General features: G+C 32.1%; 4 protein-coding genes across 4 annotated transcripts; 3 read left to right on the top strand and 1 right to left on the bottom strand.

The window, feature by feature from the left end:
• Positions 1-17547: 17547 nt before the first annotated feature.
• Positions 17548-26040, bottom strand: LOC127719944 (low-density lipoprotein receptor-like). The gene is made up of 6 exons (XM_052226310.1): positions 25795-26040; positions 23361-23544; positions 20753-21001; positions 19899-20059; positions 19333-19508; positions 17548-17784 (listed from the first exon to the last, which is right to left on the bottom strand). Exons 1-6 carry the CDS (start codon positions 25868-25870, stop codon positions 17623-17625), a joined length of 1008 nt encoding a protein of 335 aa, XP_052082270.1. The 5' UTR covers positions 25871-26040; the 3' UTR covers positions 17548-17622.
• A 4045-nt stretch (positions 26041-30085) lies between these two features.
• Positions 30086-41410, top strand: LOC127719943 (uncharacterized). Its single transcript, XM_052226308.1, has 6 exons — positions 30086-30311; positions 32618-32793; positions 34805-34955; positions 37650-37725; positions 40110-40231; positions 41132-41410. Exons 1-6 carry the CDS (start codon positions 30155-30157, stop codon positions 41176-41178), a joined length of 729 nt encoding a protein of 242 aa, XP_052082268.1. The 5' UTR covers positions 30086-30154; the 3' UTR covers positions 41179-41410.
• An 11477-nt stretch (positions 41411-52887) lies between these two features.
• LOC127720876 (uncharacterized) lies at positions 52888-58197 on the top strand. Its single transcript, XM_052227620.1, has 5 exons — positions 52888-52930; positions 53540-53692; positions 55499-55593; positions 56585-56671; positions 57975-58197. The coding sequence occupies exons 1-5, from the start codon at positions 52888-52890 to the stop codon at positions 57990-57992; spliced, it is 396 nt and encodes a 131-aa protein (XP_052083580.1). The 3' UTR covers positions 57993-58197.
• A 2658-nt stretch (positions 58198-60855) lies between these two features.
• On the top strand, positions 60856-68175 carry LOC127720875 (glutathione S-transferase 1-like). The gene is made up of 6 exons (XM_052227619.1): positions 60856-60872; positions 62178-62320; positions 65067-65159; positions 66019-66134; positions 66625-66735; positions 67948-68175. Exons 1-6 carry the CDS (start codon positions 60856-60858, stop codon positions 68110-68112), a joined length of 645 nt encoding a protein of 214 aa, XP_052083579.1. The 3' UTR covers positions 68113-68175.
• The last annotated feature ends 3914 nt before the right edge of the window (positions 68176-72089 follow it).

Here is a 72089-nt window from a genome sequence, read left to right as displayed (position 1 = left end):
AAGCCTGGTTTTATGGCTACATGTAGCTAAACCTCTCACTTGTATGACAGTTGTTGTTAGTTCCGTTATATTAGTAAAATTGGGTGAGCAACCGAAACAAACAAAATAGGTTAATGTGACAATAATTGGGATCCAGCAGCCAACACTGTGTAAACTTACAACACAGACATACAACACAACTGAGTAACAAGTTTGAGCTTTCTTAAAAGCTGTGGACTGCTTCGCTCTATCCTAATTTAAGGTAATATGTGTGCATGTAGTTGTTGATTTAGTATTGAAAATGTGGTATTTTTAGATATTGATTGATATAAAATGGATGTCCACTTTACCTGTTGAAAATTTAAATATGTACAAATAGACACGACTCTGGAGGTGTGCCTCTCTGGAGGTGTGCCTAGATTGGCAGAAGTTTTAAAATACAGATAATGCATATTTGTAAACATTGTATAGGAACATTGTTTAGCAAAACAAATCGTGCATATTGCAGATTAACAAAGCAAATAAACACGTATTAATAATTGGTATTTCAATATTGAATTTCTGTGTGCAATATATGCATAATAAAACGAACATGAACTAATGACAGTTGATCGGAACTGAAATACACATAGTTAATTTTCAGGCAATTGATGTCTTATCCTGAGCCGAGAAAAGTCTGTAACTCTTTATCTCATTCAAGCCAATAGCTGTTGCTGTATCTCAGCTGCATCATAAAGCAACCAATCAGAACCTATTTGTGATAAGTAATTATTTCTAGATGGCGTGCATATCGACTGAAACTAATAGCTCCGCACCGTGACGTGAAGCAAAAAAATCGAACTCACATACAAATAAGGGAGCCACCATTTGATTTTTATGGGGGGGCTAGGATGAAAATTTTTTTCCTGCCTTTAATTTTTCCCTCTATTCGGTTCTGCCTTTTTATTTTTCACTCTATTCGGTCCTACCTTTTTTTTTTGTTTATCCTGACTTTTTTATTTAACTAAATTGTCATCCTGCCTTTTTTTTTTGCAAATACTCTCATCCTGCCTTTTTTTTACTCAAAACTCTTGTCCTGCCTATTTGTTTCAAATTTCATCCTAGCCCCCCCCATAAAAATCAAATGGTAACTCCCTAAATCTAATAAAGCCGCCATTTCTTTTTTATAAACATGATACATATACTTTGATTAATAACAGCAAGGAACGTGAACCATTTACTATATATAGAGAGCATAACGACTACTGGTTGAAATAAGGCAGAAGATGATAGCGGATATGTTCTTAATGTCGTAACTATAATCCGTTCCCTTTTCACGAATGTGAACTACCGAATTAGACTATTTACCAGGTTTGTTCTAAAATGAGCAACACGACGGGTGCCACATGTGGAGCAGGATCTGCTTACCCTTCCGGAACACCTGAGATCACCCCCAGTTTTTGGTGGGGTTCGTGTTGCTTAGTCTTTAGTTTTCTTGTGTCTTGTGTACTATTGTTTGTCTGTCTTTTTCTTTTTTTAGCCATGGCGTTGTCAGTTTATTTTTGATTTATGAGTTTGAATGTCCCTCTGGTATCTTTTGCCCCTCTTTCAAGAGTCTCATTAAAATTTTGTAAAAATGTTTTTCGATTATGTTCCTGGAATTTCACATGTTTATATTTGGTTGAGAAGAACTATGGAATATTCTGAAATTTTTAACTGGAACGCCTAGTGTTAAGGAAATAATCTTCTTGTTTCTGGTGTTCAAGCGGAATATCTTGTTCTTTTTCTCCTCTCTTTCTTTTGTCGTACAATAAACGTTCCCCTGAAAAAATTATTAGAATAAACAAAGTGCATTAGAAAACGAATGTAGAAGAAATGAAAAAGAAATTCTTATAGAAAATTCACAAATAGATGTTTGGAGATATATCAATAATATACACGCGATGTTATATTATATATGATTATTTTCAGGAATATTGTTAATGATATAAAGGTCATTCACTCTTTATTGCCCTTTTTATAATTCTATTCATTTTTATTTTGAAGTTGTATCACTGTTTTCTACTTAAATATTACAATAAGGCGATGTGGTATGATTGCCAATGAGACAACTGTCCATCAAAAGTCAATTGAAGCGGATGTAGGCAATTAAAGGTAATCGTACAGCCTTCAACAAGGAGAAACACCCATACCGTATATTCGGCTATGAAAGGCCCCGACATGAAAAATATGAAACAATCTAATTGAGAAAACAAACGATTTATTTATAAACAAAACAATTTACGAAAAACAAATATGACAGACATGAACCAATGAAAACCACTGAACTACAGGCTTCTGATTTTTATATTTTTACGATAATTCTAAAAAGTATTTTTTTAATTTTTGGGATATTGGTTAACATTTTACTGTTTAAATACTATTTGAGTGTTTTATTAATGGTTAGAACGGTACAAAAATGTACAATAATTCACTTTGGGCATTTCACAGAATTCACATTGTTCATTACCCTAGTTGTATAAGAACAATATAGGCGATATATAACTTCAGTTTGAGGAGGCATTTCTATAAAGCCAGATGAGCATTTTAGCTTGTTATCAGTATTTGCGACAATTTATTTGATAATACAGTTCTATTGAATATTGCTTTATTGGTACCTGTGCTTAAGTACTCGTAATGCCCCCATGCAAACATTTAGCGTACTTTTTTCGGAACTCTGCTTTTATTGCACTTTCTTCCGCATATCACCATAAAAAGGGATAGCTTATAGGTTTATATAAACTGGTTTAACCCTTCCTCGTGTTTCTGTGACTGTGTGTAGGAATCTCGGCAATGCTAGCGTAATTATATAGTACTTGAGCGGTTTTTGGAGATTGTACAATCAGTTGTTATCGGCAGTGTACATGTCTCTGTTTAATTTATTTTTGCAATGGTACACAGCTTGATATCTGGAATGGACACTTTTATTGTTGCTTTAATATTACTGTCATATTATCGTTTACCTCAATTATCTTTGCTTATTATCAAAGAAGGCAGCAAAATTACAAGTTTTCATGTTTTTAATGAAGTAAATCCATAAAAGCAAATCGAACCAACCAAATTTATAAAGTTGTTTTTTTCATTGTCGATACTGCTGCTGGTGGACTTTTTGTCATCTGCCCAGAAGTCGTTGCTTTGCCACTGACATGATTGACAACAGACATTTCTAATTATGTTTGTCAATGGTTTAATTAATCGTTATAAACCAAAGTACCAACTCCCACAGACAAAGTTGACCTTAGATGGTATCAGCTATTCTTAATTTTCTTTTTGGTCAAATAACTCATTTAGTATTTATTATTCCCTGCCTTTCAAATGTTTCTTTTTTTACGATTCGGATGTAGGAAAATTGGCCCTTTGGACGCATCAAAACGTATAATGTGTTATTTTCATTTCACATTTGTTAAATTGGAGGAAATTCGAAATACGAAATGTTTACTATCTAAAAATAGTATGTTGTTTTGTTAATTTGTTTGGTAACAGGTAACATGTTGAGAATATTTCGATTATTAACTTTAACTATCGTTCTTTTAAATGTGGTATGACTATAGCATATCAAATCAAAAAAGTAATGAGTAAATGACTCACTCTGACTCTCCATTTTCGAACATAGTGTTCGAGTTTATCTACATTAGGGATTCTCTATCGTAACATTTTTATAACGAGATATATATATGCAAACAAACTCAAAAAAGATACCAGGCTTAAATTGTGGTACGCAAGACATGCGTTTCGTCTAGTCACGACTCATCAGTCACGCTCGAAAAAAATGCTGTAGAGAGCCAATCAACCTTTAGACGCATATTGCCAAACTACGTATAAACTTCAAATTCGATTCGATGTCACTCACACACCTGCGAGTGTGATATTTGAACTGACATTGGCACACTAGTTCATATCTTAAAATACACAATGTCGTTTTATTAGAAATGGTTATTGTTAACATCTAAATCGTTCAAAAAGCATGAATGGAAACGCATTCTTTTTTTTTTGCAGATACAGACACCGTGGGAATACTTTGCTAATTTATGGTAACATATTACATTACAATATCTTCTAAATTCAAATGTAATCGATTACAGTAGATTACTTTTCAACAAAGTCATCATGATTTTTTTGTATTACTTATGATTACATTGTAAACTTTGAAAGAGATGTTTTTAAACATTTTATCCTAACATGAAAAAGCTTATTAAAGTGAAAAATTATGTTTTTAATATCTTTGGTATCTACATTTTTCCTAAGAACTTAGACAAGGAGCAGTGTAACATTTGTAATGGTTGATAGCAAAAAAAATATTTCATTTCTCTGTAAAAGACAAAACATTGATTTTATTAATATCTTGGGCCAGAGCATATTTTCAATTAGCAAAAAGAACAGAACAAATAGGGATATATTAAGGCGATCAAGTAGTCTTATTGCCCCCGCGGATATTATAAACATGTTCATATGTTTTACAGGTCTTAATCACTACTTCAAATTTTAAGACACACAATAGGTGAGATTAAGTGAGATAAATAAATTGTATTAATTGCAATAATTATTAAGGTTATATTCATTATGTACATGACGGTAGGAAAACATTTTATAATGGATATTTAGAAAACGCATACTTAAATTTTTATTTAACACAAATTTTATAAAAAATGTGAAAAAAGAATTTGATTCTAAATTCCATTATTATTTAAGTGGGTCATTTGCGTGGAGAAATCAAAATCAAAGAATAAAATCCCAAAATTAATGTTGAATGATGTTGAATGTCTACAAAGTTATAAATAAATATTGTTTAAACTAAAATCATGGAACATCAAACGCTTTCAAAGCCAATATCCTATATCACAAAGACAAAAGGAAACATTAAAAAAAGTAGATTGATTTAATTAAATGACTGTTTTGAAAATAAATCCCAAATATTTTTTGTAATCTACCAGCTCTTAAGCATGTTTATACAAAAATTATTAAACAATAAATAGGATCAATCATATTGATCAATTGTCACTAGTTTGATGATTTTTGTATCATCACGCTAGTACATCAAAAACAATTTGCATATACTAAATCTGTAATCGGCAAGCATTCATATGAATGTAATCTATAAATAATCATGATGACAACAGTTATTTTTATTGTAAATGATTAATTTGCGATTACTTACACAATGTAATCGATTACAACTGATTATGATTGCTGATTACGATAATCCCATGCTTGATTGGTGGGAAACCGTTCCTTGATATAATTTTACCTTGTAAGCGATTTCAATCCACTTATCAATTGTATAATACATTCTGTGGGAATATTTATTTTGTCGAGTTCGTTCATATTTTGAAAACTTATGTTTTCGCCTTGTTTTTTCCCTTAGCATCCAAACTGCACATCACTGAACTATAAAAATCCATCCAGTACACTCTGCCTGTATTGTGATCTGTTAAAATAAAACTTTTAACATTAACATTTTAAAAAAATAAATAATTAACGAAATTAAAAATAAATAATAATAATAATAAAAAACAATGATAATGATAATGATAATAATAATGTAAAAAATTAAATAGGGAAAATGACAAAATGTTTAAAGTAAACAATGAACATAAAATATTGTTTTAATCACATTTTATCTCACTTCATTATCACCATATACCTGCAAGTTGTCTTTTTTTATATTCAAATAGGGAGATAATTTTATTTTTTATTACATAGAAAATATTCTGAATATCAAAACTCTTTTCTGTGTTACTGGCATACGTTAGATTCAATTTATGTATTTTGGATTTCAATCTTCTTTTTTGGCGTTTGAATATACGTGTATTAAACACAGTTGTCAAATTAGCAAATCGATCGTCTCTTCGAGAGTTTCCAATTAAAATGAAGCCAGACTTTTTTAAAATGCACCTATACTATTAATTGTTGATATATTACCGACGTGATAAATTAGTTTTTAAAAGAATTAAGACGTAAATTCTAAAGTGATGGTCCGGTTAAAGGTAGGGAAAGTGTCGATAGTGAAAATAAACGAGTTTTTTTTCACATGTGAGATTATCGGAATTTATCACAATGTAAAGTTCATACCTTATCTATATTATATGTTTGAATATCATCCTTACCTACTGCAAATGTTAATTTACAGTACACGTACTGATTTCTCCGACATGTTACAGCATCGATAACTTGTCTGTTTTCTCTATCGTTGTCCATGTGTACTCTTTCAAATATATCATTGCCTATTAAGGTTTTACTGCGAGCCACGAAATATATCCACCTAAAAAGATAAAAGCAGTGAGAACAACACCACAATACTACAACTATGCGAAAGTGTTTTTTTCAAACTCACAAGCTGAAAACAAACAGTCAGGCCATGGGAAAAACGAAATATGACGAATAGACAAACCCCAGTTTACAAAACACAAGAATGAGCAACACTAACCCCATCAAAAACATGGGAATATGTCATGTGCTCCGGAAGGGCAACCATAATAAATAATCACAATGATAATAATAACAGTATAACACCAATGTTATGATAATAAGGAGAACTTTTTTAGGCAATAAATGTCTGCCTGTCTTGGTTTTTTTGTGATCATTATCTTTGACCTTGACAGAAAAAAAATAGAGTTTCAATGTCCTTGATATTTTCCAGGATATTATTCTGTCAAGGACCTTAAATTTAATCAAAGCATGCTTGCATCAAGGTTGAAACACATTTGAGTAAAGCCTTGATTTGTAGTTTAGAAGAAAAATGCGACAAGATTTACATACATAACTATAATGGGTAGGAATGTATAAAAATCCGGTGAACGGATTGATGAGCCATTTATCTTGAAATGTAAAACGATTACAACAAATCAGCAAATTAATTATAATTTAATCTAATATTTTTTCCTTGCCAAACGTGCACTATGCCATAACAAAAATGTGACAGAATTGCCAAATAAGACAATTATCTAACAGAGTCCAAATGAAGCTGATTACCGTTCCACCTTCAACAAAGTGCAAATCCCATACTGAATAATAAGCTATACAAGGCCATAACATATCAAAATATGAAATAATTAAAACTATTATTATTTATTATTTATTATTAGATATCGACGGCTGATGTTGTGTTTGCTGCGACCCATATAGTAAAAAGTAAAATTGAGAATGAAAATGGGGAATGTGTCAAAGAGACAACAACCCGACCATAGAGCAAACAACAGCCGAAGGCCACCAATGGGTCTTTAATGCAGCGAGAAACTCCCGCACCAGGAGGCGTCCTTCAGCTGGCCCCTAAACAAATATGTATACTAGTTCAGTGATAATGGACGTCATACTAAACTCCAAATTATACACAAGAAACTAAAATTAAAATGATACAAGACTAACAAAGGCCAGAGGCTCCTGACTTGGGACAGGTGCAAAAATGCGGCAGGGTTAAACATGTTTTTTGAGATCTCAACCCTCCCCCTATACCTCTAGCCAATGTAGAAAAAACAAACGTACAACAGTACGCACAGTAAAACTCAGTTTAAGAGAAGTCCGAGTCCGATGTCAGAATAGGAAACAAAAGAAAATAAACAAAATGACAATAATACATAAATAACAACAGACTACTAGCAGTTACTGACATGCCAGCTCCAGACCTCAATTAAACTGATTGAAAGATTATGTCTTCATCATATGAATATCAGGCACAATCCCTTCTGTTAGGGGTTTAGTATTATACCATCATAAAATATATGAGAAGAACATAACCCGTGTCATGCCAACAACTGGTTTTAGAATAAATATGATTAATTCCGATGCAAAGACCCTATACCTATAAGTGAATCAATATTAAAACCAAAATATGCAATCTTTAATGACCTGACAACAGTATCGTAACTATATCCCTTATTAATAAGTCTGTTTAAAGGTTTTGTTAGCTTTTGAGGTGAATACTGACATTTTTGTGCTTTGTAAAGAATATTACCATAAAAGATTGGATGTGAAATACCCGAACGTATAAGATGTCTGCATGTTGAGTTATATTTACGAATGATGTCCTTATACCGATGATAAAATTTAGTTAATGTTTTGACAAGTTTATGATATCGAAAACCCTGGTGTAATAATTTTTCAGTAATACATATATTTCTCTGGCTAAAATCTAATACGTTGTTACATACACGAGCGAATCGTACAAGTTGAGATATATAAACACCATAAGATGGTGATAAGGGAACGTCACCATCTAAAAATGAATAATTAACGATAGGAAATGAAAAATCATCTCTTTTATCATAAATTTTTGTATTAAGCTTCCCGTTAATGATATAGATATCAATAATAATAACAGTATAACACCAATGTTATGATAATAAGGAGAACTTTTTTAGACAATAAATGTCTGCCTGTCTTGGTTTTGTTGTGATCATTATCTTTGACCTTGACAGAAAAAAATAGAGTTTCAATGTCCTTGATATTTTCCAGGATATTATTCTGTCAAGGACTTTAAATTTAATCATAGCATGCTTGCATCAAGGTTGAAACACATTTGAGTAGGCCTTGATTTGTAGTTTAGAAGAAAAATGCGATAAGATTTACATACATAACTATAATGGGTAGGAATGTATAAAAATCCGGTGAACGGATTGATGAGCCATTTATCTGGAAATGTAAAACGATTACAACAAATCAGCAAATTAATTATAATTTAATCTAATATTTTTTTCCTTGCCACACGTGCACTATGCCATAACAAAAATGTGACAGAATTGCCAAATAAGACAATTATCTAACAGAGTCCAAATGAAGCTGATTAAAGAAATTATAGGTCACCGTTCCACCTTCAACAAAGTGCAAATCCCATACTGAATAATAAGCTATACAAGGCCATAACATATCAAAATATGAAATAATTAAAACTATTATTATTTATTATTTATTATTAGATATCGACGGCTGATGTTGTGTTTGCTGCGACCCATATAGTAAAAAGTAAAATTGAGAATGAAAATGGGGAATGTGTCAAAGAGACAACAACCCGACCATAGAGCAAACAACAGCCGAAAGCCACCAATGGGTCTTTAATGCAGCGAGAAACTCCCGCACCCGGAGGCGTCCTTCAGTTGGCCCCTAAACAAATATGTATACTAGTTCAGTGATAATGGACGTCATACTAAACTCCAAATTATACATAAGAAACTTAAATTAAAAATGATACAAGACTAACAAAGGCCAGATGCTCCTGACTTGGGACAGGCGCAAAAATGCGGCGGGGTTAAACATGTTTTTTGAGATCTTAACCCTCCCCCTATACCTCTAGCCAATGTAGAAAAAACAAACGTACAACAGTACGCACAGTAAAACTCAGTTTAAGAGAAGTCCGAGTCCGATGTCAGAATAGGAAACAAAAGAAAATAAACAAAATGACAATAATACATAAATAACAACAGACTACTAGCAGTTACTGACATGCCAGCTCCAGACCTCAATTAAACTGATTGAAAGATTATGTCTTCATCATATGAATATCAGGCACAATCCCTCCTGTTAGGGGTTTAGTATTATACCATCATAAAATATATGAGAAGAACATAACCCGTGTCATGCCAACAACTGGTTTTAGAATAAATATGTTTAATTCCGATGCAAAGACCCTATAAGTGAATCAATATTAAAGCCAAAAAATGCAATCTTTAATGACCTGACAACAGTATCGTAACTATATCCCTTATTAATAAGTCTGTTTAAAGGTTTTGTTAGCTTTTGAGGTGAATACTGACATTTTTGTGCTTTGTAAAGAATATTACCATAAAAGGTTGGATGTGAAATACCCGAACGTATAAGATGTCTGCATGTTGAGTTATATTTACGAAAAATGTCCTTATACCGATGATAAAATTTAGTTAATGTTTTGACTAGTTTATGATATCGAAAACCCTGGTGTAATAATTTTTCAGTAATACATAAATTTCTCTCGCTAAAATCTAATACGTTGTTACATACACGAGCGAATCGTACAAGTTGAGATATATAAACACCATAAGATGGTGATAAGGGAATGTCACCATCTAAAAATGGATAATTAACGATAGGAAATGAAAAATCATCTCTTTTATCATAAATGTTTGTATTAAGCTTCCCGTTAATGATATAGATATCAAGATCGAGGAAAGGAAAGTGGTCATTGTTAGTATTAGCTTTATTTAAAGTAAGTTCAATAGGATAAATTTCTTTAGTATACATACTGAAGTCGTCATTATTGAGAGCCAAAATATCATCCAAATATCTAAAAGTATTGTTAAATTTTTGTATCAGATGTTGTTTCGATGGGTCTCTGCTGATTTTAGTCATAAATTGTAACTCATAACAATACAAAAACAGGTATATATTTATATCGAAACAACATCATATCTTGGAGAATAAATTGGATTATTTGCTAAAATCGCGCCAATTTCATTCGGGTCGTTACTGAAATCTTTCATCAGTTCTTTGTAAAATGACAGCACATGAGCTCTAATGTAGAGCCGAAAAGACACCATTTGATTTAAAGAAGCCCATATGTTAGCCAACGTTTTCTAAGAGAGCTCTATATCGATTCTATGTTGTCAGCCCTATTTTATACCTGGCACATTACTTTTGCTTAAATTCCCTTTTTGTCGTCTTAAATTTATACATACGTTTGCTTACCTTTTTATGACAACTTTTGTATAAAATGAATTTTGTTTTGAATATCTTTCTTTATATTTTATAAAGTATACCTGTTAATTGGGTCGATTTGGAGTTGATGGTTTAATCGCATCGTATTTTCAACACGTACGAAAAGCTTCTTCCCTGTTCCATCTAGATTTGCGACAAATATATCGCTTGTTAAAAAAATACCATAGTAGCATTTATCATTTATCCAATCTACAGCGAGCCCTGATGCCCAGTCACCAGAATGTATGGTTTTTATTTCGGAAAATGTCCTATTTGATATTATAGCTGATCGTATTTCGTGGCTACAAAATAAAACGAAAATAAATGTATTGATGGATAGACGAATAGATAGATATACGGATAGATTAAAATTTGTTAAACTTTTAAGGTTCAGTATGATGCAAACATACACACAAGAAGCTTCCAAGAGCCCGAATCACTCACCTAGAAAAACAATTTCATTTTCACTATTTCTTTTTCTTTATTTTAACCAATGATGCCTACATATTTGTAGATCATTTTGTGGCATTTTCGAAGGTTTTGTACTAATGATAATTTTACTATATACAATTTATACCTATCTACTAAATTTTATGGAAAAAAGTAATTTAATGGCAATAAATGCTATAGCTAGCGTGATAATTTCGGCATGTTGATCTTCGTGTAGAACTTATTCTGCAGATCTCAATCAATTATAAGTGAGTGACCCCTGACCTATATTTTGACAAAAATGAATAAAAATCATCATTTAAGGAAAATACCTTCTGTAAGGAGTCAGTTGACAATTTGTGACACGATGATTGATTTGAAGATCATATTGTGATGATCATTCTTGGTATATACCTATGCTATCTCTCTGTCTAAGTTTCAGGAAAAGGTCCATAAAATGTGTAAAAATTTTGTTATTCAGGACCAAAAGCTCTTAAAAGAAGTCAGTTGACAACTTCGGACATGTTGACTTATTTTTTTATCTGATTGTACTTAACATCTTATAAAGTTATAATGTCACTGTATCTTCAATCATACATGTAGTTGCAAATTAGCATCTTTAATTTTCATCAACTTTTTCTTATGAATAATAAATATGAAATTGTTGTAAAATCTTAAAATATATTGATCATTGAATGTTTTCAATATTTAACTTCAAGTGTAGACGTTTTGTGAATTAAACAAATACAGGGGGAACTGACAATACCTTTACTACGATAAAAGTATATCACACATTTGTAACAAATGTATTTATATATAAATATTATAAATAAGTGTTTCTCGTTCCTCGTATTTTATATAGATTAGACCGTTGGTTTTACCGTTTGAAAGGTTTTACACTAGTAATTTTTGGAGCCCTTTATAGCTTGCTGTGCGGTGTGAGCCAAGGCTCCTTATTGAAGACCGTGCTTTGACCTATAATGGTTTACTTTTATAAATTGTGACTTGGATGGAGAGTTGTCTCAATGGCACTCATACCACATCTTCTTATATCTATTATCTGTCTGATTTAACTTACTTTACGATAATAGAACAGTACTGTAAAAACAAACACGCGCGCATATAATAAAAGTTAAACATTTGAAATTGTCTGTATTAGTGAGAAACATTAGACCCGAATTTACAAATAATACGCCGTTATTATTGTCGTGTCATCCTATTGGTGTAAGATGTTCTCTTTTAGTGTATATTTTACTGATTCAACATGTGATCTAGATAGGCAAAAGTGAAAGTGCACATGTAAAACTGGGTAAGCTTTTCCACATGTTGTGCCTCAGCCTGGATCTAGTTAGGATATCTGGATCAAGCTTTTCCACATGTTGTGCCTCAACCTGGATCTAGTTAGAATATTTAGATCATGCTTTTCCACATGTTGTGCCTCAGCCTGGATCTAGTTAGGATATCTGGATCATGCTTTTCCACATGTTGTGCCTCAGCCTGCATGGATCTAGTTAGGATATCTGGATAAAGCTTTTCCAAATGTTGTGCCTCAGCCTGGATCTAGTTAGGATATCTGGATCATGCTTTTCCACATGTTGTGCCTCAGCCTGGATCTAGTTAGGATATCTGGATCATGCTTTTCCACATGTTGTGCCTCAGCCTGGATCTAGTTAGGATATCTGGATCATGCTTTTCCACATGTTGTGCCTCACCCTGGATTTAGTTAGGATATCTGGATCATGCTTTGTTTATTTCCCTGTCTTCGTTGGCGTTGTCTTTTTCCCGTATGAGTCATTTGTTGGTGATCGATGATGTCTGCTCTTCTATATTTTGGCTTATTCTGTAAAGAAATTTACGGTCAGTAGCCTTAATAACAAAGTCAGTTTAAAGATATTATCATTGTTTTTCATATATAAAATCAATAATGTCTTACCAACATGCAATGACATATTTTTATGGCATAATATATACATATAGTATCCAGAATCTAGAAACACCTCTTCTGTCCAAAGAACCATACTTTTTTCATAAATGAATATCAAACGATCCTACAGAACTTTTGTTGTGACTTTTTGTATACAATACATGTTCTTTCAAAGTTCCGCTGTCGAACAACGAAATGCCATTCTTTGTCAATGCCACTAACGGAGGTCGATCTGAAAGGAAATGTGTGTAACGTTTATATGTCATACTTTCGTGATGATAAAATATTCTTTAAAAGCTATTCATTGAGGCTTTGAATAGAATGGAAACTGGGAATGTGTCATCGAGACAACAACCCGAGCAAAGAGAAAAAACAGCCTAAGGGCACCAATGTGTCTTCAAAGCATTGAGTAAATATAATCACCATCATCACTATCACTGGTCATCACCTTCATCAACAAAAGACGTATAATGCTGTGACCACTGCATGTAATGTTATCACGACCGCATATAATGTTGTGACCATGCACTGCATATAATTTTGTAACCACTGCATATAATGATCCGACAACTGCATATAATGTTGTGACCACTGCATATAATTTTGTAACCACTGCATATAGTATTGTCACGACTGCATAGAATGTTGTGACCACTGCATGTAATATTTTGACCACTGCATATAATGCTTTCACGACTGCATATAATGCTGTGACCACTGCATATAATGATGATCATCAACGAAAGGCAGTCATGGCGTTCCATATGAAACGCTCTTAGTGGAATCGATTATTAAAAGTGCAACGTTATAAATGTACCCGAGTCGTAAGAAAAACCAATGACTTTCTTAAGTTGGTACATCGAACTGTTCATAAGGTAAATCGAATCATACATTGCATATATCAGGTGAACATGATTTCAAAGTCATATGAAACTTCAAATTTAAAAACAAATGTAAATAGATATAAGAAGATGTGGTATGAGTGCCAATGAGACAACTCTCCATCCAAGTCAAAATTTATAAAAGTAAACCATTATAGGTCAAAGTACGGTCTTTAACACGGAGCCTTTGCTCACACCAAACAGCAAGCTATAAAGGGCCCCAAATATAACTAGTGTAAAACCATTTATACGGGAAAACCATCGGTCTAATCTATATAAAAAACGAGAAACTAGAAACACTTATGAACCAAATCAACAAACGACAACTACTGAACATACTTGAATGGCTAAGTTTCACTCTAATATAGTGAACGTGAACTTTTTTTTATAACAAAATCTTTTATATTATCAAAATCTTCATAAATGTACCGATATTGAATTATTGACTCCCCAGAAACTAATTCGCCGACATTTTTCGTATGCAGTGACCTTAACTACGAGACCTCTCGTTATAAGTTCGGCCACCGCACAGCGCAAGTGCGAGGAGAACACCGTGATAGAGAATATAAACACACGTGCTGTTGAAGGTGAATAGAAATTACAGCTGCTTTTTAATGAACCAATTAAGTACAACAAATCATTTATCAACTGTTTAGGAATAATTTAAATAACAAATGGGAACACATGGAAAATATAAAAACAAATGTCATGGTTTTTTCAATTCTGTCATGCTTTCAGTAATTTCGTTATCATTTTTAAAATTTCAAAAAACTCTTTTCATATGACTGTAAATGGAAAGACGTAGATTAGATTAACAAATATCATAAACATATGAAAAAATCATTTATAGGTACCATATATAGTGTCTTAAGTGAAAAATATAGTTTCCTCGAAACGGTCGTCTAGAATAAGAAAATGTCCGAACTGTTACAAAAATAGCCACAGAAAAACAGTAATTCCTCATCTTTTCAAATTAAAATATCAGAATCTAACAATTAAAGAAATTCAGCTGTACATTCCATTTCACATTTTTTTGGCGTTTTTTTTCAAATGATGGCTGAAACTATAAAACAAGCAGAACAAAATTTATAATCAGAATTATAACAGAAATTAGAATTTAAGGAATTAACTCAAATAACAAATTTAATTTTGAATAATTTCATTGAATGACATTTATTAAACGACACTTACCTACTTATAATGTTTAAGTAAAGGCTAATTTGCCTTTTGACACATTATCAATGATATGCATTAAATTTCCCACAGTTACAATTTTCCTCATATGAATAGTTAATATTATATGTACTCGAAATACGTCTGTTTTTGTAAAATCCTGTTATCAACCAAACAGCATACCAGTGATGTTTTCTTATAATTTAGTGGCAATGTTTTTCATGATTATGTTATTATAACAATCTCACTTTGTGTTTTTTGTTTCTAGAAGGAAAATTATTAAGCTGTTATTTCAATTTTTAAAATGCCTGTATCAAGTCATGAATTTGGAAGCTTTTTTCCATTCTGTTCATTAGTTGATATAGTAGAACGTTTGATTTTGTCAGTTTTTACTTACTTTCCCTTTTCGAATTTACCTTGGTGTTCGGATATTTTTTTTATATAATTTCCCCATGAGAATGTGAAATATCAATAGAGCAAATAATCAAAGTTATCACATTGCTAGTTTGAGTAAAAAAAATTGAGATACTTACATTGTCATAGATCAAATTTATTCGTTCAGTGTATGTTCGCTTATTTTAGTTAATATGTCTTTTGATTGTGTAAAGTCATTTCAATTGATAATTTACAGTGTGTCTCTCTATTTTGTGATGTTACTCTATTGTTTCAGGTAAGGGTGAACTTTGGTACCTATTAAAACGTTTAAACCCGCTGCATTTGTTTTCACCTGTCCTAAGTCAGGATCCGAAATTGATGTTCAGTGGTTGTTGTTTGTTGATGTGGTTCATAAGTGTTTCTCGTTTCTTGTTTCTTATATAAGACCGTTTGTTTTCCTGTTTGAATTGTTTTACACTAGTCATTTTGGGGCCCTTTATAGCTTGCTGTTCGGTGTGAGCCAAGGCTCCGTGTTGAAGACCCTACTTTGACCTATAATGGTTTAGTTTTACACATTGTGACTTGGATGGAGAGTTGTCTCATTGGCATTCATACCACATCTGCTTATATCTATGAAACAGGGCTTCTACATGTTCTAAGTATTGATGTGTGCGTACTTTTAATTTCTCTGGCGATATAGTGAATGACATGTCATAACCAGTGTATTTAATAGAAAAACATAACGAATCACAAAACATATTTTTTTCTTGGAGAAAGATTGTTGTTTAAATTAGGCTGTACTTGAGTATAAACACAAGTTATTCGTAAAAATTGAGAAAACAACTTTATTTTCGAATGTAAATCAATGAAATTAAATTAAGGTGAAGACAAACTAACAACGCCATGGAAAAACCGAAAAAAAAAAACAAAAAAAAAACAGAGAAAATCAAATACTTAGTAACAATTCCTCACCAAAAATCGGGTATTCTCAGGTTCTCGGAGTATAATTAGTTATTAAAGGTACCAGGCTTATAATTTGATACGCCAGACACGCGGTTCGTCTACATAAGATTCATCAGTGACGCTCAGATCAAAATAGTGAGAAAGCCAAACAAATATAAAGTTGAACAGCATTGAGGACCCAAAATTCCAAAAAGTTGTGCCTGTTCCGCATGTGGCATCCACTGTCTTGTTCGTATGTATATGTTCCGGACCATATGAGTATTTGGACGCGTAAGGTCCGGGTAATTAGTACGATAAACGTTGATCAGTTACCTTTGCTGTTAATTGCACCCTTCAAAGTGACTGTCATAAATTAAGAAGCTTTTAAAATGTGAAATTTGACTTATATAATCATTTGATAATCATTGCTATTTTACTCAAGTGTTTAAATTAGAGGAAAAGCATGATTGCATGGTCATGATTGATTTTTCCAAACGAAACACAATATGTCGACAACGAAAATAAGTTAAAAAAATATCTAAATGAACCGATAAACAAGAAATTAGCTGTTGTACTCATACATATGCAGTTTTGTCATTGAATCCTTTTTTTTATTTTTTTATTTTTGTGTTGCAATTTAATTTTCGCAAATTAAAATTTCTTAAATATTACATAATTTTTAGTTTCAATTATTTAATTAGTGCATGCTTCTATTTCAATTATACGATTTTAAAGTTACAGCTGTTTGAACGTGCTGTTCCTCTATTCTTATGTTAAAAATAAATTGTATAAATAAGAACATGAACACATTGGTAGGGTGCAAATCAGAAGAGATAAAATAACAACTAATCTATGATCATCTATAAACGCCAGGAAAAATGACAAATGTCCAAAACGCCCGAGCGAAATTGTCGACAGCATAAAAAGCTTTAAATTGACATCTAGCTAAAGCAAAACAACAGATATACTACGATTCAGACAATATGACAAAGACAAAGGGTTTCAGTCACTAACTTGTATCGATTTTGAGTTCATATGACAAATTCGGGTTATAGGTCTTATTCGGTGAGGCCCATATTCGAGGGAAAAAGGACAGGATTGGGGGTAACGAAACTAAAGTCGAACTACACTAATCGATGACAACATGTCGGGGCAATAACAAGACAATAAGTAACCCATTTTTATTTCATACTCTTTGTTTCCACATGTTTTTGTAATTTTCTTTCATATCATTTTTCTGGACTATTTCATGTTGTTGCTTGGTTGCGTAGAACTATGGAATATTCTGAAATATTGAACTGGAACTCCAAGTGGTAAGGAAATAATTTTGTTATTTCTGGTGTTTAAGCGGAAAATCTTGTTCTTTTTATTTTTTCTTAATTTTGTCATACCATATACGTTTCCCTGCAATATTTAAAAATATAAATTGATTTAGATATAAAATAGTATATAAAACTAATATCAAATGAAAGAAATAACTATGTTATCCTTACTCAAGGAAATTGATGTTTAGAGGTATGTCAATTACATGTATTTTCATGAGATTCATACGGTTAAGATATTTTTCTACAGAAATGACTTATATTCGGTCAAACAATTTTGTCTTCATCCAATTTTTTTTTTTATTATGGGCAGAATCAATTCAAATTGTATTGTTTTTAATATCAGGTGACACATTGTATATATTTTCCTGTGTGAAATATACAATTGCCAGTCACACTTCATTCATATTCATATAGCACAAGAAAAAAAACTACGACTTGATCATTTAAGCGTAATTTAAAACTATATCGACATGTTTCAGGATTTCGAAATATTTATTGTAAGCAACTGACATGGCCACGATACTTCTTAGTGATTCATTCATATCATTCGACTGTAGAAGTGGCACGCAACTAGTTGTATGATTAGTCATACAATTATTTTTTTATAGGTTGTCTTTTTCCATCAATAATTATAGCGTTGTTTTCATCAGACAGGAAGACAATACTACGGTACCGAAATGATTTATAACACACCTTTCTAAAATTGTCTGTTTATAAATTTATGTCATATAGCTCTTCAACTGTTTCAGTTCTTATACATTCTTGGCTTTCAAATATTCAGCTTTGAGCGTTCCTAATGAAAGTAAATTCAGAAAAGCAATTCGGATGCGTTCAGTGTAAAAGTGTGGGTTTTTTTATACCTTATATGGATTTTGCTATTAATTTTTTGTCCTTTTGTTTATACAGCTTTGAAAACCGTTGGTTTTACCGTTCGAATGGTTTTACACTAGTAATTTGTGGGGCCCTTTATAGCTTGCTGTTCAGTGTGAGCCAAGGCTCCGTGTTGAAGACCATACTTTGACCTATAGCTATATTGGTTTACTTTTATGAATTTTGACTTGGATGGAGAGTTGTCTCATTGGCACTCATACCACATCTTCTTATATCTATTGAAAGGTTGGAAGTATTTAAGCACTTGCGGATTCCAGTTTGTTAGATTCGCGTGTTCACAATGAATATGAATCCAGGAAACGGTCTAGGAAGAATCAATTTTATAATAAATTATTTTCATTTTCTTGAACTTTGTCGATACCGCTACTATTTAACTTCTTGTTTTCAAGGGTATCATCAGATTAGTGATCAGTGATTCAGTATTGACATGATTTTAAAACTAACATTTTAAAATTCATTGATTTTGGATATGGCTATTGTCATTAATTTTTTAGCTCCTCAAGTTTTCAAGTATAAAGACTCGTAGATTGGCGCATTTTGTGAATGTTAATCTAGAAATGCACTTCAGGCGCAGCAAATTTATAAATTGATATTTTTCTTTTTAAGAAAAAGTTCCATAAAATGTAACCAATCTATTAGGTCAGAACCTGGTTTAAAAAATTATTAAAAGCCAGAAAAATCCATTACGTTTATGCAGCCTTTAGAAGACATTTCTGTGTGTTGTATATAACATTACCTTGTAGGCGATTTCAATCCACTTATCAATAGTATGGTGTATTTTGTATTTATTTTGTCGAACAGCTCGTTCATATTTTGAAAAGTTATATGTTCGTCTGTTTTCCCCGTTAGCATCCATACTGTGCACCAAAGAACTAAAAAAATCCATCCAGTATACTCTGCCTGTAGTATGATCTGTTCAAATACAAGTTTTAACTATATATATGTCTTACATTAACAAATGCCTAATAGTTGGAAATATTGGTGATGATACTACTCATAACAAAAATTGGATAGGGAAAAATGAATTGCAAAACCGGTTGCATAAAACTGCTTTTATTTATCTTCATTGTCAAACTGTACCTTCTGAAAATAGGATTATTTCATTACAAAATCACTAAAAAAATATAAAAATAATAGCAAAAATAAGAATATTTTTCAATTCGCTTCAGCACTGAAAGAGAAACAAGATTGTGCAAAATATCTTTTTTTACGTTTTATGCATCAAATTTCCAATTAAAATGAGTATAAAAGGCTCTAAGATAAGAGATGTAACTGTAAAAACTTATGTAAATATTTCCTTACCTACTGCAAATGCTAATTCACAATTGTACTGATTTTTGTTGTGACAAGTTTCAGCATCGATGTTTTGTCTATTTTCGCCACTCATGTCCATATGTACTCTCTCAAATATATCATTACTATGTAATGGTGACCTTGAACTTAGAGACACGAAATATATCCACCTAACAAAAAAATAAATAACGACAGAAAATGAAAATAATAATAAGAAGATAAGCAATAGCTGTGAAAAAGAGATGCGAAAAATACCAAAGGGATATTTGAACTCATATGTGGGAAACAGACCTGCTCCACATGTAGCACCCGTCGTGTTGCTCATGTTAGTACAAACCTGGTCACAAGTTTAATTCGGTAAGTCACATTCGTGGAAACTGCCAATGACATGGCAAACATAAAAGAAAAACGATCAAAAAACAAACAAACAAACACAACAAAGAAAAAAAAAGACTGAGCAACTCTAACCTCAACATAAACCGAGGGCGATCTCGTGTGCTCCGGACGAGGAAGCAGATCCTGTTCGACAAAATTCTGAGGAATGTTTTGCTTAACTATAGCTCAAAACAACGGCATTGGTGACATTGATCGAACAAGGACATGACGTTTTGTCACTGTTAAATTGCTTTGACCATTTGACCAAGTCAAAATAACATGACATCCTGCTCTGTTGCGAATACTTCTTCCTCCTTTCAAAATAACACTTCACCAAACGTGTACATATGACATTTGCATAAGTGCCAATACCTATATCAAGTAAGAGATATACTTTTTTTTAATTTATTTTATGTTTTTTTTTTCAAACATAGATTTCCTATAGCGTGATCATAAAATGTATTTCATTAGTAGATTATTAAGTGTACCTGTTCACTGGATCGACTTGAAATTGATTGTCACCATGCAGCATATTGACGTGTAATACATGCTTTTTATCCGTCCCATCAAGATTAGCAACATATATATCGCCGGTAAACAGCTCTCCAACGAGGTCACTAAAGTAGTATTTATCATTTATCCAATCTACAGCAAGTCTTGCTGCCCATTCACCAGTAGAAACGGTTTTTATTTCGGAAAATGCCCCATTCAATAGCTTAGCTGATCTTATTTCATGGCTGGAAATTAAGTAGTGTAAACGTTTATAAGAGGATTATCGATAATAGTTGATAGCTTGTACTAGTGTGAATGGATCAATTGCAGTTTATGGTGGTTAAAATATTTGTATGATATAGCTGTATATTGTTATCATGGTAGAGGATTGGAATCAAAAGCTTTACCTTTCATAGTGGTTAAGATATTTGTATATAGTTGTATACTGTTATCACGGTAGAGGATGGGAATTGACCACTACCGTTTATGGAGGTTAAGTGATATGTATCTAGAATGATTACTTGTTGACTGCGAATTTTCCAATGTTTAAAATCATTAGCAATCACAATTTCTAACTTGTCAGGTGCCTGTAGTTAAGTGGTTGTCGTTGGTTCATGTCTAGCATATATGTTTTTCGTATAGTGTTTTCTTATAAATTAGGCCGTTAAATTTCTCGATTGAATTGTTTCATATTTTTCATGTCGGGGCCTTTTATAGCCGACTATACCGGGTATAGGTTTTTCTCATTGTCGAAGGCCGTACGGTTTCCTATAATTGTTAACATACACTTTATTTGAACTCTGACGTATAGTTGTTTTATTGTCAATCATACCACATCTCATTATTTTTATATAGGGTAGTATATCCAAAGTATCTCGAACGATATTAGCATTTAATTATAGATTATTACATGGCATTTTCCATATTGGCCCTAGTATCGGCCCTAGACTCCCATATCAAGCCTAAGGGCTTGATATTGGTCGAGGGCTGATACCAGGGCCAATATGGAAAATGCAATGTTATAATCTATTTATCACATATTTTCAAGCTGGAGAAAAATGAAAGCATATATCAAATTATGTTTAATATTTTCAAAAAAAATTCGAAAAACATTTGAAGAAAAAAATTAAAAAAATGTATCACAATGAGTTACTAAAATTCGTATCACAGCGAGTAAACAACGTTTTGTGGAAAATTTAACAAATATTTTTTTTTAAAACAATAAACATTAATTCTCAGAGTTATAAATATTAATTGTTACATGCGTGAGGAAGAATGGAAAACCTGGAACTATTTCCACTGTTGATTTTTGCATTATTTTCTGCTACAGCAGATTCATAACTTTCTATTGTTTTACAGACTTCATTAACCCTCTTGCTGTCAGTAGTTTTTAGGTTGCATTTCGTGTGCTCCCACTTCGCATGCCCAACAATAACGTCATTCGATATATGACGTCACGCCCTAATGACCGTCACATTTGGGAGCCATACACCTTATCGCTATTCCCGGCTGACCCGAGAATCTGTCCCGCTTGAACTTTTGACGTCATACAACAATCACTTTTCCATTGTGGCGTCAGATATTTTGTATTGTGACGTCAAAATTTTACGGGAACCTGTGTGATGTCCAGTAATGGCGGACAAATAGCGATAAGGTGTATTGAGGAAGAAAATTACAGTTTAATCTTCGGCGTTTTATTTCAAAGAGATACAGCAATGATGAGAAGTTTGCATAAAGTAAGACATGGACATATAATCGTCTGCTTCAAATGCCATCTTGTTTACATATAGTTTTTGATTGACAGGTTACCGGAAGTCAAATTCGGGGACACGATATGGATTTTCGAGGGCTGATATCGATATTGGCCCCGAGGGTAAATAACCAACCTTGACTTCCGGCTATTATTGGCCATGCAAAAACGTACATATTAGAACAAAATGTTGTGATAATAAACAGTAATAATTTACAGACGATGATCATATATATTATATTTTATGTTAAATTAAAAGTAAAGCAGTGTGGACATCGATCACGTGGTTGTAAAAATCATTAAAGATACCAGACTTATAACTAGTACGTCCGAGGCACGTTTCGTCCGAGTCTATGCAAACCTCAATAAATGCGCTCAAAGGTCATATCGATAACAAATTTGAAGAGCAAAATCTTAAAATTCTAAAGATTTTCTTTGCCTGAGGTCAAATAAACTATAGTTGTTTCGGAAAATTTTGATATTTTATGAACTGCTAGAATCAATGATTTTACAAAATCCGTTTTATGTTAACTTTTTTGAACGTATCTGTCATGGCCAATCAAAGTCATGCACTTTACTCGTAGAAATAATCACCTAAATAATTTGTTTTACTGTACGTAACCAAGCTTTAATCATAATCAACTTTGTATAATAAACTGACAAATCAAGTGAGTTTATCATAAAACTAAATGATTCTTACGGGGAAATCTTCTCCAACGAAAGAAAACAATGCCTATATGCAATTGGTATATAAATATAAGATTGTGAATACAATCATTTGTATATGTTAAAAAATATAATTACTTATTTACTATGTACAACATGCCATAAAAAAATTATAGCCTTCAAGTTACCTATATAATCCTGACTTTAGCCATACAGACTCTGTCCAGAAAACCATTTTCTTTTCATAATGAATATCAATAGATTTAAAATGGTTATAGGTGTGATTTTGGGTATACAATACATGTTCTTGCCATGTCCCTCTGTCAAAAAAAGAAATCCCGTTCTCAGTCATTGCCAACAATGGTGGTCGATCTGAAACCGAAACATGTTTTAAGATAAAATTCGTAAAACAATGTAATTAGATTTTCAACAGGATCGATCAACAAAATTAATTGTACATAGAAATACGACTATCAATATCCTATCATTATCTCTTTCCTAATAATTATACCTCATAGCATAATTTGATAAATCTATTGCCTATAATATAAGACCAATTGCAAGTTGTGATAATTAATTATTCGGATATGTTCGTCCAAATGCGAAATAACCTCGACAAATTGTACATTCCAGAGAATAACCCATTCTCTTTCAACAAGCCGCCCAAATCGAATACTAATATTTGTGCGGTATGATAAAACAGTTACGGCCCTATGAGTCGCTAAAACCCTCGGGGAAATAACCCTAAGAAGGGTAGGCAATATTAGTTGCATAGTGTGCTAGTGACCTAATACGATATATATGGGGTCAGTAAATTCCATATGGGGTGAGAACGTATTTGGTCACTAGTGCACTATGTAATGAATTTATCTTACCGACTATCTTAACATGTGTTATTTAGACTAGTGGCCTATAAAAGTGATCAAGTCTTCAATAACGTTAGTATAAGAACCTACTTACTTTTGTCTATACAAAAACAAATGCTAACAAAAACAACTGGTTAGCTTTAAATGTGTTTCATGAATTTATTTCAATCGTTCATTATCAATGTCATCGTCTGTTGAAACCTTTCAGATTTTTCCTCAACACCGTGTTGTTTGTATAAAGGGACAAAACACCACTACTAACCGTGTATTGAAATAATCCCCGCCTACTAACCTAATATGGACCCCTTCTAACCTGATATGGAATATACACGGTCTCCACGCGGTTGCTTTTAATCAATCATATTCCTAGAAATGTGTAGGAGGTAAGATAATTTTGGATATCCCCTCCTCGAAGGGCCGTAATTGCATATTACCTTATGTTTTTAAAATACAAATTTTCTGAAAACATCAAGCCTGTCAATTCACAGAATTATATCACAAGTTGAGTACTACTTTTAAATTTGTAAGATTCCAATATAAAAAACTGATAGAAATGATAATCGTTCATGTCAATTACATTTTTTTTAATTTTTGAAAACCCATACGACATTCAATACAGTGACCTTTAGAGGCTTACATCTATGTACATCATTTGATCGCTAGTGATCATGATGTACCGACACTCGTGAGTAGTCTAAATCGTTAAACACCCCCTGATCTCTGGTGTATAGTTGTCTCATTGACAATCATGAACCACATCTTCTTATGTCTATATGTAAAGGATGTCACAAGCCCAGTATCCAAACCTTACATACTGGCATAATTATTTTGATATTAATAAGGAATGACTGTAATATTTTTTCTGTCTATGAAGAAATAACATCAAAAATGTGGTGCACACTGAATAACCGGTGTAGCAGATTATTTAAAAGTGTGCACCACATTTTTATGTTATTTCGAATAGACAGAAAAAATATTAAAGTCATTCCTTATAATTTAATTCTAAAAAGGAGTAAATAAAGATAAAAACGTTGATGACGACGTCGCGGTCACATGACAAAATTGTGTCTATGAGCTGATAGACAAAACACTTTCAGCCAATCAGAAGACGCGTTACATCCAAAAATAGATTATTTATATTTAAAACAGCTTTTAGAAAAAATAGAAATTTCTAAGCTATATAACTATTTTCATATCGCTGGTTTTGAACGCCACTGTATATACCATAGTGTAAGAAAGGAGCTGAACGCTTATGCATGATCATTCTACTGTTTGTCAAACGGGTGTCAGCATTTGCTTAAAAAAACAGTGGAAGAATTTTTTTAATTTTATTTCCAAACATGTAACTATTATATAACATTAAGTGTCTGCTTCAAGGTCTGATATCTAAAACATTCTACACGTTTTCATAAGACAAACAAATGAAGTCTATATCCATACAATAGGCTCTCTTGGAATGGCTGTTCTCGGCGTAACCACATCATTGTTGTCAAAACTAAGTTTTTAGAGCGACAACAACCCAGTTTTAAACGAGATGTGTCAGAACGCTCGCAAAAAAGTTTAAAGCCATTTTAGGAGTGGAAATTTGAGAATGAAAATCTGTATCACTGTTATTTTCAAAGCCCAAGTAAAGTTGTAACGGTGTGTCTACATCCGCTTTGATATAGTATCTATAGATATACAAAGTTGACAACAAATAGTGTATCGGATGCATGAAGTAAAGATATGAAAATAAAATGTTCAGTATTTAATTTACCTCGAAATGGTCGTCTAGAATATGAATATTTCAGAATTGTAAAGACGATAGCCACATAAAAACACGTATTCCTCATCTTCCAAAATAAATCACATGAATCCACCAAAAAAAAAAAAGAATTTATCAGCTTTCTTCACTATAAATGCCGTCGAGTTGTAATTGTTTTCTCGTAAATGACGTCTGAATTTGTCAGAATATCCAGGGGAGAATTCATAAAATGAATATTATATTACAGAAATTTGTTTTGACGATTATATACTAAAACAAGGTTAAGTTTCATAAATATTTCGCTAAATGACATTTGTTAAACGACACTGACCTTTCTGATATCGTTCAAGTATTGCTTATATTGGCCATTTCATACCTCGTTAGTATTTGTTTCAAAATACCCATAATTGTAAAATGCAATTATCTTTTTGCAAATATGAAAAGTTCATTTTTAAATGTCGTCGAAATACTTCTGTAGGTGTATATAGCGCGAAAAAAAAACTAGTATCCAGATGTCTCTTCTAATACCATATTTTATATGTTAGGTACATAAGATAAAGTGTCCGGCAAGATGTCAACACTGCCTTAAAAGGGTAATTAAGCGTTTTTATGGCAAACTGTACGTCACACCGAGTAAACACGAAACGCTCTGATTTGAAAATTTGAAAACATCTTTCGCCAACACCATTGTTTCATAAAACAAAAACAGTAAGATGTTAAGGGAACGACCATTTAACTTAAAAAAAGGGGGGTGTCCTAAAAAAAATATTCTGATCCCCAATTTGATGAATAGAAATACTGTGGTCAAGCAGATGAAAAAAAAAATATTCTGAATCCAGATTTACCCATACATTAAAGCGTTAAATTAAAAAAAAATAATTTGATTGATAGCGTCGAAAAACATACAAAAAATGTTCGCGCTTTGGGCAAAAAAAAATCGGACTCTATACCCCCTCCCCCTCCCTCCTTTGAAGTTAAATGGTTGCTCCCCTAATTTATTGTGTGGTATTAAAAATTGGCTAATCTTGCTTGTTGTCTTTAAAGAAAATGTTCAACTGACAAAATGACATGGTTTATATCATTTGACAGATCCATTGGCTGAAATCGTACAATTTCCGTGACGTTTAGTTAAAACTACCTGTCTAATTTCTTTAAGTTGGAAATGTGGTATGTATACACATATCTTGTAGCGTATCATAGACTTCCAGATGTCTTTGTCGACAGTTCTGTTGTTAGGTTGCTGTCTCATTGGTTACCTCTCATCATCTTTTGTTGATAATGACTTATAGCCGGTTTAAAATGCTTTTTGAATACAAGTTAAATTAAAACATAACTAAATTTGTATTTTCTTTTCAAACGGGATGTATAGAGACACACACACGTTCATTTTTATCTATAAAGAAGTCACTCCTAACCATCCTACTACCTGTCGATACATTTATTTTTGGCATTACACAAGTCATGTCTTCTTTGACTGTTCATGACGTTAAAATACTAAATCCCTGGGATGTATTTTAGTTGACTTTAGTCTCTGATGCATGATTTTTTATTATTAATTGTTTTGGCTTTTAACTAGCTGTCAGTAACTGCGAGTACTCTCAAATCGTACTTTCTTTTTAATTTGACCTGTTGATACTATTTGTAATGCATTTTTGTTATTTAATGTTAACACGGATCTTGTCTATATACCAGCTTTGGTTATTTGGTATTTAATTACTACAAATTTTCACTTCTTCGTACTATGAACATCAAAATTATTTCATGTTTCCTTAGATGCTGTTCTTAGACCTGTACAGGAAGTTTTATCTAGCACTAATTGTATATTTTTATTGTTGATATTCACCCCATATGTACCAAGTGTTAGATTAGTTTTATTAATATTAAAGAAATTTCTTGGTATTCCTAAACGGAAGATTTTATACACACAGAAGAAGAAGTATACTTAACAACAAAATTATTTTCATTAACCTGTGTATAATATGACGCAGGATTCTTTAAAAGTGATGATTTTCTATAAATTGTTTGAAATTTCACAGTGATATCATACCGACCGTGCAAGGGCTGTATAGCCAGTCAAGGTCGTTAAAAACTTCCATTTGTTGTGATATCATACTTTAACTTTGTTTAAACCTGTTTATTTACTTTTGACTTTAATTATTTATCCCTTGTAATTTTTTATTAACTGTGTATTTGCATTCAGGTGTCACTGGTCAAGTTTATTCGTTCATTGTGTGTTAATTTACGTTTTTTAATTGAGTTAAGCCTTCCAATTGATATTTTATAGTGTGTTTTTCTATGTTGTGATGTTATACTATTGTTTCAGAAAAGGGAGAAGGTTTGGTACCATTAAAACGTTTAATCCCGCTGCAAATGTTTGCACCTGTCCTAAGTCAGGAATCTGATTACAGTAGTTGTCGTCTGTTTATGTAGTTCATACGTGTTTCTCGTTTCTCGTTTTTATATAGATTAGACTGTTGGTTTTTCCGTTTGAATGGTTTTACACTAGTAATGTTTTGGGACCCTTTATAGCTTGCTGTTCGGTGTGAGCCAATGCTCCGTGTTGAAGGCCGTACCTTGACCTATAATGGTTTACTTTTATAAATTTTAACTTGGATGGAGAGTTGTCTCATTGGCACTCATACCACATCTTCCTATATCTATATAATGACTGTATCCGATATTTTTATTTCGTAGAAAGTAGAATACGAAAAGTTTATTATACGTGTAATAAAACCAGTTGAGTAAACGCGTTCAACTCTATAATATCGATCAAGTTACAGCAAAAACACATGTACAATCTGAATAATGTTTTATCTTGTGGGTCAGTCTTTAGATTTTTATGTTGTGTTTTGTATACTGTTGTTTGTCTTTCGGTCGTTGTCAGTTTATTTTCAACAGTTATGAGTTTGCATGTCCCTATGTTAATTTTTGTATATCATGCCCGATTTTAAATTTTGTATATTTCGCCTCTCTTTATCAAAGAATGCTATAACTGAAGGCAAATGCAAGGTACTTCATCTGCTGATAGGAATCATGAAATCTTCATCTATAGAGTCCTCTTAAACTCCGAGTAGATTTCATACATGCACTTCAAGCTGGTGAACAGCGCAGAAAAGCCGTGAAGAAGTTCACTTTAAATGGTTAAATTATATGTTCTATGTTGTTATTTATGAGGGGTGGATGGGGGTCCTTCATTTCTGCATTCTTTAATTTTTTTAGGGCATTTTTCTGTATTCTTTTTGTCCATTATTTGCTATTCTTTATATTAAGGCACGTCATTATTCTCTATTTTTTTATTTTTTGGGTCTTTTTTTTGTATATTCTTTCTACTTTTACCCATTCTTCTCTATTCTTTAAACCTCCACCCACACCCTCATTCGTTTATATGTACATATTCGTTTTTCGTTCATTTTTATGTACATTAATTAGGCCGTTAGTTTTCTCGTTTGAATTGTTTTACATTCGTGATTTCGGGGCCTTTTATAGCTGACTATGCGGTATGGGCTTTATTCATTGTTGAAGGTCGTACGGTGACCTATAGTTGTTAATTTCTGTGTCATTTGGTCTCTTGTGAAGAGTTGTCTCATAATGCATAAGCAATCACACCACATCTTCTTTTATATATTAGATAAGAAAAATGGTAAAATAAAATTGAGAATGGAAATCGGAAAATGTGCCATAGAGACAACAATCCGACCAAAGCACAAAACAGCCAAATGCATAGCATAAAACAATAAAATTGAATATGATCTAAATGATAAAATTTTAACATGATATATTGATTAATAATCTACACAAAGTGTACATTTACAGTCATTTCTATTCCATGGCTTTAAAATATTTTTAAACTGACAACAATTTGCAATTTTTCTAAAATCATGATGTAGATCATTCCATAAAACATCAGCTGTATAAATTATTTAAAAGAGTTCTTACCATAGGTTGATGTTGTATGTATTCATCTATTAGTGTTTTTAAGTTTAGAAACTTTAACTCCTTTAAAGGCAACACTTGTACGATCTTGTACATTCTTTAAAAACATGCAGTAGACAATTAACTTTCACTGAGATGTTATGAAAAGTGTAAAAAAAACGCATTTATAAACAGACATTCGCATTGAATAATTTTTCAAGTTTATTGATTGGAGTGAGTACAAAGAATAATATAAACATCTTTAGTTTAATGTAAACAAGCATGCTGTAAATTGTGCAATCTTATAGAGTGCTCCAAAATTTAACGGAGGTTTATACAGAGCTGAACAATAGTCACTATTAGGTTAGTTTCTTTCCCCAGTATACAACTTGCCCAGTAATCGACCAAAACGTGTGAAGGAAAACAATAGCAATCTATTCTTTAGTGTTTATATGTTAAAATGGCCTCTCGTGTGAAAAGAAGGTATCATCACATTAAATTTGACGATGACGAATTTGAAACACCGGCGTTTGAGTTTTTAAACGACAAGGAAAGAAACAAATCTGGCGAAATGAAACATTCTGACGACGACATTCAATTAGAAGATTCAGGGAATGGTAACTTACATTTTCGCACATTTGCAAAACATTTTGTACTTCTGAAATCTGCAAGACGACTAATCGTCAAATTTCCTCAGACAAAAATGGCTGTGTTTACACTCGGGGCGGCACTTCAATCTTTCTTTGGTAGGGGTGAGCAGCTGAGACATCTAGTACCCCACCCTTTTCATATATTTTGTTTATTAAAATTATATACCCTGTCATATATCAATTAACAAAAAACAGACCTATAGATATATTTGGATATTTTTCATCTTCAAATGATCTTCTGGTACATTAGTATAGGGTTTTGTTTTGGGGTCCGGCTCATCATCACGTTCATGTTTAGTAGCAACAAAGTCACAATAATCACACCTTGCTTTTCCAATTAATTCTTCACATTCGTCACATTTTAAATACTTTCCTCTATTTACCCCTTTTATGTCTTTCATTAATCATGATTATGAAGAAAATTTCATTCCAATAAACATGATAAACAATTTTTATAAAATATGTTTGGTCAGATAGTAACACCACAGAGAGTAACACTTTCAGTTTTATATAAGTGAAAAACTGATAAAAAGTTACATAGCCGTTCCCTCTTAAAGGACACTGACACTATGGAATTTCCTTTGATGATTGTTACAAACCTTTGAATGTTAATTATGTGCAAATGTCAAAATATTCGGATTTATAGCATCTATAACTAGCATCAGTGTAAATACCACATTGGATTAATTGGTTTGACAAATAGCCTGGCAGCACCTACATTTTGTAGATAAATAAATGTTACATTTATTTTATGTTTTAAAAAGTTAAAAACCTTTATGGATTTTGATGAACATTTGCTTTCCTTGCCACAGAAGATGGTAAAATAAACAAACACCTGAGTTTTATTTGATACAGTCCACTCATTTACACTATTTGAATCACCTTTGTCAATGTTTGTTGTGTTGATTTCTATTGTCACTCTATTGTCCATTTCAATCAATATGTTGCAATACAATCATTACCTGAGGGGGACCATCTCAAAGATTTCACCAGACTTTGTTTATTTTTACACCACCTGCAGCAAGGAAAGAAAATGTTTAGCTAAATCCACAAAAGTTTTTATTTTTTTAAAACACAAAAATAATAATGAATACAACTTGTACATGTTGTATATATCTTCATTTGTAGGTGCTGCCAGGCTTTAAAACTTTTCAAATTACAGTTTTGTATGTCATGTCTGTACTCAGAGAAAATTTCAGGTGTAAACACAGCCATTTTTGTCAATGTGTAGTGATGAACCTTAAATGGGTATAATCCCTTCTGGGATACTGTGCCCGTCCATCACTTCCCTTTGCCAGACTGCCAAAAGCGATATCTAGTCGCTGTTGTACACGATACTCGCTTTCAGTCGCTTTCAACATCAGCAATATTCAATTTTTACCAAGTCCAAAGGCATAAACCATTTATTTACTTCAGAAAAGAGGTTAAAGCTTTCATTTTAAAGTTGGTTGCATGTTATTTCATGAAGACAATTTTTTTATCACTTCCGGTACTTGTTACTTGAGAGCGTACATCAAATCATTCTAACTTTCAGCAAAATAAGTTTGATACTTCATTAGAACATGATTAAATATGCCTGAAGTAAATTTGTTATCCCTGTATTTCATTAATACATCTTTTCAAATAGCATGTCAAACATCGTTTTTTTTGTGAAATTTTGTATGAAGTACGGATAGGAGTCGGGATTCATCGGACTCTAACCAACTATGACTGAAATCCTGATTCTTGCAATAATGACTACGGACGCATGAATGGCTAGAAGAAGAATTTTGATCTCATAAGGAAAAATTACTTGATTAATGTATTTATTTCCATGTATATGCATTGTTTCAATTTACTAATTGAAGTTGCTCAACGCAGGTATGAATTGAACAATATAAAAAAAATAAGATACATATGGCCCTTTATATTATAGTAAAAACCAAACATTCATGACATTGTAGGGCTCCGTGGGAAATAGTACTTCTCTTTCAAAATCTCACCACTTCTCCCTATCAGTTTCATAAAGAGAAATCACTTCTCCCTACAAATCTGAAGTAATGTAAGCAGTGATCATGTTCATGTAAATTCAGGCAGTACTTTTCAGTACCATAGAACTGTAAAAGTACTGGTTACTGCCTCCTAATGAAAGCCTGCAAATTTATCAAAAGAAAAAAAAAATTATAATTATGCTGATTTCCATTGTGAAACAGCTGTCACAGTGGTAAGTTTCTGAAAGTCTTGAATATTTTGTACAATAGTTTTATTTACATGATAAATATCTTAATTTACAGAGAGTTCAGATGTTGGATTATCTGATGAAGATGATGCCCCAGAGGATGTCAGTTTTAAGACAGGGAAGCAGACAGCATTACAACAGATGAGGGATGCCATCAAGAACATAAATGCTGAGAAAATTAAAACTAAAGAAAAGAGAAGGAAGATAGACGAACAGTTTAAAGAACAAAAGGTATCTCACTGTGGAGATATGGCAATCGTCTAGTTACACTTGGATGTCATTTCACAATTATATTCTTTAATGTTTTTAAATGCACATGCCGCAGCGGAAGGGGCATTTAGTGATACCCTTGTATGTCTGTACGTCTGTATGTAAGCGTACTTTCATTCCGCCATGTATTTATTCCGGGTAACTGTTTTTCACTAGAGAATATTGGATGTAAATACATGTAGTGTGAAAGCGTCGATCTTGATATCATTGTTTTGTTTATATTAGACCGGTTTATTGTTTACATAAATCATTTGTAAATAAATGGGTTAAAATTAGAATGATTTTCAAGGAACCAGTTTAATTAATCTGAGTAAATCCAGTAAATAATATTGATGATGATGATGAGGATAATTTTATAACTCAAAATACTTTATCAATGATCAGGACATTGAACTTGATATAAACCAAATTTAAAGAGCAGATTTGTTCTTGCATACAGTTTCATTTATAGAAGCATCCTTTCATATTGACATAGAAGATATGATTTTATATCTAAGTCGACCGAAAAGCAAATACACAGAAAAACTTCGGCAATCCAATAAATATGATTATTACAATTAGTGACAATTTAAAAGCATATGATTTTATAGATTTGCATCATAGAAAAATTATTTAAATCTTATTCGTTAATAAGCATTACATGTATTGTGTTATCGTGTGTTCAAAATGCGTATTATTCACTTCATCAATGTATGGATCTAAAGCGCTAGTGTAATTAATCCCAGTATAAAATAACTAGTGCAATCATTCCAGTACAAAAACACTAGTGAACATTCCTTTCGATGAAAACTCTCCACTTTTTACATAAATCAATTATGCAAGTTACAAATTCACTAAAAACTACTAAGCCACATTTTATATATATTTCCCCTTCAAAAAAACTCTTTTTAGAACCTTATAATGACTGGTGGATGTTTTACACTGGACCCGGATAGAAAAACCTAGTGAATTTTTGTTGGTGGATAAAAATCACTGGGGATTTCCTTCCTCCGGATAAAGTACACTGGCGGAATCAAACCACTGTTACATGTACGTCCATATAAGACTGCATGTATGTCCCAATATTGTTTTCCGTTCTATCACTATCTACTTAAATTTGCCTGTACAAATTGTTATCAAACTGAATCATTTTTTTTTTAAATATATCTAATTTGGACCGATTTATTAAACCATTTTAAAATTACATTTCTCTGTGAAGCAGATAATTTGTCTGATGCATTCATCAGTCAAGGGTCTAACTTAAATAAGTTATTAGAGAAAAATAACATACATTTGTTATTGAGGGCTAAAAAATCAAAAATCTGTAATAACATATGTTTGTTACATGTTTCAAAGCCGAAAGGGGCATTATACATCCTTAATTTTGTTAAATTGTGTACTAGTTCTATTGATATTATAATTGTCTTTATGTATATTAAACTTTAGAAAGATATAACAGCCCATAGTTTGCCAATCATGCATAACACACCCATGTTACCACAGAAAAAATATGCCTGTAATAACTAAAGGGTGTTATTACAGCTTCTCTACATCTCTTCAAAGCCTTTTCTCCTACATATATCACAATGTATTTTAATTTATTGTAATAAATAATGATAAGAGCATGTAATGAGGTTCTGCGCAAGCTTCCTAGTCATTCCCAAGTGTCTCATGTAATAAGTTAAATGCCTGTAATAACTAAGCCTTGTTATCACTTAAAAGCCTTGTCTCATTGATTTACCATGGTTGATCAAAAGTGTATTAATTGAATTGGAAAATTAGTTTTCAAGGTTATGTATTAAGGTACTGCGCAAGTTTCAAGAATTCCTAAGTGCCCACTGAAAATAAAAAAAATTATGGTACATTTAACTGATAACAAACATATGTTACTACAGATTAAGAGAAAGTATCTGTAATAACACATGTATGTTATTTTTCTCTAATAACTTATTCAAGTTACACTCTTGACTGTTCATAATACATTCATTTGTAGAAAAGAAAGATGGAAGAACTAAAGAATGCAAGATTACCTGAGGATTTCCTGGAAGGAATAGCAGAAAAGTTACCCAGTAGAACAAACAAGACTACTGAGAAAACCAATTCTAAATCTGATATTATAGAGAGAACAAGTTTACAGGAAGATGGTAACAGTTTATTGTTTATCATAAACCTGATTACAATTAATGATATAACAAATACCTGATAATGCTTATATACCATTTGCTATAAGGATTTAAAATTACAAATGCCAAAATTTAACACAACTGTATTATATACTTTAGTCAAAGATGTTAGTTACATTCTAGTTGCTACTATTTGTTCTTAAATAGCAAGTTTTACATTTTCTATTTGATCCTACTGCCTAAAAATATTTTCTTAGATCAAGGACAGGGGGTGATACCCGAAAATATTGGGCAATGACGTCAAGTGAATTGCAGTATTGTCATGTTTTTAGCTCAATCCGCATGATATGCATGCTCCCTTTTTCATTCATGCTAGTATCTATCATGACTCTATCACAATACTTTGTACGAGTAAAAATAAAAAAGATGTAGTTTTATTAACTACTGCATGTTATTTCATATTCTAAACCCCTCTAAAAAAATAATAGTTAAGAAAAATTGCTGATAAAAAGAATATATTTGCAATTATTTTTTAGATACTTGCTTCATCAGTTCAAATATCAGCACGCCCTACCAAACTTGCTTGGTATTCTTGGTGATAAAGTCAGTATCAAAAACAAAATGCCAATATCTTTTATTCATATTACTACACAATAGAGTCAACATTCACTCCGTAGAAGCATATTCATAAAAAAAATCATTTTTTCATGAAATAAACAGTAGGATAAGTCTGAGTAAATAAGTGCTGATGCTAGTATTAACAGACTATACAGGAATCTGATGTTTAGTAGTTGTCGTTTGTTGATGTGGTTCATAAGTGTTTCTCGTTTCTCGTTTTTTATATAGATTAGACCGTTGGTTTTCCTGTTTGAATGGTTTTACACATGTCATTTTTGGGGCCCTTTATAGCTTGCTGTTTGGTGTGAGCCAAGGCTCCGTGTTGAAGACCGTACTTTGACCTATAATGGTTTACTTTTAGTTTTACAAATTGTGACTTGGATGAGAGAGTTGTCTCATTGGCACTCATACCACATCTTTTTATATCTATAAATTAATCGTCTGACTGATTTTAGTTTTGATTATGTCTTTACATTGTACAGTAAATCAATGATTTTAGAATGTAGCTTAAGGGACCTTACTTTTCAAATAACTCTAAAATTTGTTTTAACCATTTACTTTAATATACTGTAAATTCAGAAAGTACAAGTTATTATTAATGTGAATAATGCAACTGGGTGAGTATGGCAATAATAAGCATGACAAGATCTGGCATTCTGACAGCAATGTCTGATATCCAATACACTATATAACTATATGCAGATTTATTCTGAAATCACAATTATTTATATCCCATTATTGTCCTTTATTTAAAAATTGCAATAATAAATGCACCTAATAGTTTCTGAATTTACAGTTTATATGTATGTAAAGCTTTTAATAACATAGATTGATGAACTCTTGAACAGCATTAATGACACCGTCTATTAATAACACCTTACCTCATTTACAGAGTAAACTCCCTAAAATAATGTCCTCTGCACGCCCTCCCTTAAAGTTGCTGAATGCTTTAATGGACATTTACTACAGTATTAGTAGACATTAGGTGGACAGTTTTTATAGGCCCGTCAAATTTTTGACGGGACGTATTATGGTATACAAATGTCCGGCGTCCGTCCATCTGTCCGTCTGTCCGTTTGTCTGTCTGGCGTAAACATGTCGCACCGTAATTTGAGAATGACTTATCTAAATTTAATGAAACTTAATACAGTTGTTTCTTATGATGGTGAAACGATCTGTATACTTTTTGGTGAAAATAAGATTAAAACTTTTTGAGTTACGGGACTTAGTAACTAAAACAGGTGTGTGTTTTTTTTCACATGTCGCGCCGTATCTCAAAAACAATTTATGATTATTGCTTAAAACTTTACACACTTCTTAGTTATATTAATCTTAAGATCTGTATACTTTTTGGTGATGATTCAAAATTTTATTTTAGTGATATTGAGTATTTTGTTAAAAAAGGGGGAGGGGTTTTTCACATGTCGCGCCGTATCTCAAAAACAGTTTATGATTATTGCTTAAAACTTTACACACTTCTTAGTTACATTAACCTTAAGATCTGTATAATTTTTGGTGATGATTCAAAATTTTATTTTTGAGTTATTGTGTATTTTGTAAAAAAAGGGGGAGGGGTTTTTCACATGTCGCACCGTATCTCAAAAACGATTTATGATTATTGCTTAAATTTTACACACTTCTTAGTTATATTAATCTAAAGATCTGTATACTTTTTGGTTTTGATTCAAAATTTTATTTTTGAGATATTGATTTTTTTTTTTTTTAAAAGGGGGGTTTTCACATGTCACGCCGTATCTCAAAAAAGATTTATGATTATTGCTTAAAATTTTACACACTTCTTAGTTATATTAATCTAAAGATCTGTATACTTTGTGGTTTTGATTCAAAATTTTATTTTAGAGATATTGAGTTTTTTGTAAAAAAAAAGGGGGGTTTTCGCATGTCACGCCGTATGTCAAAAACTATTTATGCTTATTGCATAAAAATTCACACACAAGACGACGGGCGTATCATGCGCTCATGGCGCAGCTGTTTTTTTATTTAAATGGTAAGGCAGCAGTTTATGTACTTTTAACTTAGCCAGGCATCTTTAGTTAAAAGACATTAAGTTACATTGCTTTTAATTTATTTTAATAGAGGATGAAGGTAGTTTCGCTGATACAGAAGATGATTTTGATCATAACCAAGACTTTATACCTTTTGAATCAAGCAGGTTGGTAGTCTATGATTATTGAAAAGGGACTTACCTTAAAAAAAAAAATGGCAGTCAGGTCTTTCATCATATAATTATCCATCATCTTCAGTTAAAATCACTAAGTCAATTAAATGTATTCATAACAACTTATCTGTGTCCTTCATTTATTTTCAAATTGTTAAGAGATTTATGATGAAGATGACATCAGTAAACGTCCCGTATGTTCACATTGATTATGTTATATAGATACAATGCATAAGCGTTGATACTTGAAAAAGAAACCATGAGCCTAGAGAGTGAATGTTTTGTTTTTCATAAATCAATGCTTATCCATTGTATCTATAACTGAAACTATTGTGTTAATGTCTTTTCAAAATTTAAGCCTTTTCTTAATTAAAAGGTATTGTAAGAGAGTTAAATAACCATGTTATCATGTTCAACGATGCATTTATAAATCTAAGATCACAATTAATTGGTTAGAAAAATACAAATATAAAACATTGCGTCTGCTTTTAAATTATCAGGCTTCCAAATATTATCTGTGTTTACAAAATAAGACATATTTGAAATTGTTTTTTTAATAAAATTAAGAATGAAAATGGGGAATGTGTAAAAGAGACAACAACCTGGCCAAAGAGCATATATAAAGTATATATAATAAGTATGTTACCAAAATTTCTAGCAAGAAGCCTAATTCTAGGCACATCACGATATACTGGCATAGGAATTTGCGAATTAACATTTGTAAAATTATGTAGTAGAACAGTCAAATCAAACTATATTTATAAAACAAAAATGGACTAATAGAATGTAATCATTTTCGTTTCAAATATGTGAAATAGCCAATAATAATCCAAAAATAAATGTCAAAACTCGCTATTATTACAAAATATCCACAAAATAAGAAAACAAAACAGGAAAACTAAAGAATAGGGAAAACAAAGAGAACACAGGGATTCAAACCTAAACCAACAAGTCCCAACCTTTCACTCGTTGATCTTAACCATGCTAACCTTGCGGCTACCAACTTATACTATATGATTGGCTATTATGTATATATTAAGGTACAAGCCCTGTGTGTCCCTTGTACCGATGTATATCATATGCTCATTTATATATATATTTATATAAAATGACAGGGTTCTATTCATTTGGGAGGGATGTATAAGTACGCAGTCATGTTCAATTATTTTATCTTAGTCAAAATTTATTATAATTTTTTTAATCATTATCAAACTGCTATCTATTTGGGATGTTTAAATACGCAGCCTCTGTTTTAATTACTCTACCGTTGTCAAATTTGAAATATCGTACTGGCTTGGATCGGTCAGTGCTGTTTATTGGGAATGTATTTCCACGCAATCCTTGTTGTAGCATCTTAACTGTCATCACCTTTGAAATTTTAGAGTTGTACCGGTTCATATCGCACATTACTATTTTTATTTGAAGCATATCTTTGCAGTCTCTGTTGTAAGTAGGTTCAGTAGTTGTCGTTTGTTGATGTGGTTCATAAGTGTTTCTCGTTTTTTTATATAGATTAGACCGTTGGTTTTCCCGTTTGAATGGTTTTACACTAGTAATTTTTGGGGCCCTTTATAGCTTACTGTTCGATGTGAGCCAAGGCTCCGTGTTGAAGACCATACTGTGACCAATAATGGTTTACTTTTATAAATTTTTACTTGGATGAAGAGTTGTCTCATTGGCACTCATACCACATCTTCTTATATCTACATAACCTCAGTCATGTTTAAAAATTTTAGAATTGTACAAGCATCTCTATGATGGTCAGTTTTGACTGTTTTATTGTATAAATTTCAAGATTGTTATAGTTTTATAATCAGACTAGATTGATATGGTTCATTTTGCATCGTGATCATACTGATGAAGGATATCTGTTATCCGAAATATTTAACATTTGTTTCTTATTATTATTAGTTTTTGGTGATGTTGTACCCTTTTAGACTTTTTATACATTTGTATATATAAAATAGACATTGAAATTGTAACCCATCAGTAGTTGAGAGATTTTGTCGATATGTTGATGTCAGTCACACATAACAGATTTGAAGGACGGCTCCGATTCCCAATGAAGGCATATAATAATTACAAAAATTGAAGGTTAAGTTTTTAAATTAATTCCATTAGTGAACAGAAATCAGTAAACTAACTAATTCACACTTAATGAAATTATGCACACAAAGGAAACAATTGAATATAATTTGGTAAGTCCATTTCAGTGACAGATTTAGGAAGCGTTGTTTCTAGAAAAAGAATCCACAAAATGAATAGGCTGACCTCACGACAACAGTTTAATGATGAACAATCTTTTATCATCATTTTTAAGGGTGTATTTATTTGACATATTGTGTACTTCTATCACATCTCCTTTGATTATTTGTTAGGTCTGATGGAGTAGAGGTACAGCCCATCAAAGAATATCAGAAGAAGACCACGTCATTGGCCCTTACAGCTGCTGAGTTTAAATACAGACAATTGTATGGCAGTAGAATACACAGAGAATCAAGTAAGTCCCACTTTCGGATGTTATGACCTGGAATAACCTGCGTTCGTATTTCTCTGGCTTTTTCATTCCTTTCAATAGAAATAAATAAACAATTGCCGATCATTTGAAAACTTTGGTCAGTAGTTTTTATGTTCGATATATAAGTAATCAAAATTCAGTTCTGCTATGTGAACTCCAACAAGATAGAGGTCTTTGTCTGGACCAAGAGGCAGTGTAAAAATGAAGAAATAGATAATTGCAAATTGAAAAGTCAAGCAGATTTGAATGAAAGATTTTCAGTGTTTACGACCGAGTTCACTTGGCAATGATTCAAGAATGAATCTTTTTGCACACCATGTTCAATCAACTTTTCGATTTCTTCTGGTGGTCTGTTAGATCTTTGAAAGCATGCTTAGTGTGAGACTCACAACAAAATCAAACTATGAAATTTTATGAGTTGTGAGATACGGAGGTATTGAAAAAGGCTTAAAAAAACACCTTGTATAGATTATAATCATGTATATCTCTTATTGGTGTTTTGTAGATGAATACGTAAACAGGTCATATATTTTACTTGAAAATGTCATTTGCGCAAAATCTCCCCCTCAATGAAAGCTGAGGGGGAGATCTCCCTCTTTGATGGTTTCAGAGGTTGGCAGGTATGCTTTTGTCAGCCTTCAAAGATTTACTAGAAACTTTACATAATTGGTTAAAGTACGATAACACTCGATTTTGAAATTTCACCATTTTGTCATTGCAGAGTTCTTGCACTTTGATTGTCAGATTAATAGAAGGCAATTTTGGTCTCACCTGTGATGAAAGTCATAGAATGTGAGACATTGTAAGGATAACAATCTGGCGTTAGCAACAGCCTAAACGTTTTGCATAAAGTTGTATAATTATGTATATATATTTTTATAGGCAAATCAAAAATGGCAAAAAGGGAGAAAAAGAAAGCAAATAGATGATGTTGAAAAAGGATATATATAAACACGAAGAAAGAAGAAGCAGTACAGCTCCAAGACTGATGACAACAGAGGGTACTGGAGTTTGACATTGACACAAATTCAGATTTTCTCTCATTTGCATAAATGCAATTATGATTCTTAAGTTAATGTTAAAATGTATAATATGATAAACTTTGAAACCATTCACCTGTAAATAATGATAGTATAATTGTGAATAAATAATGTTGTAATATCATGAATTGTTACTGTAAATAGTTATCAAAGGTACCAAGCTTATAATTTGATACGCCAGACGTGCGCGTAGTGCTACTAGTGATTATCTTGAAGAAAGTTTTGTTTTGACCAAAAGAAGATCAAAAGATGAACACTTCCTATATTAAAATAATAAGACGTGGTATGATTGCCAATGAGACAACTCTCCACAAGAGACAAGATGACACAGAAATTTACAACTATAGGTAACCGTACAGCCTTCAACAATGAGCAAACCACATACTGCATGGTCAGCTATAAAAGGCCCCGAAATGGAAAATGGAAAACAATTCAAATGAGAAAACTAACGGCCTAATTTATGTACATAATTAATGAACGAAATACAAATATGGTGCACAGCAACAAACGACAACCACTGAATTACAGGCTCCTGACTAGGAACAGGCACATACTATATCTGTCAATCTGATTATCTGTCTGTCCCCCTTTTGTATCTGGTACTGCTCCTGGACTGCTTGACAGATTTTTGTAGAAACTTTTACAGAATCTAACTCGTATGATTTATGCTTGCAACTGCTATTTCATTTCCTGATCAGAATGATTTTTGGGATAATCTTTGGCATGACATTGACATTGTTAGTTCTTCAGACTACAGTACACATTTATATCAGCTTCTTCTAAAATACTAATGAGAATTTAATGACAGCTTTTAAATCTTCATCATATGATGCCCTTGTGCACCTATTATTTGTATTAATTCAAACTATAGTTGGGGTTTCTTTTTGCAAATCAAAGATTTTGCCATTGTTTTATTGTGGGGCGGAGGTATCAAGTTTTGTATCCAGTACTTCAAAGTGAAGAATAATTATACCATCACATTTAAAGAATCACCCTTTCTTATTGTCTTTCTTACCAAATTCCATCTAGGTTGGACTCTCTTAAACAGATAGATGAATATAGATGAAACTTAAAGAAAACTTTGTGAGGATGTGAATAAAGAGATATTATCCCCTGCCCAATATGTTAAGGAGAGAGAGTTGGATTGTATAAATGGTACTGTCATATCAGGTTATCCTTTTGTGATGGGTTCACTTAAAGATTGTGTTATTTTATGTTTACTATCAAAATGATGCACCACTCATGTCATTTGTCGTTAAAAAAAAATCTTTGGAGCCTCCAACATTACTGAACCAATTAAATCCAAACTTCACATTATTGAACATGTCTCGTTTCTAGATTTTGAATTATATCTTGGTACTTTAACCAACATGGCCATCATAGCTAGAAATTAATCAGAGGTAAATTGCAGATTGTGCTTCAATATCTATTAAATCATCATTAAAATGGAAATCTCAGTGGGTGAAACATCTACAATTTCTACAAAAAAAAATATCAGATGACTCCTTCATAGCTGCCAACCTCTACAATGTATATGAGGGAAATCTCAGTTTGAAAAATTAATATAGCTGGACGGAAGAAAATTTTGTGTGACAACATTTTTCTGTTAAAAACTAACACAATGAATAGTACCGGTATTCTATAATTTATTTGATATTCTATGAGAAGGATTCCAGATATAGATGACAGTTTAACTAAAATCCTGTCCCCTTTTCCCCCAAAAGTGACCAACCTAATTATACTTATCACAGGGTTTGTACTAATATGATTAACACGACGGGTGCCACATGTGGATAAAGGATCTTCTTATCCTTAGATTTTATTGGGGTTTGTGTTGCTCAGTCTTTAGTTTTCTATGTTGTGTTTTGTGTACTGTTGTTTGTCTTTTTCTTTTTTAGCCATAGCGTTGTCAGTTTATTTTCAACTTATGAGTTTGTATGTTCCTTTGGTATCTTCACTTAATCATGTATTGCCTTTCATCTTATTTTTCTTTTTATTTCCCTACAGACAGTTCAAGTTTGTTTTTAGTGCATTTGTGTATACCCATAGCATACAACATTCTGGCTATTCCCTATATAATTATCTTGCAACTACAAAAATAAATATAGATGGTTTGGTCAATCACTTTCGAACTTAACTACAAAATAAAAATAGGCACTGGCTACGGTTACATTGAAATGTAACAATAATAAAAAAAGTTATTGTTACATTGGAGACTAATTGCCGGAATGCAGGGCTGTGTAAGGAACCGATTAAATACGAATGTAACAATAATATTTGTGTCTACGGTTAAAATTGTGTTATTGTTACGTTAATGCACTTCAGTGTACATGTATGCTGAGACTAATAAACTTTAAAATTTTTATTTGTATTTTACATTATTACATATAATTTTTTTAATTTTTTATTTACAATTGCAGTTTCTACACATCAAGCATGTTGTTTGGGGAGCATGTTTCAGTCCTACGCATTTTTGGTGAAAATACTCTAGGCAGCCATCACAACCGAGTGATGCAGCAATGTGCAATTCGGTTTTGCAGACTTTACAATTCCACTCTTCAATATCCCTTTTTGAAGTTATAGACACTTTCAATGTCTGCCATGCTTCAGTTGACAAATTTTTATGCCCCCGCCGTTGCGGTGGGGGCATTAAGTTTTACCCTTGTCCGTCTGTACGTACGTACGTACGTACGTACGTCCGTCCGTACGTCCCAAAATTGGTTTCCGTTCTCTAACTTGAATTTGCCTCAACCAAATGTTATGAAACTTATACACAATGCTTATTACCACAAAACACAGATCAAGTTTGAATTTTGGTGGCGTCACTTTAACCGTTCTAGAGTTATGCCCCTTTATAAATGGAAAAATTGCAAAATTTTTAGTTTCCGTTCTCTAACTTAAGTTTGCCTCAACCAAATGTTATGAAACTTATACACAAGGCTTATTACCACAAAACACAGATCAAGTTTGAATTTTGGTGGCGTCACTTTAACCGTTCTAGAGTTATGCCCCTTTATAAATGGAAAAATTGCAAAATTTTTAGTTTCCGTCCTCTAACTTAAGTTTGCCTCAACCAAATGTTATGAAACTTATATACAATGCTTATTATCACAAAACACAGATCAAGTTTGAATTTTGGTGGCGTCACTTTAACCGTTCTAGAGTTATGCCCCTTTATAAATGGAAAAAATTGCAAAATTTTTATTTTCTTCTAAATATCAAGTTATTTTTAAAATTGGAGTTATCTTCCTTTGTCCATGATTATAGTTTAATCAACTACAAACAATGCTGTATACAATGCAATGTTTAATTTTGACTTCCACTGATAAAACACAGATCAAGTTGAATTTGGGTAGTGTCACTTTAACCATTATTGAGTTATGCCCCTTTATAAATAGAAAAATTGCTGAATTTTTAGTTTCTGTTCTCTACTAAAGTTAGCCTCAACCAAATATTATGAGACTTGCACACAAAACTCAGATCAAGTTCAAATTTGGGTAGCGTCACTTTTACTGTTCTTCAGTTATGTCCCTTTATAACTATATGATATGCAAGCGGGGGCATCATCTGTGTCCACATGTGGACACTATCCACATTTATTTTTTTACTTTCGTGATGTTCATATTTTCGTCCAATATTTTTGTTGGAAACATGTGAGGTTGATTCATGTTTTCTTTTAATATATTTGCATCCCAAGTTTAAATTTTTCACCCAAAACAAATTTGGTAATAGGAATCACTTCATCCATTGTTCACAGTATAATAAGGGTAGGTGTGCAGTTAAATACATAGACGTGAACACTCGAACCATTGAACTAAATTTTTCGCCTTTGGCACTACTAAACTGTTGTAACAAATATTCTATACCCTTTATTCCCGAAGGAACAAATACTGTAATAATAATAATAATAATAATAATAATAATAATAATAATAATATTATTATTATTATTATTATTATTATAATAATAATAATAATAATAATAATAATAATAATAATAATAATAATAATAATAATAATAATAATATTATTATTATTATTATTATTATTATTATTATTATTATTATTATTATTATTATTATTATTATTATTATTATTATTATTACATATCGAAGAATAAAGCAACAAAATAATAGAAGGTTCAAGTTTAATTAATCTAACATGACAATAACACAATGTAACCGTAGACACGAATATTATTGTTACATTCGTAATTAATCAGTTCCCTACCCAACCCTGCATTCCGGCAATTAGTCTCCAATGTAACAATAACTTTTTTAATTGTTACATTTCAATATAACCGTAGCCAGTGCCATAAATAGAAGTAAATTATATTCATTTCATTTTTCGGCTCGATCTGGTTTACAACATGTATTTGTTTACATTCTAAATGGGGGTATAATATAAAAAAGAACAAGTGGTATAATTGCCAGGGAAACAACTCTCCACTTGAGACCAAATGACTCAGAAATTAACAACTATAGGTCACCGTACAAGAATGAGCAAAGCCCATACCGCATAGTCAGCTATAAAAGGCCCCTTCATGACAAATGTAAAACAATTCAAACGAGAAAACTAACGGCTTAATTTATATACAAAAAAGAACTGAACGAAAAACAAATATGTAACACAGCAACAAACGACAACCACTGAATTACAGGCTCCTGACTTTGGACAGGCACATACATACAGAATGAGGCGGGGTTAAACATGTTAGCGGGATCCCAACCCTCCCCCTAACCTTGGACAGTGGTGTAACAGTAAAACATAAGAACGAACTATAAAAATCAGTTTAAAAAGACTTAACTCATCAGATGGATACAAATAGAAATACATCTAACAAAAACACAGAGTGGATGTGGCCTAGTACTTGTACATCCCAACAACAAAAAGACACTGATACAAATACATCTAACAAAAACACAGAGTGGAGGTGGCCTGGTACTTGTATATCCCAACAACAAAGAGACACGAAGTAAAGATCGGAGCTTAAAATTATTAGTTGTGTTTTATTTTCTTTTATTGTGAATTATGTGAGGTATATCATCTTTTATTTTTTTAATTTGCAGATGGAATTGTGGGACAATGTGTCAAATTTGTATGAAGGACAACTCTGTCTATTTAAACAGCGAAAAAAAAATCGTAGTTTAAAAGTGTGACTTTTCACATGTGCCTTATGACTTCATTTCAGGTCTAAGCAATTCAGAATAACACACGTTATATATGTATATATGTCAAGATGTGCTTCAGAATTTCAACTTTTGTTTCATTTTATTAAATCTGAATGTAAAAAAAAGTCTACACTGGGAACTCCAGAGCTGAAACCTGCAGACTTAAGGTTAGCGGGGACGTTACTCTGTAGGTATTTGTGTCATTTTTTGCACGTAGGATCTTTACAGACACTGTCAGTGTATCAAGTTTCTGCTTCCCAAAGACATGTCTTTACTAGTTACTGAAAGATGCATTCATATAGTTTACATTGGCACCAATATCGATTTTGTCATCAGCAAATTAAAACATAACTAAATTTGTATTCTTTTCAAACGGGATTTATAAAGACACACCCACGTTCATTTTGATCTATAAAGAAGTTAAACTCCTAACTATCCTACTGTCTGTCGATACATTTATTTTTGGCATTGCACTAGTCATGTCTTCTTTGACTGTCAATGACGTTAAAATACTAAATCCCTGGGATGTGTTTTAGTTGATTTTAGTCTCTGATGCATGATTTTTTATTATTAATTGTTTTGGCTTTTAACTAGCTGTCAGTAACTGCGAGTACTTTCAAATCGTACTTTCTTGTTTATTTGACCTGTTGATACTAATTGTAATGCTTTTTTGTTATTTAATGTTATTCAGGGTTATATCTGGTCTATATACCAGCTTTGATAAGTGTTTGGTATTACTATAAATTTTCACTTCGTACTATGAACATCAAAATTATTTATTTTGTAAAAATATTTCCTTTCTCTATTGGAACTGTACACGTATACCTAACAACAAAATTATTTTCATTTACCTGTATTTAAAGTTATTGCAAATGGCTGATATTTTTGTTCGAGCATATTGTTTTTCTTAAATTGTTTAACATTTCATACCGATATAACATGTTACTTTTATTATTCTTCCCTTAGTTTATTTATTTTGTATTTACATTGTATCATAGGTCAAATTTATTTGTTCAGTGTAGGTTTACTGGTGTTAATATGTCCTTTGATTGAGTAAAGCTATTTCAGTTGATATTTTATAGTGTGTCTTTCTATGTTGTGATGTTACACTATTGTTTCAGAAAAAGGGTGAAGGTTTGGTACCATTAAAACGTTTAAACCCGCTGCATTTGTTTGCACCTGTCCTAAGTCAGGAATCTGATGTTCAGTAGTTGTCGTTTGTTGATGTGGTTCATCAGTGTTTCTCGTTTCTCGTTTTTGATATAGATTAGACCGTTGGTTTTCCGTTTGAATGGTTTTACACTAGTAATTTTTGGGGCCCTTTATAGCTTACTGTTCGGTGTGAGCCAAGGCTCCGTGTTGAAGACCGTACTGTGACCTATAATGGTTTACTTTTATAAATTTTGACTTGGATGGAGAGTTGTCTCATTGGCACTCATACCACATCTTCTTAAATCTATTCAAACAGTAACTGCGCAATACATTCCCAGAAATTTTTCAATCCTTGCACATAAAATAACACCTTTTTCTATTGAAAATAAATATTCTTTATTGCAAGCCATGATGTCGTCTTAAGTTAGACCACAAACTTATCAACCTTTAGTATATATGTAAAGACTTGAATAAAAGGTCGCCACACATTAATTGTGATGGACACATCGAACTTTTAAACGCAGGTCCAACCCATATTTTTTTAATCTTGCAAATCTTAAATTCCTTCTCATCTCTCTTCTTTTCCTACAAGAAAGGTCACTAGATACATACCGGTATACACATTTAAAAACATGTTAAATTGATAAAGCTCAATCATTTCCAGCAGCAAATATTACAGTCATATTCCACATAGATGTACATACTTATATGATGCGGGAAAATTGTTATAGTCAAATTAAAATTCTAGTAAATAGTTGCTTTCTTAACAAAACAATGATATATGTAGGAAAAATAATTCGTTTATTGATTTTTGGGGTTTAATGCCACTTTCAGCACTATTGGCTATTTCATTTCGGCCAGTTTTTATTAGTGGAGGAAGCTAGCGTGACCAGCGGGAACCATTTGACTTTAGGAAGAAAAACTCGCAATCCTAGTCAATTAGAATTAGAGTCGAAAGCTCTTGCCACGTACGGGGTTCGAACTCTGAAATAAGCAATGAAGCAATAATTTTACTACTGAAAGAAACCTACTTTCGCTGTATACAGTTTTCGTTCGATATATAGTTTTGTTTTTTACTATGTAAATTGAAGTTACCAAGAGATTTTAAAAGACGCGTACAAACAACCAAACAAATGGTGGCATCAGCCATGTGCACAGTTGATTCATATATATATTTTTGTCACTGGGATGCTGTCCCATTTAGGGAAACTCGCATATCTCTTTTTACCTTCAGACGTGCACATGTCTTTTAGTTATTTCTGTCACTAGATTGCTGTCTCATTGACGTTAACTGCACATTTTCTTTTTGATGCATGCACACATATATACTTTCAAACATGCAGTTGAGGTTTTATTTCACGCACACTTAAGTGAAAAAAGCACAAGAGAAGATCAAAGAAGAAAATAGAAAAAGAAAAAAATGATCTAACATTTAAAAATAACCTGTTTGGTCGCTCGTAATCGGTTGTCCATAAATATAGTTCCTGTAATTTTGATGTTTGTACACTATAATTGCTGTGTCTTTTCCAACAAAATATTTGGCTTGAAATTATTAGTTGTGTTTTTTTCTTTTAAAGTGAATTATGTGAAGTATATCATCTTTTATTTTTTAATATTTGCAGATGGAATTGTGGGACTATGTGTTAAATTTGTATGAAGGGCAACTCTGTCTATTTAAACAGCGAAAAAGAAAATCGTAGGTTAAAAGTGTGACTTTTCACATGTGCCTTATGACTTCATTTCAGGTCTAAGCAGTTCAGAATAACACACGATAATATGTCAAGATGTGCTTCAGAATTTCAACTTTTGTTTCATTTTGTTAACTGTAAAGGTAAAAAAAAATGTCTTCACTGGGAACTTAAGAGCTGAAACCTGCAGACTTAAGGTTAGCGGGGACGTCACTCTATATGTATTTGTGGCATTTTTTGCACGTAGGATCTTTACAGACACTGTCAGTGTATCAAGTTTCTGCTTCCAAAAGACTTTTCTACTTAATTACTGAAAGATGCATTCAAACAGTGACTGCGCAATACATTCCCTGAAATTTTGCAATCCTTGCACATAAAATAAGACCTTTTTCGATTGAAAATAAATATTCTTTATTGCAAGGTGTCGTCTCAAGTTAGAACACGAACCTGTTAACTTTTAAAAAGTAAAGACTTAAATAAAAGGTCGCCACACATTTATTGTGATGGACACATCGACCTTTTAAACACAGGTCCAACCCATATTGTTTTAACCTTGCAAATCTTAAATTCCTTCTCATCTCTCTTCTTTTCCTACAAAAAAGGTCACTAGAAACATACCGGTATACACACATTTAAAAACACTTAGTCATTTTTGTCGCTAGGTTGCTGTCTAATTGACGTTTACTGCACATTTTCTTTTTGATGCACACATATATACTTTCAAACATGCAGTTCAGGTTTTATTTCATGCACACTTGAGTGAAAAAAGCACAAGACAAGATCAAAGAAGAAAATAGAAAAAGGAAAAAATGATCTAACATTCAAAAATGACCTGTTTGGTCGCTGGTAATCGGTTGTCCATAAATATAGTTCCTGTCATTTTGATGTTTGTACACTATAATTGCTGTGTCTTTTTCAACACAATATTTGGCTTGAAATAATAAGTTGTGTTTTTTTCTTTTAAAGTGAATTATGTGAAGTATATCATCTTAATTTTTTAATTTGAAGATGGAATTATGGGACTATGTGTCAAATTTGTATGAAGGGCAACGCTGTCTATATAAACAGCAAAACAGAAAATCGTAGGTTAAAATGTGACTTTTCACTTGTGACTTATGACTTCATTTCAGGTCTAAGCAGAATAACACACGAGAATATGTCAAGATGTGCTTCAGAATTTCAACTTTTGTTTCATTTTGTTAACTGTGAGGGTAAAAAAAATGTCTTCACTGGGAACTCCAGAGCTGAAACCTGCAGACTTAAGGTTAGCGGGGACGTTACTCTGTAGGTATTTGTGTCATTTTTTGCACGTAGGATCTTAACAGACACTGTCAGTGTATCAAGTTTCTGTTTCCCAAAGACGTGTCTTCTTAGATACCGAAAGATGCATTCAAACAGTGACTGCGCAATACATTCCCAGAAATTTTGCAATCCTTGCACATAAAATAACACCTTTTTCTATTGAAAATAAATATTCTTTATTGCAAGGTGTCGTCTTAAGTTAGAACACGAACTTGTTAACTTTTATAAAGTAAGACATGTGTTAAAGACTTAAATAAAAGGTCGCCACACATTAATTGTGATGGACACATCGACTTTTAAAACGCAAGTCCAACCCATATTGTTTTAACCTTGCAAATCTTAAATTCCTTCTCATCTCTCTTCTTTTCCTACAAAAAAGGTCACTAGAAACATACCGGTATACACACTTTTAAAACATGTTAAATTGATAAAGCTCAAACATTTCCAGCAGCAAATATTACAGTCATATTCCACATACATGTACATTGTTATATGATGTAGGAAAATTGTTATAGTCAAATTAAAATTCTAGTAAAAATTTTCTTTCTTAACAAAACTATGATAAATATATGTAGGAAACGTCTGAAAAAGACAATGATTCATTTATTGATATTTGGTGTTAAATGCCACTTTCAGCACTATTGGCTATTTCATGGCGGCCAGTTTTTTATTAGTGGAGGACGTCAGCGTGACCGGAGAGAACCATTTGACTTTAGGAAGAAAAACTGGCAATAGTAGTCAATTAGAATTAGAGCCGAAAGCTCTTGCCACGTACGGGGTTCGAACTCTGAAATAAGCATTGAAGCAATAATTTTACTAATGAAAGAAACCTACTTTCGCTGTATACATGCAGTTTTCGTTCGAGATATGGTTTGATTTTTTTTTAAAAAGACGCGTAGAAACAACCAAACAAATGGTGGCATCAGTCATGTGTACAGTTCATTCATATATATAGTTTTGTCATTGGGATGATGTTTCATTTAGGGAAACTCGCATATCTCTTTTAACCGTCAGACGTGCACATGTCTTTTAGTTATTTTTGTCGCTAGGTTGCTGTCTCATTGACGTTTACCGCACATTTTCTTTTTGATACACACATATATATACTTTCAAACATGCAGTTAAGGTTTTATTTCATGCACACTAAAGTGAAAAAAGCACAAGAGAAGATCAAAGAAGAAAATAGAAAAAAGAAAAAAATGATATAATTTTTAGAAATGACCTGTTAGGTCGCTCGAAATCGGTTGTCCATAAATATAGATCCTGTCATTTTGATGTTTGTAAACTATAATTGCTGTGTCTTTATATAAAAAAAAAAATTGGCTAAAATCATTAGTTGTGTACACAGTTGATTGCATGTACTCTTTTAAACAATTAATTCTAAACACTGCATTGATTGAATTAATATTACGGGACAATTACTAAACTGAATACAGCATTCACAAATTAACTGTTTTTTTTTTTTACATAAATGAGAACCATAGTTTAGACAATTTTTATTTCATTATATAAAAGAATTGTTCATAAAACTGTTACCATATTTATTTCCTCTTTACTCAAAAAGAAAAATGAAATGGTGATCCAGTTTGTTTTTATTGTTTTCATATTGTTCACATAATTAATCATAATCATGCTTTCCATTAATTACTTATAAAATATGGTAATCTTGCGCAAACTGTGGCTTTAAAAAGTAGAAATTAACACTTGACGACTGATACTTTTTACCTTGATTTTAGAAAAAAGCAAAATGCATTTAACAAAGAAGAAAATTCTATTATTATTTTCGTTTTTTGTAAGGGTAGTGTTATTTGGTTGCTGTCTTTATGACGTATACTGAAAATAGCTTGATGAAATATAATTGTATAATCAACCCTGATGCTTTTAGTGTAAATATGGTGATGGTTTTTTTTATGGTGAAGGATTTATTGTACATATAGATGACAGATACATAACTACTCATTTGAGGTTGTCCCGACGTGGACGAAAGAAGAATTCCAGAAGAAGTATATAATTACGTTATTTGTTCAAGTTAAAAATAATTACAAGGAGAAGCACTACAAATAGGTATAAAGTCTATAATTACGTCTTCAAGTTACATCTATATCTATCCACATAGATTGTGGATTTCTTAACGCTTTTGTTTTGTGGAGATTTTAAAACACAATCCGAAGTTAGTTATGAATGGTTCGTAATACTAATCTGTTAATTTTAAACTGAATACAAAAGCTTCTTAGTATTATTAAAATACCATAAACCTTACACTATTCTTCAGCTAAATATTTTGAAATGGGTGTTCTTTTTGAACCTGCTAAAATTATACCTATGTCCGGTAAGGATTGTTTAAAATTTTCTAACTCATATGTATTCTAATTTTAGCTTGACAATTAAGCAAAACTCATTTACAACTATTTTTATTATTATAATCTTAGAATTATCTTATTTTCTGAAATAGACCTTCCTTAAACTTTAATTAGAATATTATGAAACTACATTAATTTTGTACAAGTAGAGTCGATCCGGGTAACTTCGTAAAGTCCGATAATTACTGTACATATTGATTTTCGGTTATTTTTATAATAAACATGATAAATAAAGTGTGTTTTGGTATTATTCATAGATAATGAAATATTTATGTCCTTAATTATTTCTTAAGTTTTTACTTTCAAATGGTCATAGAATATATATGTATTCACGATTGGTCGGAAAGTTTTGTTCGCGTTCTGGCTTTTGATTAAGTAGATTCAAATGTATCTCAATATACAAATAAGGGGTTCATATCCAAAAGATGTATAACGCTAAAGCTTGGACTGGTGCAAATTAGCCATTAATTGGATATCTATATACTTTATAGTTAGATACACCAATGTTTATAAGTTTCAGCATTGTTAAAAATATCAAAGGTTGTATAAATGTTTGTAGTGCCATGACTATTTTACAGCACCATATACAGAAGCTAGTGAAGGTTCCATGACAGTTCACAACAATACAAAACATGATATTAAAATCAAGGTGAAGGTCACCGAGTCACTACTCTTTGCTGCCAAACCAAATATAGCTTTAGTCAACGCTGGCTGTGTTCAGATCATTATATGTAAGTATATGAAAATAAAAAGATGTGGTATAACTGCCAATGAGACAACTACCCACAAGAGACCAAATGACACAGAAATTAACAACTATAGGTCACCGTACGGCCTTCAACAATGAGCAAAGCCCATACCGCATAGTCAGCTATAAAAGGCCCCGAAATGACAAATCTAAAACAATTCAACGTGAGAACTAACGGCCTGATTTATGTACAAAATAATAAACGAAAAACAAATATGATATACAGAAACAAACGACAACCACTGAATTACAGGCTCCTGACTTGGGACAGGCACATACAGAATGTGCGGGGTTAAACTAGTTTGAATGCATATATATATATATATATATATAGAAATAAGAAGATGTGTTATAACTGCCAATAAGACAACTCTCCACCAGAGACAGAATGACATTGAAGTTAACAACTATGAATATTTCCAAAGGATAAAAACCAATGAGACAGTAATCTAACGACGCAAACAGAAAACAAAGGACATTTAAGGTTCAACATACACGAACTAACAACATGACTTAGGAACCACACATCCTGGAATTAAGTATTAAGATGAGTTTTCCTTATGTATCTATCTAAAAGTATAGCTTATCATAATATTTTTATAGTTCACAAAATAAAATTTAGCTATGATAGATATTTGTTTTAACAAGAATGTATTAGCTTTGAATTTAAACCTTAATACTCCTATTTAGCAACCCCAAAGGTAACTTGGGAATAGAAATATGGTAACTTAGGCCTTCTTCCGACCGACAGTAAAACCCTTGCCGTTCGTTTGGCTGTGCGGGATGTATATGTTACCAGCCACATCGGGTCAGAATGGGGACGTTAAATCCGATGCCTCGTGTAGAGAGAGTGCCACGCTCTTTGCGCATTAAGAGCCCTTACAACAACTCTGTGAGAGGTCCGTAGGTGGCCTGTTGCAAGACAACATTTCTGTCCCTATCTAATATAACCTTATTTTCCACAGGCATTCCAAATTTCCCCGACCTTCATCTCGGACGGCCATTATCGTAAAACCTACTGATTGTATTTATTTTTAATATGTTCTCGTCTAACCCGAATATTTCAGTCGTTATATTCGACTGCTCTATGGTGGCTACATTAACGCCTGAAGGCCTTGTCAATAAAAAATCGTCAAATAATCATTCGGAATTAGCTCGGGATTTACCTATCGCGATAACATTGAGCTATTAGCTGATTGGCTCTCTCTCACAGAGAGCACCAATCAAAATCCTGGATTCGTGACGCGTTTTTATTGTATAAAGAATTCAGGCCCTCGCGAGTGGGAGAGTCGATCACGGGGAGGGACTGAATTATTGGGGTTAGTTCTCGTCCCGAACATGCATGAAATATTTGTCAATGGACGTTAAGCAACCAACAATCAATCAATCAATTCAATCTAGCAGCCGCTGGACGTTAATCACGCAACAATAATTCAATCTTATCTAGCAATTATGATTTTCCTATATCTGTCATATCATATGATGTACATTGTATAATAGATTTTTTTCCATCGTAACTTTAATTACACTGAAAGATTACGCCAATTTATATTTTAATAATTACAATACTTGAAACAATCAATCTAATTTAAGTACAGATCCTGTGTTAAAGTTTTGCGTACACGGATTGGTCATTGTTGGACACGTGATCTGTATTTTAATCAGATTGTGAAACAATGAAATAGTATGCACTTTTTTGTTAATAGAAATTTTAAATATTTTTATTTATTATTCATAATTCATATCAATTTGATAAAAAGTACAACTCATCATTTCATATTCCTTTTAGTCAGATATAGACCACCTCTGATTGACTTTCCCATCAAACCAAAGTCACAGATACAATATATAGAACTTAATGGTATATCAGACAGCGATGATATTGTAAGTTTTCACAAATTAGTTTGTGTGTTTTCTTTTTCTTTTCTTTTCATTGTTCCTTGTCGTAGTTATCCTTGGTTTGAACAGGTTCGTGGAAAATCATTTTTTTAGATAAAAAGTTAATCCCATTTAGTACATTAAGTTATGGATACTGTGATATTGTCAAATTAATCAATTGAAGATAAAATGTGCCTCTTGTCTGAAGCTCATTGGATCGTTTTATTCATTTAAAGGTCCATTTTAAAATGAAAGTTTTGCAACACTTCCATTGAGATTACAATGTAATTGGGGTCAAACTTTGAAGGCTCAAGTCTTTGTAGAAAAATTGCTCAAAAGGAACTGAAATGAACAGCATTCCTGTTTTTAAGGATGTTGAATTGATAAAAGAAGAAAACTGAAAACTTATGTTAAAAAATTGGGGAAGGGTAAAAAAGTACTCCTCCCAATTTTTCTTGTTTTTGAGGGAAAAAAAAACGTTAGTTTCTGTTTATATGTAATCAATTATTTTGTAAGTTGCATGCTATTTATTTTAAATAGACCATGTTAAAAAAATGATAAAATTGCGACTTTCAATTTTGACCCCTTCCCTCAAAGCTTGCAAACAATGTAGCTCTGGGAAATTTGACCAACATGACTCTAGTACATGTACTTTTGAATACACAAATGATTGAAAAATAAAAAAACACGTACTTTAATAATAAATCGAGATTTTGTTTTACTTTATTTTCAGTCAAAAGTTGTTTTGCTAAACTTTTTTGGATTAGTATATATCCTTTTACGGTACTCAGATGCAGCTTAACGATTTTTAAATGCGTACAAAGTTTCATAACAAACAGATAACAACAACAGATACATGTCTCGTGTTTATCTGCATGAATAAAAATACATTCCAAAATTAAGGGCTGATTCGGTTGCTTAGTAACCAAATCAATTAGAAATAACAATGCATCGAACCAAGGCGTGTTCTGTAGTATTCGTTACGATATCTTTGTAGTTCGAGGACCATACCGATAAAATACAACAAAAGAACTTCAGAATGGCATTTCCTGAATCCGAACAGAAGTACACCAATGTCGACAAGGTATCATAATTTTATTATCAAGAATAATTTTTTTAAAGATATTAAGAATAATGGAACTAAATTTCTTCAATATTGTTGTAAATGAAGTAAAACATTACATCAATTGTGTGATCTATTTTTAGCAGAGTACATTTGTGCAACTATGCAACATTATCTATATAAAGATACGTGGATTTAATAAGCATCCAACGACAGCTTTGACTATTATAACAATACAACATAAACATTTACTACTATGCAATAGTATCTGTATATAGAGATGGGGATTGATCAGCCAATAACAGCTTTCACTTAAACGATATAGCATAGGCATCAACTGCTATGCATTAGTATCTATATAAAGAGACGTTGATTTAATAAGCATTCAAAATCAGCTTTTACTATAACAATATAACAAAATAACATAAGCATCCACTAATATGCAACAATATCTATATAATTTTTATAAAAGATGTGGATTTACCAGCCAACAGCAACTTTCACGAAAACATTTACATATTGAGATCGTTAGGTCATCTTGGTTTTAAAGATTTAATCAAAAGTAATCAGGTCATCTTGGTTTTAAAGATTTAATCAAAAGTAACCAATAAAAAAAATAAGGAGATATGGTATAATTGCCAATGAGACAACTATCCATCAGAGTTCAAATGAAGAGGATAGAAGCCATTATAGGCCACCATACAGCCTTCAACTACGAGAAAGTCCCATACCATATATTCGGCTATAAAAGGCCCGACATGAAGAATGCGAAACAAGAAAACAAGAAAACTAACGACCTAATTCATAACAAAACAATTTTCAATAAAAGAGGCCGAAGGTCAAAGTATATTTGTATATCACACTGTGTACCACACTAAAAGATTTTAAAATAATAGAGGAAAGATTCCAAGGGGACATTCAAAACACACTAGTCGAAGAAAAACTGACTACTCTGGTAAAAAGCCAAAAATAAGTCCACAAAACACTTTACTGGAAACTGAAGATTGAGTCCCATCAAATCCGGGGGTTAATTCCGGTGCTCCAAATTAGTCATTGGATTGCTGTCTCACTGACTTATCTAACTTTTCCCTTTAATCACTATAATAAATTGATACGCCAAGCAACTTTCCTCGAATAGAAACAGTAGGTAAGCCAAATCAGCAATAAAGCTAAATATCATTCAAAACCAAAAAGGTTCCAAAAAGTTGTGACACATTTATGTCTGATTGGTAGTACAATGAATTCAAAATGCAATAAAGATCCAATGAATAGCTCATGATGTATTACAATGACATTGATTTAAACTAGGTTTTGCCTTTTGCAGGTAATCAACAATACTTGAGGATCCAGGTATTGCAGAGTATTCCTTTATTCTGCAGACATTGAATCGGTATTTAAAGTTTGACTACTTGTTGGCAAATTTGGTCTATACTGTACACTATAGGTCTACAACACTGTTATACAGATTGACAGAATTGAAACTGTTTCAGTGTTCATCGAAGCTTTCATTACAATGTCATGTATGTGTAACGCAAATAAAAGCAGCAAACGTGTGTTCTTATTTATGCTTTCTGATTATTTGTATTGTTTAAAAGTTTTAGCAATGAAAAAAGAGTTCATTTAATATATTCGATAACCATATTAAAGTTTTGATTACAGTTTAGATATCAATAGGTATCGTAGTAGCCTCTGAAAGTTCGAATTATTATTATCACTATGATCATAAGTGAATTGACATAGCTTTTCATTTCTGGGGTTCTTATTATTCTGTCTTTTGTTATCTGTGTTGTGTTTTGTACACTGCTGTTTGTGTTTTCGTCGTTTTTTGCCATGAAGTTGTTCGGGTGATAGGTGATTGATACCTTTTCGTTGTCGGGTCATTATCAGAAGCGTTTGCAATTGAGTCTTGAAATTCAGAAGAATAATGTCTTGAAATATATTTTTTTCTAACGTGGTAGCTCTTGTGACCATAACAAAGAGTTGATTGAAAATGCAACATTAATCTTAAATTTGAAAACACAAATGGTATTATGTCCCATTAGTGACACTTTTTAAAAACACATAATAAAATAACTTCCACAATCCAGCTACTAACAGGATGACACCACTAAATCCATTGGATGTTCGTTTGATTGATTGATATTTTCGTCTTAGATACATGATTTTTTTTAATTAGTTGTTATTGGCCTATAACGCAGTAACTGCGAGTACTTTCATATCTGTACTCCTTGTCTTTTGTGATATTGTTCGTTGTTTTTGCTTTGTATTGATCTAATGAGTTAACCTCTTTTCAACTAATTTTTATAGTTTGTTCTTATGTTGTGCTGTAACACCACTGTCCCAGATTAGTTGGAGGGTCGGACGCCCGTAAAGAATGTTTAACCCTGCCACATTCTGTATGTGTCTGTCCCAAGTCAAGAGCCTCTGCTTCAGTGGTTGTCGTTTGTTGCTGTATATCATATTTGATTTTTTTCATTGTTTTGTACAATTATCAGGCCGTTAGTTTTTTTTTGTTTTAATTGTTTTTCATTTGACATTTCGGGGTCATTTATAGCTGGCTTTGCGGTATGGGATTTGCTCCTTGTTGAAGGCCATTCGGTGACCTATAGATGATAACTTCTACGTCATTTTGTCTCTGATGGAGAATGATCTCATTGGTAATCATATCACATCTTCTTATTTTTATATACACGTGTAACATAAGTATGGTTAAAATGTGCTACTTACGCGAGGAAGTTAGCTAAGGAGGCTTCGACTGTTGGTTGAATACTGCCACTCAAGAAAAAACACCAAAAGATCAGAAACAACACTCATTCGTGTTAAGATGAACAAACATCAACCAATAAATATTCGCACATGTACTTTTTGGGAAAGTAATATGAATCGTTCTTAACAAGAAATCACAATTTGTATATGTTTTAAAACAGATAATTTTGTCAATTTAAAAAAAAACCTGTCAACTACATAACGATACACGTCAACTATATAAATGATATATGTCAACTAAATAAAGACACATGTCAACTACATAACGATACTTGTCAACTACAAATAGACACATTTCAACTACAAATATAAACATTTCAACTACAAATAGACACAAGTCATGTCAGCTATATAAAGACACATGTCAACTACAAAACCATACGTGAGATATCCGTAACGATAATTTTCATATACATGTATGTTATGAAGTGGAATATTACGTATTTGTAGTGAACGTTGGAATATGTTTCATGAATATATCTTTTATTACTACTTTGAACCTTCTTCATTGTCATAGAACTTGTGCATTATATTCATTTACAAAATGCAAAATATAATTATGGCACATGTTGTCATACATGTACATGTGAGCTTGACAATGTACAAAGTGGTCGAGTTTAATGTGTCATCAAAACATACCAATTTCAATCTTAAATTGGTTTCTGATAGTGCTGAAAAAAAAAAAAAAAGAATAGGAAGGACATTGTTAATCAAAACTAAAATTAAGTAGGTAGTAATTCTATATATTGTTTTATAGACAAAAATCCATTCATTTTGGTTAACAATATCCTTCGATACAAAATTTTACTGTTTCTTATTCTTAAACCGTGGATTGGCGAAAAAAAATAGTTGGTTAGCTTATATGTTGGCTAAAGTCTTTAAGCATACTTTTACTTGTAATTGGAAAATCATATTTGAAAATAAAACGTTGACTGAAAACAAGTAGTTTTTGAGGGATGTTTTATATTCTCGATAAAGAATAACGATCAAAACTATAAAAATACTGTTATTCAACATTTTCGTACCTCTGATACAGGCTTAAATAAAGATGATTATTTAAATATTTGAGAGTCAACATTTTGGTAAATTGAATGAACAGATTAATCATTCTTTAAATCCTAAAAATATATATTTTTAAAGATTCTAAAAAATCAGTACGGATCGCTCTGATTTTATTTATTATAGGTGCCGCATTTACAAAACGTTTTCACCTATCGATGTAGTTGTAAAAAAGGATGGTTATCTAAAACAATTTAGAAGTCAAGATTGAGGACAATTATCATTTAACTGGTTAATAAATAGATCAATACGCCTTCAGTCTATTAGTCAGGAACTGGTTACCATAACACAATATACTACAAATAAAAAGTTATGCTGTTAAATACTCTCTTCACTAAGATGATAATCTCAACTGACCTTTTAAGTTTACCATCTTCATCATGGGGTCCGGTGGCAGGTAAATTCAAATTTTAGATTTATTGATTTCAATATATGATGTATGTAATTTTGACATGGAAAATGAATGTATTTGATGTTTATCATTTTTGTATGTGTTTTTTAGAGTTAACAATATTCAATTACTTGTAGCTTTTACATTTTTACACATCGTTTAAAGTTTGATACAATTATATATATATAGATATCAAATGCGGATTTAGGGAGGGGGCAGGGACCCCGGGCCCCCTTATGAAGCTTCATATTTGATAAATGCATAGACTTATTACAAGTATCCCTCCTAACGTTGGCTTGTCAGCCCCCCTTTCAAAATCCTGGATCCGCGCCTGGATATCTACCGATTGCATATGCTGTTTATGAAATTCTATTTAGGCGAAAATGTATTTTATACTCATGATAGTTGACTTGTATTTCATATCGTTTTATAATCTGCCATTACTCTTTATAGTAACTCCTATTGTTAACTGTTTTACTATGTTGATATTTTTTGAGTAACAAGTGACGAGAGTACTGCCTGAAGACAAATTTATGATATTGATTGATAGCTTGCATATATCATCTATTTTCTTTTTCATTTTCTTTTAAACACAACTCTCTGTTTTCCCAAAATATATGCCCTTTTCCATTTGATTTCCCGCATCTCCTACATCATTATTACCTGTCGTTTAAGTTAAATGTCTTAAGTTTATACATTTCCATTAATTTCACAAATATTAAATACTAAGGAACGTTATATATACATACATATTTAGGAAGATCATTGTATGATAAACACTTGATGATTGTAAAATAAATAATGTTGATAACATAATTAATTTAAAGAGGTACCATTACCGACAAGCTTAATTTCGTTGATAGTCTTGACCTCAATCAGATTAAAAAAATATGTTAGGGAATCATGGTTTTTCTGAACTACTTATAGCATAACTCATGTAAATTCAACAATTAAGCAACCGAAAAGCAGTAGCATTAAATTTTGCACTAGAACGTGTCCAATAATAGACCCGACACCTGATAAAGTGTCAGATGCAACAGGGAATTATGCATCAGTAAATAAGTAATTTAACCAGAGTCCGACACTCTGCATCAGATTTGCAAGTGATTATGAAACTTATGCTAATTTGAAAAAAAAAACAAAGTTAAAAAAAAGTAACTGGAGGCGCTAAAGTCGTACAGCCAAATAAAATGTCGTTTCTCATTTGTGTCCTTTCCTTCTATTCCATATTAAGAATAACACGTCGTAATATATTAACGCAAATTTCATCGTCTTCGTCTGTCTGTGATCTCAAAGGATTCTTTTTTTCAGTAAAAGTGCTTCATACAATTATAAATTGACATACTTCAATGCGAGAGGACGAGGAGAAGTAGCTCGTTTGTGTTTTGCTGTTGCTGGTGTTAAGTATGAAGATATTCGTATTGAACAAGCTGATTGGCCAGCATTAAAACCAAGTAAGTTAACTCTGTCAAACCCGAAAATATATTGTATTTATTGAAGTGGCTGTAATATTTATTTTAAAGGAAAACTACCTTTCGATATTAACAACAACAAAAAACAAATGCATGAATAATACATGAATGCAAAACACTCGTAAAAGATACTAGGCTTATAATTGTGTACGCCAGACGCGCGTTTCGTCTACAAAAGACTCACTAATGACGCTCGAATCAAAAACGATAAAAGGCAAGATAAAGTACGAAGTTGAAGAGAACTGAAGACACAAAATTCTAAAAGATTTGCCAAATGCAGCAAAGGTAACCTATTCTTGGAGTAAACCATCCCTAGTATTTCAAACAAGGATAATTGTCAATGAGTTTGTAAGTCTTGAATATCCAATTATTTATAATTAGTTGTTACCAATGTTTCAATAGTTTCTATAAAAATTCAGATAGTAAAAATATAGTTGTTGCCTCGTTCTTTAACTTTTTTATTTAAGGTTACACGCCCATGCACGTGTCGTGTTATTGATATCGGCATCATCTATTATATCTTGTTTAAAGATTATCCGGTTTTCTGTACATTGACCTATAGCTGTGCAATGGAACCTATGGGAATGCAACCCGAGTATAAATCTCAATAACCGAAAATTATACCATAGATATCTATGGTATAATTTTCACAATTATACCATGGTTTTGTTGTATAGGGTCTTCGAGAAAAAGAAAGATAGCAAGACCTGGCTGCCTGAATTTTTTGACATTTGAACAACAGAGTCAATGCGGGGCCACTAGCTAAGCTAAACTGCCCGTTTTGCACCAGCCGATATAAATGAATGCCTTGGGTGGGAATTGAACCCACGTACACCAACTCTGTTGTCCTATATTTTTAAATGAACAAAAATCGCTCCTCGAACAAATAAACAAATAAAGTTTAAAAAGTATATAAATGTGTATATATTATGCTGGAAAATATAAGTTGATTTTTGGTTATTGAGATTTATACTTGGATTGTATTCCATAGGCTTCACTGTACAGCTACATGTATAGGTTTGGATTTGCTGAGGCAGCTTTTTGTGGAGAGGGCAGGGAGCAAGCCCATTTTAATGAGCTTCATATTTGGTAAATGCATAGACTTTTTCATTGTATTACTCCAAATATTGGCTTGCTAGATCCCCCTTTCACAATCCTGGACCCGCACCCGATTTGTTATACATTGCTGACATCTAGACTTTAACGAGGTTGCTCAAGTAATAACAATAATGTTGAAATGTTAAAATTAGATAGAGTCTGGTTTTTCTAAATGAAGATTACTTTTTGTGTAAATCATTGCTAGTCAACATGTGATTTTAATCATGAACTTTTGAAATCCCTTTTAATTAATGTACGACTTGAGCTTCAGTACAAATTAAAATGTGGAATGATTCATCCAAACTCTCAAAAAGTTTCTTGTGAAATTAATTTCCTCAGAATTATAAATGAATATTAAAAAATTGAAACATTCTAACATTTTGATAAAATAAAAAAACTAACCCTTTGCAGTTCAACTTTTAATCTGGGGTCTCTTGCGTCCATATCCAGAACATCTAATTCCTTTAACATTTGTTCGTCTGTAATGTTATCCGTCACCAATGCACATGTGCATCCATCGCTGTCGAAACATCTCGTCTTACTGATTTTCCCGCTGTTTCAGAAGCCCGTGCTTATTTTAAAAAGTAGGCGGAGCTTTATGTGTAACGCCCGAAAAGGGTTATTTAACTGATTCTTATCAAAACTATTTTTTAAAGTAAACCAACAAAAATATATGAAATATACAATTTTAAACAGCAAAAGATGCGATAGATTAAAACAGATATTCCATATTTTTTGGATAGTTTTGCGTCATTTCGTAAATTATACCATAGTTTTTTGTTGAACCCCCTCGGCAACCTCACTCGACTTCGTCTCGTTAGGTTATTGCCGGGGGTTTCAACAAAAGCTATGGTATAATTTACGAAACACCGCAAAACTATTCAAAAGATATGAAATATCTATAACTTAATATCGTAAAACATCAGCCGCGAGTCACAATGTTAACTTTTTTTTGGCGAGTGAGCGCAGAAAACGAGCAAAAGGGCTTCATATTGTGTCGAGCGGCTGATATTTTACTTTATTATACTTCATGTCAAAATGTCAGATTTCGATTGGTTAATACGAGGTAAATAATTTACTCTATCCCATGGCAAATATTCTATTCCCCTTCACGGAGACGCTCGATCAGTTGTGCGCTTTATTAAATACGGATGGTTTTTATTAAACTGGAATTAGCTTGTATAACGCTACACTCAAACAACAAAGTATTGTAGCCAGCCGAGAACCAGCTTAGGTTGTTATGTACAAGACGCTATAGTTTATTACTTTTAATTTGAAGTTAAATAGGCAGTAATAACAGAACATTCAGCGTAATAAATCAAATAACACATAGCTGATTGGGTGATAGAGCAGATTGTTACCCCTCGAAAAGACATTGTCAACCTTGGCGTCGCCTCTCATCGCTGTACGTAATAAAGCGTAAAGGTCAACAGAGTAGCTATACTCCTAAACCCAATATTCAAAGCAGCTAGTTATTTGGTACTTATCTGCAAATTTTAATCTAATACATTGACGACAACAGCTGACTCTGGTTTATGAATATAGCCACATCAATTCAAATAAGGGAGTCACACAAGGCGATGAAATCTGTTATACAATGTAAATGATTCAGTTTCATTTTTTTTTTCAGAGACTCCCCTAGGATTTTTACCTGTTTTAAACATAAATGGGAATGAATTGACACAAAAGTTGGTGATCGACAGATTTCTTGCAGGACAATTCGGTAGGTCACTTATTTATGTATCATTCCGTATAAATCTTTTTTTCTTAGCCCTTTTTGGGAAGAGTTCTGCCTATCCCTCGTTTGTCGAAGTGATAAATGCATCATTTTGTAAATTTATGATCGACAGATTTCTTGCAGGACAATTCGGTAGGTCACTTATTTATGTATCATTCCGTATAAATCTTTTTTTCTTAGCCCTTTTTGGGAAGAGTTCTGCCTATCCCTCGTTTGTCGAAGTGATAAATGCATCATTTTGTAAATTGGATACATTCTACTAATCCTTCACCATATTCAGATATACGGATGAGATATCTTTTCAAAAACAAATGAATTCTATTATTCACTTTTTATCTTTGAACACATTAACCTTGGAAAATGAGCATTGTGAGCTAGCATGCGACACGTAAGCCAGTATTTAGCTTATCAACAGAAAGAGTACCGTATTAACTTCATGTATAAATTTCCTACAATTTTTTTTACTTATTTCAATTAGGTGCATTAAAGGAAGATAAAACGACTTCGGCTGTCGTCTGCTCTATGGTCGGGTTGTTGTCTCTTTGACACATTCCCCATTTCCATTCTCAATTTTTTATATAGTTAACATTTTTTCGTATGATCTATTATAAATGTGATATGAATTTGGCGGCTTGAATGTACGGGAACTTTTGGTATGAGTTAATTAAATTTTTAGATTTTATACCTTATACCTTCCATTTTTCTATGAAAGTATTCTCTACATACATGTATACTACATACATGTATACATGTATGTACGATTTTCTTGCGTACAGGCTTCCATAATTACTTGATTAACTTAAATAATTGAAAAAAAACTAAGTAATATTTGATTATGAAACAGGTCTGCTTGGTAGTTCTGACCTTGAACGATGTAAGATAGATGAAGTAATGACGACGATAACAGACTTTACAGTGGATCTTTCTGGAACGTTTTTTATTCAAGAGGAGGACGCAAAGGTAAACTCTTATTTCCAAAATTTATGTGTGTGACACATTAATCTAACACATAAAAAACTTATGTGTGTGACACATTAAACTAACACATTAAATGTAAAATATAAGAAAACGATCCTAAGCTGACTTTGTTCAATTATTCAAAATTAGTTTAAAGAAAACAAAAACAAACAGTTATTACTAAAACGAACAATGTAGAACAAAAGACCATAAAGGAAGGAAAAAAGAAAATGTTAAACAAAACCTTTAACTTTTCAACTTGAATAGTGAAATATGAACTATTTCATCATTCATTATTCATTACTAAAGGTTGAATAATGAATAATGAACTATTTCATTATTCATTATTGAATTTTGAATAATGAAAAATGAATAATGGACGTACTTCAGTGCGGTATTGTTCGTCGGAATGTATCGATATGCCACATACAGTTTATACTGAAAAAAAGTAATTAAAAGATAATAGATTCATATATTTTTCAATGTATTGCAGGCTACTGCTGTGAAAAATATTCTGGATACAAAACTTCCCGCCATGATGGCGTACATTGAGAAGACGATGAATGAGAATAAAACACAGAGCGGTTACGTTGTAGGAGGAAAAGTATGTATATCACTGCTGAAATAATCAATTATTTTTAAAACAAATTGAATACTTTAGATTTTCAGTATTAAGTATCTGAAAATCTTGATAATAAAACTATTACAGGTGCCATGATGTTTTTTCGCAACATATTTTTTATTTCAAAATGTTACACCTTACGAGGACGACAAGAACATATCATCCTTAAACATAAATAATATTTCAAAGCCAACGATGTCTAGATGCATTTATATTTAGTGACATTGGACCGGTGGTTTGCAATTCGATGCTGGCTTGGAGTACTGTAAGACAAATATTCGTTTTTTTTAATGCGATCCTCTTAATATGAAACTGTTTTATTTTTTTAGCAAGATTTAGCTTTCTTTGGTCATGTTGGTTATATCATAGATGTGTTGTGTATGTTACACTATATAATTGTGTGTACATATCTGATTAGGATTTTCAAAGATTGTTCATTTGTTTGTCCTTTAAACACTTAAGTTACTCTATTCATTTTTTTCTATTTTCGAAACTATCTATAATCACGCGCAGAGATTTTCAAAACTGCACTACAAGTATGTAGAAACTATGAGGACTATTGGTTTCAGTAGCGCACCGTTTTATAACATACAGTTTTATATATTCTTTTAAGTTTTAAACTTGATCAGGTAAAATAGACCAGCACCGTTTTGAGTTCCTCTCTTTTACCAAAATATATAGTTTGTACATTTGCATATGATGCCGCTACAAAAAGCTATGTCTGTAATAATTTTATTTTTCAAAAGAGTCAGAGCGCTGAACATTCTTTACTCAACATTCGAATTGACAATGAATAACATGGGTTACAATGTAGGTTAACTACAAATATCAATTTTTGATGTAAATTTTGTTTCTTATTAATTTTTCAATAATTTCAACCTAAAGCCGTTTATTTTCAAGTCCAGATTTGCAATGTTTGAGGAACACTTCTTCTATTTTGCGTCCAAGCTGATAACCGACCATAACTGTTATAGTTTATGTTGTTCAATGGAAAATATTTCATGCATATTCAGGACCAGACGAAACATAGCGGACAGCTTAAATAGTATTTAAAGCAGTGCTACACATCTGAATACTGCTGATTGAACACATAGCAGGACTTTCTTGTACTTGACTATATTTACTGTTAACATGTCTATTTATTTTCTATACAATACTGGTACAGATTAATAATATTTTTACTTTTTGTTTCAGTTATCTGTGGCAGATTTAACCGTTTTCAACTGTCTAGAGACTCTTACAAATGTTTCACCTACGGCCCTAGACGAATACACCAGAATACGAGATCTTAATACAAAGATTGGAATTATTAGCAGCATTGCAAAATATGTGGCAAGTCGGCCGAAAACACCGATTTAATATATTTGTTCTTTTAACAATTGACGATTTTCTAAATCAGCATAATTAAAGTTAATCCATAGACTTCTCTGTTAATAATTTCTTAAATGATGTTTTATTTGTCGTTTTATTTTACCGAATGCGTCCTATTCCCGATTGTGAAATTTTGACTAAGTGTTGATTCGCATGGCGGGTGACGCATGCGTAGCAGGAGACGCTTACCCCGTAGACGCGCACACTCGCACTCCTTTTTGATTTCATTTTATTCTGTCAGGTTTGTCTTCTTAACAGATTTATGAGATTTGAACAACGGTAAATGACTGTTGCCTTAATTGAATATACTAGCATTTTTTTTCAGCAGTCCTTACTTCATCTAACATCTGAAATGACAAACGAGTTTTGTGTGAAAATCAATAGCACATTTGACCTCACGTTTGCAGACAGTTTGAATTTGTTTGTTCATTTACATAACACAGCACAAAACACACGCACGAAGAAAGGTACATTTTGTACAAAACACGTTTAATAGAAAAGATAGAACAATTATTTAGCTGCTGTGCAAGGGTTCAAATTGTCATTTATTTACTTGTTATATAATTCTGCATGTTGTCAAACATTATTGGTATCATATATTATCTGCTTTCGTTATATAAATTATACACAAAGTACAGTACTTACAATAGTTACTAGATACAACTTCAAAGATTTGATTCGGAAGTATGGCTGTATTTGTAGAAACCTTATTACAATAGGATGTCACATCCTAATGTTTACGGTGATGTTGTTTAAAAAACCGGTAACTTTAGGTACGATCAATGTAAACTTATTTGTCATTTGAAAGCATTTGATCTGGAAGGTTATAAATTTACCATTGTAGTAAGATCTTTGAAAGTTGTTTTAAATGGTTCAAACAGTGATTAAAACATAACCAAATATGATTTGTTATACAGTAATGAACATTTATGGTCCTACATCCTGCTGATACTAACATATATATGTTGCCGTTGTACATGGTCATGCTTTTCTTGTACTGCTAATGACGTCTTTACGCTCAAATTGTTGGATGTAAACTGATAAATATTTTAATTCTAGGTAACCAAGGTTTATCTATTAATTGAAATTAGTTTTAAGCTAGCTTTCAGTTTGGTGACTGTCCTGTTGGCTTATATCACACATTTCCTTTATCTATAAATAACAAAATAAATATACAGAATGTTAACTTTTGATGCCTTTGACAGCCACCAAACAAGACAAAAATACAATTTTTGTCAAACTCTGAAAACACTTAGAAAATAAGTTGTGAATTAATTAAACAAAGGCTAATAAAGATCTGCCATCTATACCAAATTTTCTGAATGGAAAAAAAAAACCCATTAATATTACAAAGTATATCTGCTGACGAGGTTCTTCACTTTAAGTACTTGTCAGGTACACAAAGGTGTGGCAAATGACATATTTTTTAAAATCTCAACCCTCAAGTTTTGAAGAATTGAATACATTTCTCTACAATGCATTGTTATGCTTTCAAATAACACCATAACGGTACATGTAACAAGTTTAACGTACTATATTGCAACATGTGGTGTTAACTAGTATGAGTTTTGAGATAGCAACCTAACAAATTTAAAATGAATTGAAAGGGCTCGTCAACAAATGTATAAGAACTGTTTTTGTCACTTGCAGTATATCATTATCTCCTAAGGACAACAAACCTCAACAAAAGCACAATAAACCGATAAATATCGAAATTAAAATCATCTATATCAGATTATCCTTTAAAAAAAATCATGCAACACCTTTCTAGAGTAGTTTGACCATTAGATAGCACAATGTTATGCTTTCAAATAACACCATAACGGTACATGTAACAAGTTTAACGTACTATATTGCAACATGTGGTGTTAAATAGTATGAGTTTTGAGATAACAACCTAACAAATTTAAAATGAATTGAAAGGGATCGCCAACAAATGTATTAGAACTGTAATTGTCACTTGCAGTACTAGTATATCATTATCTCCTTAGGACAACAAATTTGTCCTGTACCAAGTCAGGAATATAGTTCATTTCTATGAATGTTGCATTGTTGTTTGTTTTTTGTTGCACTTCTGTGTTCTGTTATTTCGTTGTTTTCCTCTTATAGTTGATGTGTTTCCCACGGTTTTAGTTTGTAACTTGGATTTGTTTTCTCTCAATCGATTTATGACTTTTGAAAAGCGGTATACTACTGTTGCCTTTATTTATACTATTTTGTTCGAAGACAAGTTTGACCTGACGTTATCGCTGTTAGCTTTAAAATATTAACATGGTTACAAATTGTTTTGGGTTAAGAAACTCTCCATACAATAAAAGGACTGCCAGTTTCCAGGCATATGTCAATACTGGAAAACATACATACATATGTCAATACAGGGAAATTACATGATATATCAAAGGTAGCCACTGGAAAAACAAAGCTTCTAACTCTGTTCATGGCAGCTATTTTACGATATCTTTATGTACACGGAAGTCATTCGACAAATCGAAACACATGATGGTGAAAAAATAAGTGACGTTGGTCAAGGATTAATTGTGATCGGATCGTTAAGATCATTAAGATCTGGATAGTAAAGGCAGTTTTAAAATACAATCTGTGAACTAGTTTAAAATATCGAGCTATAAAATAAAAAAAAAAAAAAAAACACACAGTACTTTCAAGAAACACAAAAAGAAACACATCGCTCTATCATGTCTATGCTAATTATTAAATAAGGAAAGAAAAAACTCGTTTTACAATCGACCTTGGTCACATTTCAATAGATATATGTATTGTGCTACGTTTGAATCTTAAAGGTTCACATGTCAGATCGTATAGTTAAGTGTAATTGGTTTTTTTTCTGGAAACGGTTCAGATTATTTTAGAACAAGTATAATTTTGTTTTTTTTAGCATAATTAATCGGACAACTCATTGTTTTGATTATGATGGGCATAGCAAGAAACGCTTATCCCGTCGAGACACGGTCTCGTTTCGTTTGGAGATAATGCTATTCGTTTATTCTTGGTTTAACTCGAACACTAATAGTCAATTCCTTTATGATAAGTATGCAGCAACTGGAAATATGAGCAAAACATTACTGGCAGTGATTTTGAAATACTAATAGACTTGACAAATGTATTGCATTCATGGTCAGATACCAGGACTTTCATGATCCGATCGCTCCACTTGACTACTGTATCTGACTGTTTCTGGATAATTTATCTCGATATATCGAATGGCAATTGTAACATGAATAAAGAGACGTTGAGCTCACATCAACGAGACAGTAGCCCTTATATACTATAAACGTAAGACCAGAATAGATGTTTACTGTGACGACATTAAATGGTCCTTTTTGGCGTTGCAATGGGTAAACGGTGTTAACCTAAATAAATGCATGTATGACATTGTATGCTTGATATATTATAGAAGAGAAGCATCCCACTTTAATGTATGCGTATGATATGTCTGTTTATTCAATAATTTAAGTTTGTTCATTAGTCGATTCAAGAAAGATCCAAATTTTACACAGCAATTTCTTCATATAAAAATAAAAAGATGTAGTGTGATAGTTCCATGTGTTTCATATGTCCATTCAGAAACAATGTAAGCTTTCGTCATAAAATATGCAGCCCTCTCCTCCTCCTTCACCGTTCATAGCGCCTGAAAAAGATAGAAAATATCTTTTGTGAGAAGTGAAGATTTCAATTCTGAATCACAGAAGATGAATGACTCCTATGACGAATGTTGTAGTGGGTAGAGAGTTATGATATCAGTTTTATTGTTATAATTAAATTGTCGTCATGAAAAAGGTAGAACCAATTTTCCCTGAATTTACGTCACGCCAGGGCCGTTACAAAAAGTATTCACTCCGATTCAAACAAAAAGTGTATTGAAATGATATTATGAAGACGTTTGAACTTTTTTTTATTAACATCATGTTTGTTGTCTGGTAGACGTCTTTGCTTAAGAAAGTCGGCAT

This window comes from Mytilus californianus, unplaced genomic scaffold (genome assembly GCF_021869535.1).
Source record: "Mytilus californianus isolate M0D057914Y unplaced genomic scaffold, xbMytCali1.0.p SCAF_11, whole genome shotgun sequence".
Taxonomy (NCBI): Eukaryota; Metazoa; Mollusca; class Bivalvia; order Mytilida; family Mytilidae; genus Mytilus; species Mytilus californianus.
Note: the sequence above shows the minus strand (reverse complement) of the source record. Positions and strands in the feature narration are given on the sequence as shown.

Excerpts from the sequence above, each read along its gene's own strand:
- LOC127719944 (XM_052226310.1), bottom strand. The coding sequence starts at position 25,870 with ATGAGGAATACGTGTTTTTATGTGGCTATCGTCTTTACAATTCTGAAA. Across the intron at positions 23,545-25,794 it reads TTCTAGACGACCATTTCGAG|ATCGACCACCATTGTTGGCA; the intron begins GTAAATTAAATA and ends TTTCGGTTTCAG. Across the intron at positions 21,002-23,360 it reads CTAAAGTCAGGATTATATAG|CCATGAAATAAGATCAGCTA; the intron begins GTAACTTGAAGG and ends CTTAATTTCCAG.
- LOC127719943 (XM_052226308.1), top strand. The coding sequence starts at position 30,155 with ATGGCCTCTCGTGTGAAAAGAAGGTATCATCACATTAAATTTGACGAT. Across the intron at positions 30,312-32,617 it reads ATTAGAAGATTCAGGGAATG|AGAGTTCAGATGTTGGATTA; the intron begins GTAACTTACATT and ends CTTAATTTACAG. Across the intron at positions 37,726-40,109 it reads ATACCTTTTGAATCAAGCAG|GTCTGATGGAGTAGAGGTAC; the intron begins GTTGGTAGTCTA and ends ATTATTTGTTAG.
- LOC127720876 (XM_052227620.1), top strand. The coding sequence starts at position 52,888 with ATGGGTGTTCTTTTTGAACCTGCTAAAATTATACCTATGTCCG. Across the intron at positions 52,931-53,539 it reads TAAAATTATACCTATGTCCG|CACCATATACAGAAGCTAGT; the intron begins GTAAGGATTGTT and ends ACTATTTTACAG. Across the intron at positions 55,594-56,584 it reads TATCAGACAGCGATGATATT|TTCGAGGACCATACCGATAA; the intron begins GTAAGTTTTCAC and ends ATATCTTTGTAG.
- LOC127720875 (XM_052227619.1), top strand. Across the intron at positions 66,135-66,624 it reads TTCAAGAGGAGGACGCAAAG|GCTACTGCTGTGAAAAATAT; the intron begins GTAAACTCTTAT and ends AATGTATTGCAG. Across the intron at positions 66,736-67,947 it reads GTTACGTTGTAGGAGGAAAA|TTATCTGTGGCAGATTTAAC; the intron begins GTATGTATATCA and ends TTTTTGTTTCAG.